General features: G+C 37.1%; 3 protein-coding genes and 1 pseudogene across 5 annotated transcripts; 1 reads left to right on the top strand and 3 right to left on the bottom strand.

The window, feature by feature from the left end:
• The first annotated feature begins 23,606 nt into the window (after positions 1 to 23,606).
• LOC113312459 (protein trichome birefringence-like 34) lies at positions 23,607 to 25,475 on the top strand. The gene is made up of 6 exons (XM_026561212.1): positions 23,607 to 23,734; positions 23,798 to 23,965; positions 24,126 to 24,297; positions 24,427 to 24,623; positions 24,788 to 24,949; positions 25,039 to 25,475. The coding sequence occupies exons 1-6, from the start codon at positions 23,607 to 23,609 to the stop codon at positions 25,382 to 25,384; spliced, it is 1,173 nt and encodes a 390-aa protein (XP_026416997.1). The 3' UTR covers positions 25,385 to 25,475.
• Positions 25,341 to 33,443, bottom strand: LOC113313295 (protein trichome birefringence-like 35). The gene is made up of 6 exons (XM_026562049.1): positions 32,844 to 33,443; positions 32,467 to 32,758; positions 32,114 to 32,283; positions 26,872 to 27,070; positions 26,640 to 26,792; positions 25,341 to 25,879 (listed from the first exon to the last, which is right to left on the bottom strand). The coding sequence occupies exons 1-6, from the start codon at positions 33,094 to 33,096 to the stop codon at positions 25,549 to 25,551; spliced, it is 1,398 nt and encodes a 465-aa protein (XP_026417834.1). The 5' UTR covers positions 33,097 to 33,443; the 3' UTR covers positions 25,341 to 25,548.
• A 2,102-nt stretch (positions 33,444 to 35,545) lies between these two features.
• Positions 35,546 to 43,060, bottom strand: LOC113312460 (annotated as a pseudogene).
• A 235-nt stretch (positions 43,061 to 43,295) lies between these two features.
• Positions 43,296 to 50,481, bottom strand: LOC113307695 (protein BREAST CANCER SUSCEPTIBILITY 2 homolog B-like). 3 transcript variants are annotated; one of them, XM_026556144.1, is made up of 23 exons: positions 50,241 to 50,481; positions 50,002 to 50,151; positions 49,698 to 49,817; positions 49,491 to 49,580; positions 48,235 to 49,345; positions 48,117 to 48,163; positions 47,918 to 48,030; positions 47,677 to 47,825; positions 47,076 to 47,198; positions 46,772 to 46,978; positions 46,618 to 46,699; positions 46,463 to 46,513; positions 46,295 to 46,370; positions 46,067 to 46,178; positions 45,909 to 45,980; positions 45,541 to 45,739; positions 45,288 to 45,470; positions 44,993 to 45,135; positions 44,808 to 44,870; positions 44,496 to 44,712; positions 44,183 to 44,350; positions 43,995 to 44,089; positions 43,296 to 43,724 (listed from the first exon to the last, which is right to left on the bottom strand). In XM_026556144.1, exons 1-22 carry the CDS (start codon positions 50,419 to 50,421, stop codon positions 44,024 to 44,026), a joined length of 3,723 nt encoding a protein of 1,240 aa, XP_026411929.1. In that variant the 5' UTR covers positions 50,422 to 50,481; the 3' UTR covers positions 43,296 to 43,724; positions 43,995 to 44,023. The 3 variants fall into 3 exon arrangements, with proteins under 3 accessions (XP_026411929.1, XP_026411927.1, XP_026411928.1); XM_026556142.1 differs by having other exon boundaries at positions 49,464 to 49,580; XM_026556143.1 differs by having other exon boundaries at positions 43,296 to 43,740; positions 49,464 to 49,580.
• Between the last annotated feature and the right edge of the window lie 21,608 nt (positions 50,482 to 72,089).

Consider the following 72,089-nt stretch of genomic DNA (forward strand, 5'->3'; position numbering starts at 1 on the left):
TATATAAAAGTACTTTTCGTAAATGAGTGTGAAATATGAAGAAGGAATTTTTATTTGTGATCTTCATGTTGTCATCAGCTTCACATATCCCTTGATGCAAGTGATCTGCTTCCACACAAATATGTATAGCCGGATAATGATTATGCTGAAGTCGCACTCCACCAAATTTCCCATAACAACCAGCAACGTAAACATGGAGTCGACATTTCTAAAAGAGGGATTCGTGCTGATAACGTGTTGTATTTTGTCGGTCCATGATCGAACATGAGAATTCGTATCAAGTGCTCAAGTATACCAAGCTAGTTAACTAGTTTAGTTTGAAGTACTATATACACACGTACTACTATATAGATGGACCACTAACTTAGAATTAAGAAGAGAGAAATGAAAGTGGGGGAGTTTATTACTTCTCAGTTTTTGTTTCTTACACAAGTACATCAAAATGAAGAAAGCCAGTGGCTATTTATAGCCAGTACTAGAGCCGGTAACTGATGGAAGCAAACACGTGTTTACAATTTGGGATTTTCTTAACTATCAAACTGATAATGCTTATCTAGTGTTGAGGCGGTTAATCCTTAACCGAGAAGTAATTCCAGTGTTTACTGGATTGTTCCGGAGAATTGTGGGCCACCTCACAAACATGTTCACACAATAGTTTAAGTTTTCTTTGTTTTTTAATTTTCTTTGTTTAAGAATGACAAATGAAGTTGGCATGAGGAAGTTTCTAATGAAGTCAACTTATGTACTAACTCCAGGTTTGTTATTAATACAGTAGTGGCGGTGGGTGGTTGTTTGTACGCTTTGCACTTGTTCATGCAGATGCAACTTATATAGATTCGCTCTCTAGTTACTTTTTTTTAAGACTGATGTTCAACGCCATCTCTGCGTCATTAAAAGTTTGAAATTTTCTTCTTTATCTAGAGAATGAACTCACGTTTTACCGAGAGAGCCCCAGCCTTGAGATGATTTTCATTTGATCAATTCTCTAATTTAGATTAGACTTATTTGATCACATAATTGTGACTCAAGATTTATGTCTTTGTGAACACGAAAACGAGTGTTAAGCTTTTAAGTTCAAATCTGCTAGTTTCGTCTAACCATGTTGGACATAGTCTTTATACACGGTTCGGTTACGGTTTACCTAACTAGAGTGTGTATCTTGTATATGTGATTAAGATTCAAAGCTTTTATCTAACGGTGAATATTGTTTGCTTGGTTCCAAAGTTATCTTAGCTTAAACCTAAAGCAACCTAGGCTTTGAAGTCTATATAAGGGGAACTCTTGGAAACTGGGATCTTTGAATCCTGACACTACTTATTGGTGTGTCCTAGTTGTAACTAGAGTCGTCATCTCCATAAACCCTTTTAGGGTTTAGCGACTGTAAGGATTTCATTGGGATTCGTGAAGCCATGTCCAGTTATATTTTATCTTGATAACTCGAGTATCCTGATCTTGATTGTTTGTAGAGCCTTTCTCCAATGATCAAGATAGATAGTAATCATCAAAGTTCTCTTCGTCTCAGACTTTGTAATCCGCAAATTTTATAATTGTGAGGTAAATAATAATCTAGGCTGCACTTCGGGTTGCATAAGTCCGGATTTTGAGGATAGCCAGACTTTTGTCAAGTTGCTATCAATTTCCATCACCTGGATTTTTCGTTTGATCTGATCATCCGTTTAGATCGTAAATCAGGAAATCAATTATAGGCTTAATTTGTGGGAGGCAGATTTGGTTTAAAGTATTCAATTGAGTTAAAGCAACTCTTAGTTGGTGTGATGTCATCTAAAGGAATCAATTGTGCGGAGTCCTGATGGGATTCAAGAGGCGTAAGGAGCGCGACTGTACCTGAATCAGTGGGAGATTGAGTTCGGGATTAACTACATTCCAGACTGAAGTTAATTGGTAGTAGGCTAGTGTCTGTAACGGATTAATAAAGTTTGGTTTTCAATCTGGACTAGGTCCCTGGGTTTTTCTGCATTTGCGGTTTTCTCGTTAACAAAATTTCTGGTGTCTGTGTTTTTTCTTTTTCTGCATTGTATTGTTTATCCTTATAACTGAAATATCACAGGTTGTGCGTTGATCAATCACAGTAGATACGTCGGACCTAGTTTGTTGGATAAGACTTGATTGATCCTTGGATATTGATCTTTAGTACCGTCCAAGAATACTCTTGGTGATTAGGTTCACAGATTCGATTTTGTAAACACAAGAGAGATAGAGATATAACTCTAGACACTTTCCTTGATTGAGTTTTAACTCTTGGAGTTGTGTTGAGTTTGTCCATACAGTTTTCCTACGAAAAAGTTGGTGGTGTATTTTGGTACCCCCAGTGTTTTCAATTGGTATCAGAGAAGGCAAACACGTTAAATCCTAGTAAGTTTGTGTTTGAAGCAGTCTGACTATATGGACAGGAGTACAATCTCTATAAACGTACCACCAGCGTTTGATGGCTCAAATTACTTACGGTGGAAAATCGCTATGCATTCCTTTTTACAAGCCCGTGACTTTGATACATGGAAACTTGTAGTTATTGGATACGAAGCACCAACAGTTGTTAGAGACGAAAATACTGTTGCGAAGCCATTAGGATAATATAGTGAATCTGAGATAAGTGTTGTAAAGTATAATTCATACGGTTTAAACGCTATTTTCCATGCCATAAGCCTAGATCTTCAGTACCATGTGACTTTGTGCACTAAGTCTAAAAATGCTTGGGATATCTTAGAAACCGTATTTGAAGGGGATACCTCAGATAAAGATGTTAGGCTTCAAAACCTAACTTCTGACTGGGAAAACCTTCGTATGTCTAAAGAAGATTCGTTTGAAGAATTTAATCAAAAGGTGTCTAGTATTGTTAATATTTGTTTTGCATTAGGGAAGACTATCTCCCAAAAGGACATTGTGATGAAAATTCTCCCGAACTTTACCAGCAAGATACGAGTCTAAGAACCATGTCATCATGGAAGGGAATAACCATGATACACTTTCCAGAGACAGTCTCGTTGGGAAGTTAAATATCATTGATCACGAGCATAGTATGGCTAAAGATATCACGACTGCACTTAAATCCATAACCAAAAAAAGTATGACCTCTTCGGAGGAAAACTTGTCCTGGGTAGACGAATGTTGTATTGATCATGATGAGGAAACCCTATCTTTGGTCACACAACAAGTCGGAAAAATCCTAAGAAAATACAGATAAACTGGGAAGTGACGTTATGCGAACCAAGGTTCAAGATGATTCAAATATTCAAGATGAAAGCTCTCTTTAAGGAAATAATGCTCTCATTGTGTCTCTTGACCATGATGATGAGCTTACTTCTGAACATCAGACAGAAAATTCTAAATATTCTATTTATTATGCAGAAAAATATGTTGATTCTGATTCAGCTTCTGAATCAGAAAAGGAGTTGTTAGAATTCTTGAATAAAAGTAAAGAAATTCACCAAGAAAACTTATGTTTGAAGAAAGTAGTGGAAAAACTCGAATCATCTCTTAAGGTGAAAAATCATGAGTTAGACAAACTTAATGAGAAATTCACTGAAACCTTGTCTGCTAAAGAAGATGAGATTTATACCCTCAAGTGTGATCTACAAAGGCTCTCAGGTAGTTCAGACAAGATCTCAGCTATGTTGTTTGGGCAGAAGTCCTTTGGAAACACTAATGGTATTGGGTTCTCTGGCAAGACCTCCATTACCAACAACTGTTTTATTCCTGCCGGTTCGTTCAAAGAGAAAACAATTGTTTATGATAAACAGGTAGCCAAAATTTCTAAAGTTCTCCTCACAATGCATTGCTCCTTTTGTGGATGCAAAGGACATGTTCAGGAAAAATGTCGGAAATTCAAGAAGAATAACTCAAGAATTGTTAAACTTCAGAATGACATGCAAAAGATGAGTCAGCTTTTGAAGAGTAATCAGAGTAATTCAAAAACCGAGAAGACAAAGAAGTAAAAGAACTATAAAAGGTAAGAATCCTGATTGCACAAATTGCCTTGGCAAGTCACCTAGTGACATAAGCGGTGAGTGGAATTACTACTTAACTGTAGTAATGAATGCAACCTCAATATTTTTGCTTGAGAAAATGAGGTTGCATAATATTTCATCACATTATTTTTTTGTGATGACAAGGATGCTCAAGTATAAATTGACCATGTTTATTGTGTGACTCATCCCATTTCATAAGACATCCAGTATGAATGATTTTTGTTGAGCTAGCTCCGAAAATTATAGATTACGTATCCGTGATCCATACATGATTTATTGGATTCTCTTGTGCTCTAAAACTTGTTTATTCAAGCTAATAAGATGCTTCAATCTGTTACGAAAAATGCTTGGGATTGAGTAGCCACAGTTACATAATAGGAAGTTGGTCAAAGGTTGTGAATAATCTTTTGGGCTCATGGATGGCAATGTCTATAATTTGCCCACTGGTTTACGGACCATGATAGAGAAAATAATTTTCTTTATTTAGGGTTGACAATGTACTCTCATCTTATTAAGAAAATTTTGGTTCCATGGCTCCTGTGACAAGAGGAATCACCAAAAATGATGCAGTAGAAGCTGTCAACATCTAACTGTGTGAAGGAATCAAATCATCAAGGAGCCAAAGAAAGTTGTCAACTGGAGATGGAAAAGGTTCTTCCTCAACTTGTCTTTTATCTATTTCTCAATAAGATAATGATTTTAGAGCTAAAGTGAAGAACTTTGTATCTAAGAGGAATGATTTAAAGTTTCGATTCAATTGCTTTTTGGATGAGATAACTTATTATGAACACTCGCCGGCTCAGTCAAAAAGTACTTTGAGCAAACTGAGGATAGAACTTAGTGAGTTAACTGACATCTCTGAAGACTTAGAAAAACTAAATGATCCTATCATCAATGAGTTTTCAATAATGAGAAGGAATTCTCTGCTCAGAATATTAAAAATATGATGCATTTCTAGGAAACTTCTTTTGAGGATTTTATTCTTGAGAAGGATAACTAGGGTTTGGTATAGCAAAGATTGTGATTACACATAGCTATTTCCAACGTTTTTCATCTTGCATGTTTTTAGATTTATTTATTTAAATTCTAGAGTTGTTGGAAGATGAATTTGCAGTACATAATCATTATTGGTTTAATTATTGCAAAATTCTTATGAAATATTGTCCCTTTATGTTCACGTGAACCAAGCTAATATTTCATAAATGCTCAGAAGTTAAATCTATTATGTTTTTACAAACGGAAAAAAGAACAAACTCTTTGAGATTCTGCTCGCAATATTGATCTCCTTGTGATCACACTTTTGTGTTTCGCTGCTTGACATACTCCGTAAGATTCTCTTACCTTAAGTAAAATCGAGTAAGATTGTCTCTTGTTCGTAACTGGCCTTGAGATTAATTTATGGCGATACTATGAATACAAGTCCATGTGATTTTTTAATGTCCGCAAAAATCCTTCTTTTCACAAAAGTAAGGTCACTCGTGTTGTTCTCTTGGTAATGACATTTAATGGGGAAGAGTTCTTAAATGAACTTGTGCTTAATCGCTATATCTTTGTGGGGAATGTGGCTATGGAATTATAAAGGGGATGCTTGAATCTTTTTAATCTCCTAGGATGATCGCTAAGTACTTATTATTATGTGATATCATCTAAATAAGTTGATAGGCGGAGTTACATTTTAACTATGTTATTATGTAGGATCCCCATCTTCCTTAAAACTTGAGATATCTTTTGGTTGATTTCATTATGATACCGCGATTTTCGTAACTTTGTTAATTTTTTTTAAAAAAGGGGGAGAATTATTTAGTAGTTTCATACTACATACATATGGTTTACGGATCATTATGTGAGGGGGAGTAGATCATTTAAGCAATAGGTTTTACCTATTAAACAAAAGATGTAAGTATTGATTAAGGGGGAGAAACATATCACCGTAGTATTACTTCAGAGTTGAGATACAATTGAACTTTGGAGAGAAGGTAATGATACTATGTTTCTGTATAATAACAATTGAGAATATTTATTTTCAAAAAATTATTATCGCTATGGAATCGGTTCTTCAACAACAACGATGCTGAGTTGAACACGTCCAGAATCATTACAATTTGAAATAACGAAGAGTTCAAGGAACGTTAAAAAAACCAAGGGAATCAAGAAGACATGGTGGATCGAGGAGTTTTTCGAAGCTTTATTTTTGTTATCCATATGTATTAATAGTTTTGTCACTAAAATTGACAAAGGGGGAGATTGTTAGAGCATTGCTCGGTCGAACTCACAAGTGTTGCTATATCAAGCTTGTTGTCAAATTTAGTTGTCAAAACTATATCTTGATTTCTAGTCTACAATTAGTTAAATCTCGGTCTAGGAAAGAGGTAGTTGAGAAACGAACAAGTCATCATTTATGTTCTACCGATTGAAGGCGAAGATCAACCGAAGATTTTGGAGAACTTCATCAACAAAAGGTAAGTGAAAACTGAACCACCTATTTCTCAAAGTTTCACTTTTCCATCTTTGAGATGATTGTCACATAACTAATTAGACAAGCTTGCATAGACTAGAATTTCGAGTCGAGACTAATTATTTAGTTTACGAATTTCTCGAAATATAATGACTAAGCTTAATGAACATTTGTTCATACTTGATCAATTTCGGTGGAGAATAAGTCACTGTTCGGAACCAAAACATGATTAAAGTTTATCATTCGAAAATAGCCTGAAATAGTGATATGTGTCATTGGTGTTATTCAGAAATGTTTCGAATTGATTTAGATAAATATAGAACTACTATATTCGTAATACAAAACATGGTTATCATTCTTACAAACTGAAAAAATTGTTATATGTCTGAAGTTGTATTACATGTACTTGTACACGTATCGGATTAGCTATATATTGACTTTCAGATTTGTGTGATAGCATACTTGTATGTATATCATTCGAAAATCTAATTATTTCGTGATCCGGATAGGTATGTATATTCGTATACAAACCATTTTGGAAATGTGGTAAGGGAACTGGATTAAGTATCAAACCGGTATGCGAGCCAACACAGTTCTATGTTCTAGAACCAGTTTAGTACCGAAACCAGTACGCAAACTGAATTGTTCTGTGAACTCCAGAATCGGTAAGGTCCTAAGTTTGCAAACCGGTACGTGAACTAAAAATTTTTGTAGACTCTGGAACTTTGAGTTGGTTCAAAGTTTGCAAACCAGCACGTGAACTGAAAAGTTCTGTAGAGTCCGGAACTCGATAGTTGCATAAGTTTGCAAACCGGTACATGAACTGAAGGTTATGTTGACTCTGGAACTCGGTAATTGCATATAAGTTTGAAAACCGGTCCGCTTACTGTGACTCAGCCGACTCAAGAACGGTTCAAGTGTTTGTACCTTGTACATTTACAAACTATGTCGATTATGATTCAATTCCAATTAAATTGTTTTTATGAGATGATTTACATTTGATCAATTCTCTAATTTACACTAGACTCATTTGATCACATAATTGTGACTCAAGATTTATGTCTTTGTGAACATGAAAATGAGTGTTAATCTTCTGAGTTCAAATCGTCTAGTTTCGGCTAACCATGTTGGACATAGTCTTTATACACGATTTGGTTACAGTTTACCTAACCAGAGTGTATATCTTGTATATGTGAATAAGATTCAAAGATTTCATCTAATGGTGAATAAATGTTTGCTTGGTTCCAAAGCTCAAAGATAGCTTAAACCTAAAGCAACCTAGGCTTTGAAGTCTATATAAGGGGAACTCTTGGCAACTGGGATCTTTGAATCCTGACACTACTTTTTGGTGTGTCCTAGTTGTAACCAGAGTCGTCCACTCCAGAAACCCTTTTAGGGTTCAACGATTGTAAAGACTTCACTGGGATTCGTGAAGCCAGGTCCAGTTATCTTTTATCTTGATAACTCGGGTATCCTGATCTTGATTGTTTGTAGAGCCTTGCTCCAACGATCAAGATAAATAGTAATCATCAAAATTCTCTTCGTCTCAGACTTTGTGATTCCGCAAGTTTTATACTTGTGAGATGAATAACAATCTATGCTGCACTTCGGGTTGCATAAGTCCGGATTTTGAGGATAGTCATACTTTTGTCAAGTTGCTATCGATTTCCATCATCTGGATCTTTCGTTTGATCTGATCATCCGTTTATATCGTAAATCAGGAAACCAATTATAGGCTTAATCTGTGGGAGGAAGATTTGGTTTAAGTTCTTAAATTGAGTTGCATCAACTCTTAGTTGGTGTGACGTCATCTAAGGGAATCAATTGTGCGGAGTCCTGCTGGGATTCAAGAGGCGTAAGGAGCGCGATTGTACCTGAATCAGTGGGAGACTGAGTTCGGGCTCAACTACATTTCAGACTGAAGTTAATTAGTAGTAGGCTAGTGTCTGTAGCGGCTTAATACAGTTTGGTGTTCAATATGGACTAGATCCTGGGGTTTTATGCATTTGCGGTTTCCTCGATAACAAAATTTCCGGTGTCTACGTTATTTATTTTTCTGCGTTATATTGTTTATCTTTATAATTATAATTGAAATATCACATTTTGTGCATTGATTAATAACAGTAGATACGTCAGACCTAGTTTGTTGGATAATACTTGATTGATCCTTGGATATTGGTATTTGGTACTGTCCAAGAACTCTCTTGGTGATTAGGTTCACGAATTCGATTCTGTAAATGCAAGAGAGATAGATATATAACTCTAGACACTTTCCTTGATTGAGTTTTAACTCTCGGAGTTGTGTTGATTTTGTCCATACAAATTGCCTACAAAAAAGTTGGTGGTGTATTTTGGTTCCCCGGGTGTTTTAGTACATATTACATAAGAAATTAACGAATGGAATAGATGAAGAAATGTTAATGTTGTTAGATGAACACGATCACTCGATCAAGAACTCGATTACTGAAATTTTGATCTAAATTTAAATATGATAGTTGATTTTATTTGTAAGTAGTTAGGAACTAATGGATCCTGATATAACTAGATCGAATCCACGAATAGGATCAAATATTTGATCTGGCCTTTAATGGAGGTACTAGGATAGTGGAACTACTTTTTAATTAACCGGAGTATTCAAGTTATAGAGAAATACTTTATAAATATTGAAATGATAAAGTACAATGGTAAGACAAAAGAGATATTAAAAAGAAGAGAAGAAGGAAATCAGTACTTCTTATTACTTGTCTACTTCCTCTTTTATATACATAAAGAGTGCATGCACTAGTGGGAGTTATGTAGTACACTTGTTGGCTAGCAAAGACTAAACCTTACATGTGTCAAGTAGAAAGAGTGAAGTCTACATGCATGCCTCCACATGTTGTGGTCAGACATTTCCACACTCATGTTCCTACAACACTCCCCCTTGGATGACCACCATTATAAACTAACTGCTTTGTCAAAACCTTGCCAGAAAACTTCGTCGAGATAAAAACTGGCCGAAGGAGAAAGACGATATTTGAGCTTCTGAAATGGTGTCGTTGGTCAAGACTTTTCTCCTTTGTAGAACCGTGTCAGGAAAAATATTTCTCACAAAAACCTGAACACTTGTAAGGAGAAGAATAACCTCAACTGCAGTTGTATCTCGAGTGTTTTTGTTGTCTCATTAAAAACCTTGTCGAGTAATAAAACCTAGTGGGAAAAGTAACCTCGGTGAAGGAAAAGAGTACAACACACTTCGATGTCATCAGTGCATCGTTAGATGCTCCCCCTGATATTGACATCTCCTCATGATTTGTATTAAGGTATTATTGTTGTCTCATTAAAAACCTTTCCGAGTAGTAAAACCCAGTGGGAAAAAGTGACCTCGATGAAGGAAAAGAGTTCAACATACCATGAGGTGCTCCCCTGATGCAGGACAATTTCTTTAGTCTAATACATTCATGGGAGTGGACAGTTCCTTTAGCCCTATGGGGTCATGGGAAGTTCGGACAATCTCTTTAGTCCTATACTTCTCACATGTTTTTCAAATGTGGCTCTAGGTAATGACTTAGTAAATAAGTCTGTCACATTTTCGTCAGATTTTACTTTACTGACCTGAATGTTTAGAAGATATTGTTGTTGCTGATTGTAGAAGAACTTCGGTGATATATGTTTCATATTATCACCCTTGATATACCCTTGCTTCATTTGTTCGATGCAAGTTGCATTATCTTCTTAAATGCAAGTTGGCTTTTCACTGGTAGAACTCAAACCACATGTCCTTCGAATATGTGTAATGATAGACCTTAACCATATACACTCACGAACCGCCTCATGTAAGGCAATGATCTCAGAGTGGTTCGTGGAGGTAGCCACAAGGGTTTGCTTAGTCGATCTCCAGGATATTGTTGTATTCCCGATAGTGAACACATATCCATTTTGTGATCGACCTTTGTATGGGTCTGAGAGGTACCCAGCATCAGCAAAACCAACCAAAACATTATTTGGGGTCTTGGTGTAAGGAGTTGCAATTACATTAGCATCTCTCCTTTCGTCTTCGTAGGGATAAAACAAACCCAAGTCAATGGTTCCTTTTAGGTATCTAAAGATATTCTTTATACCATTCCAATGACGTTGTGTTGGCGCTGAGCTATATCTAGCTAACAAATTCACCGAGAATGAGATATCTGGTCGAGTACATTGTGCTAAGTACAATAATGTGCCTATTGCACTTAGATAGGGATATTCAGCTCCCAATACATCTTCGTCATCTTCCTTTGGACGAAATGGATCTTTATGTACATCTAAAGTTCGACCAACCATGGGAGTGATAGCAGGGTGCACTTTGTCCATATTAAATTGCCTGAGTATCTTTTGGACATATGCAGACTGGTGGAGTAATATTCCACAAGCTCGATGTTCTAGTTCAACTTCTAGACACATCTGAGTTTCCCCAAGATCTTTCATCTCGAATTCGGATTTCAAATAGCTTGCGGTTTCTCTTATTTCATCAAGAGTACCTACTATGTTCATGTCGTCGACATAGACAGCTATAATTACAAATCCGAAATTTATTTTCTTTATAAACACGCAGGGGCACAATTCATTATTTGTATATCCCTTCCCAATCAAATAATCACTTAGACGGGTATACCACATCCACCCGGATTGCTTTAATCCGTAAAGTGAGCGTTTCAACTGTATTGCAAACGCACTCCGTGGTTTAGAGTTACTTGATTTCGGCAATGGAAGTCCATCTGGAACTTTCATGAATATCTCTGTATCAAGATCCCCGTAGAGATATGCGGTAACCACATCCATAAGTTGCATTTCAAGTCCTTCTGAAACTACTAAGATGATTAAGTAACGGAACGTGATGACGTCCATTACAGGAGAGTACGTTTCTTCGTAATCAATTCCAGGGGGTTGTGAGAAACCTTACGCCACAAGGCGGGCCTTATATCTCAAGACTTCGTTCTTCTCATTACGCTTTATGAAAAATACCCATTTATGTCCTACAGGCTTTACACCTGGTGGGGTTAGCACTACCGCACCAAATACCTGTCTTTTTGCCAGTGAATTTAATTCAACACGGATTGCATCTCTCCATTGAGGCCAATCTGCTCACTTTTGGCATTCTGCAATAGAGCATGGTTCGATATCATCGTGCTCTATAATCTCTCGAGCAACATTATATGCGAATATATCATCAATATGCGTGGAGGATCTTTCCACCAACACGTATGAACTTTCACAATCCATAGAGATTTCTTTGTTCTCTGGAATCAATTCAAACTTCGGGGCGTCCCCCAGTAATGATTCGTGGACATAACTGTAATCAAAGACAATCTGATGAGATGGATTATCTGTATTGATGATATATGGATCGGTTTGTTCCTTACTCGCCCTTTTCTTCCTTGATTGAGTATCGATTGAACCAAGTGGTCTTCCCCTCTTCCTTTTGGGGGCCACATCCTCAGCTACACTTCCACCAAGTGTATCCTTGGTACCTATATCTATGGTACCTTTTCCCTTATCGGGAATTTCCAACCTTGCAGGCACGTTTGCAGCTGGTATACGCGATCTCGTCACTTTAGCGATATCAGTAAATGCATCAGGCATTGAATTTGCCACATTCTGAAGATCGATAATTCTTTTCACTTTACTTTCGCATTGTGGAGTGAGGGGATCAAGATGAGATAACGTGGGAACACACCACGACAATTCATGTCGTTCCCTTTGGAAGTCATTTTCCATACCTCCCCCTAACGACGGGAAGGTTGTCTCATCAAAGTGACAATCCGCAAATCTAGCGGTAAAGAGATCGCCTGTCATAGGTTCTAAGTAGTGGATAATTGTTAGGGATTCGTATCCAACATAAATACCTACTCGTCTTTGTGGACCCATCTTAGTACGTTGTGGGGGCGTAATAGGAATGTATACAGCACAACCAAATATGCGTAAATGTGAAATATCAGGCTCATATCCAGTTACCAACTGGTACGCACAAAATGGTTGGCTAGCAGTGGGTCTAAAGAGAATAAGTAATGTGCATATGGCGTACCCTCAGGCAGTAATAGGCAGGTTGGAACCCATCACCAATGCCCAAGATATCATCTGTAACCTTTTGATGGTAGCTTTTGCGAGACCATTTTGGGTGTGTACATAGGCTACCGGATGCTCTACGTCAATTCTATTAGACATACAGAAACCATCAAATCCTTTAGATGTAAATTCTACAGCATTATCAAGTATGATAGACTTGATTGGATGATCAGGGTGGTGAGCCTTTAGTCGTATAATTTGTGCTAGGAACTTTGCAAATGCGGCATTTCTTGTGGACAACAATGCAACGTGTGACCAACGGGTCGAAGCATCAACCAGAACCATAAAATACCTGAATGGTCCGCATTCTGGATGTATACGTCCACAAATATCACCTTGTATTATTTGTAAAAATGGAATATTTTGTTTGGTATCTTTAACATAGGATGGTCTCGATCCTGTCTTTGCTAAAGAACAAGCTTTTGCAGAATGAGAGATGTGCCTTCGATAAGGACAACGAAGAAGAATGGGACAGGGGGTGCGCTTCAATTACTTTGGAAGACGAAGGTTGCGCTTCTCTTGCTTTAGAAGGCATAGATTGTGCATCATTTACTTTAGAAAGCACATTGTTACTCTGCATTATAACAATTTGTTTACCCATTTTCTTTTTCATTCGAAAGAAGGGATGTCCGTGTGAGTTCTTCAAAACACGGATCATCATATCACGACCTGGGTGCCCTAGTCGATCGTTCCAAAGCTTATATAAGTCACTGGCCAACAGTTCATCGTTGGCAACCACATGGGATTCAATAATCCTAATAGTGGTGATATACAATCCACTAGAGTGACTCATTAGTTTCTCTAAGATGCGCTTCCTTCCGCATTCACTAGAGGTCACATATATGTACTCAATTGCATTTTCACAGTGAGTTTTCAAGTGATAACCATTTGCACGGATATCCTTGAAACTCAACAAAGTGCGGTGAGCTCTTGGTGCATATAGAGCTTCTGTGACTTTAATCATTCTGCCGTTTGGCAACAAGAATTGCGCAGTACCTCGCCCAATGATTACTTGTGATGATCCAATCATCGTAGTCACAAATGTATTATAAAGAGTAAAATCGACAAAATTGTCTATTTCTTAGGATAGTGTGGGTGGTTGCACTATCAACTAAATATTCAATTTCTCCTGGAGACATTCCTACAAGTACATTAGGAAGTAATGTTACAAACAAAGAAAATCGAACAATTTATCTCACTTCCTTTAGAGAATTTTGTTCTACTAGAATGGTGTCCTTTCAATTCTAATTTACATGCTAAACAACAGATTATCATAAACAAAGTAAAATTCTATAGAACATAATAGAAAATAAGTACTTATAGATAATCCATACACACAACATAAATATGGTAAGAACATGTTCAGCAACAGTAAAACCTACTCAAACTATTAAACAAACGATAGTTTAAGATAACATAATAAGTTGGGATTTTGTGAGAACTTGTAATTCGATAATTCTATATAAGTTGATAAAGCCAAGGTAGTTTTGGGACTATACATTTAAAGAAATTATAATAATGACGGTAGTTAAGGTAGCCGCAGGATAAAGTGTTGTGAAAGAAAAGAATTATGGTAGTAATTTTGATTAAAAAATTGAATATAATAAATTTAATTTACAAATGTATTGTAGTTACTATTTAATTTTGGCGTCAAGATATCATATTTATTATTTTATTTATTTTTATTTACTATGGGATTTTGTGAGAACTTGTAATTCGATAATTCTATATAAGTTGATAAAGTCAAGGTAGTTCCGAGTCTATATCTCTCCCCTCTTTAATGCCAACAAGCCCAACTGAAAACTCTAACTTTTTTCCGTTGCTCCCGAACTTTTCGACTGCACACGTATTTTTGGTACGTCGCACATATTATTCACCTACCACGTTTGTTATAGCTCTCTGTTGAATTATTCCCATCTCCAATTAAGGCCGTCAGATCCAACTATGCATTATAAAGAAAACATTACTTTTCCATCTCTTTATTTCGATCACTCTATTCTCTTTGTGGGACTGTGGTTGTTAAAGAAACAACGACTAGTGGAGGAGATTACAAATTGAATTGATTTTATTAATAGAGAAGATCGAAAACTTCTCTTAGTTGAACGATTCAATTTCTGATCTTCTCCACAAGAATCTTCAAGTAAGTTTCCAACGATTAATGGAGGAGACTACAAATTGAATCAATTGTTTCTCGTTTCTTCAATTAGGTATGTACATGTCCTCATATCTTAATTTTTTTCTACTGTAAGCTATAATTTTAGGGTTTTATTCATCTTCTTCATTAGGTATATAATTCCAAACTCTTAATCATTTGACTTTTATTCGAAATTGGGTTTCCCCTGAATTAGGTTAGGGCATCGAAAATTAAAATCCTTATTATTTGATTGTTACTTCAGCTATTCATAATTAGGACTTTTTCTCAATTAGAGTAAAAATTTTATTATTGACGTTAATTTGTAATTGCAAATATGTTCCTTAATTTGGGATTTTTGCCTCCAATTTTTAGAATTCTTTCATTGAGTTTTTGTAATTTGTTGTAGTGCTTAGTTTGAGGATGAGATAAAGCCAGAGGCCTAGAGTTGAAGCATACATGAGATGGTATATATGACAAATGTTGCTCTAAAGTTTACATAGGAAGACAATAACAAGAAAAGAAGTTGGTTACTTGGTTCTGAATCGTGAACCTTTTTAAGGTATTAAATTGCATACCATGGCAAATTGTTAGTTATGTGCACAAAATTCATTACTGTTTTGATGATATTTACATTTACACTCATTCAGTCAGTTGTTATTGATTACGGTGGATCCAGAACACCGGAAATGGATACATCCCAGAGTCGTTATGCCGGTAGAAGAAGTAGGATGACCCAAGAACAACGGGATACTGAGAATGAAAGACGCCATGTTCGTGACGAATAACGTGGAGCAAACATGACAGCTGAGGAGAGGTTGCTGCAAAATGAGCGTATGCGAAATGAAAATAGAGGTAGCCAGCAAAATGCTGAATCCAAAACAACAGATGTGGATACATACTAAAAGATTGTTGTTTGCCAACATGCAACGCACGTGCATTCTATTTTTCCATTTAAAGAGATCATAATAATGAGGGTAGTTAAGGTAGTCGCAGGATAAAGTGTTGTGAAAGAAAAGAATGTATGGTAGTTGTATGATATCACATTTATCACATGTATCATATATAATTTTTTAAGAAAATTATACTCCTAATGTTCCATTTATAGATGAGGATTTAAAATATTTCACGCACTTTAAGGTATGGAGAGATATAAAATTTAGGTCAGGATCCCTCGACAAAAGGTTTTAACAAAACCTTGTGACAGATCTTGCCAGCTATCAGATCTTTTCCATCTGAGGGCTAATATTTTGAATGATGTGCCACATATTCTGGTCATATTGTGCGTTTGGTTGATTACCAACTAATATTTAAGCATCAATAGGGAAACCAAGGAAGACATTAGAATGGAGGTTTGGGTTAAAAATGAAGTTTTTATTGAATCAGGTGAACTAAACGGCACGCCATCAACGAGCCTGAGAATTACAAACTAAAAAAATCAAAATATTTATGTTAAATGTGGATGTGTTTATGTATTTTAAAATCATGACTAACTTGATATACTTCGATATCTTGATTCAATGTTGGTTGATGGAAAATTTTGACTGACCTACAATGTCAAGTCTAGAATTCTATATTCAATGTTATTTGGATCTTACCGCATATTTAAATTTGTACCCTATTTGAATTTTTTAACATTTAATCAAATTAAATTTCTACTCGCCCCCTTGAATTCAAGATGTGAGATTTGAAATACTAAATATGTATCATATTTTTGTGAGATGGTTTCTATATAATTATGAAGAATATAAACTATCCATTACTAAGTTCTCTTGTTAAGATATAAACTAACCATTATTAAGTTTGGAACTAAAGATATAATCTAAAGAATTTTAATTTAGGGCTAGATATAAACTAACCATTATTAAGTTCTGTTGTTAAGAAAAATAAGAATTTTAATTTAGGGCTTAAGTTTTTAAGCTATGCGCAAAAATGGTTAATTGGGAAAACAAGATGTAAGGAGAAGACGATGCGGTTCCCAAACACAAAATGCAAGTAAGTTATATGTCATGTCATTAAAGATAATAACCATCAGATATAAATGATCCAACAGTTGGTAACCTTTGTCAAAAAGTTTCGTTAAAACACTTTGTCAAGAGATCACGTTCGATAAAATTTTCCAACTATACCGAAGATAAAAGTTTTCAAACATTAATTGCTAGTACTACATTTAAAATAAAAACTTGTATCCGGAAAGATGCGTTTTCAAGAAAAGAGATGATGGTAGCTTATGGTGGTTGCAAAGGTAGGATCGGTTCTACCATGTATCCCAATTTAGGTAAGGATAGGTTTTTCCAAGACTCTCAACATAAGTTAAGATCGGTTCTACTGTATATCCCAAACTAGGTAATGATCGGTTCTACTATAACTCTTAACATAAGTTAAGATCGGTTCTACCAAATTCCTTACCTAGGTTCGAATTGGTCATCCAATAGATCTTCAATGAAAACCGGACCAAAACGCCTACTGATTTCTTTTCGATTAATATGTACTTCCTTTGAACATATGTAATCAAACGTAGTTTCCTACGATGAAATCATACCTATATCCAATACACAATCAAGTAACGAGTTACACAGATTATGTCGATGTCGCACTTACGAAGTTCTAAAGATAAACGTTATACTTTGTAATTAAATATTTTTCCTTGACACTTTGATCATAATAAAATGACCAAGTATAATACTAGAGTATTAAATATAACCTCGCATGTTATGTTTTCAATTTTAAACGACTTGAAAGCAACGATAGTAATGGGAAACAAGTCAAGTCAGTATCACTAACCTCAAGTGGAAGGATGATGTCTTCATTGTAGTCGATACGTCTTCACGATCTTCAGGTCTTCAGAGTAATACTTTTATGTCTCAACATTCCTAGACTTTCTAGTCTAACCTAAACGAAGTTGACTCTAATACATTTAATCAAGCGACTCTAATTGAGTTTTGATACTAAAATGTGACAACCAAACTTGACATACCAACACTTTGTGGGTTCAACCGAGCAATGCTTTAACACAAAGTATCTCAAGGGCAAAAACATTCTAAATTTTGATACTGCTCCAAAGGTGGGGGACTCCTGGATTCGGAAAGGAAATTTGGAAGGAATAAAGAATATTCAAGAACACAACATGTGGAAAATAGGCAATGAGCACAAGATCAATATTTGGGAAGATAAGTGAATTGCTCACATCAATATCACCCTCACCAAACTGTCTAACTGCCCTGAAGATCTTACTATCTTAAACATCTGATTACCAAATTGAATAGGATGCTCAGAAACTAAATTCTGGTGAATGGGATGCTCAGACACTAAATTCTTGGTTTAACCAGGAGGAGTATGAGTACAAATATGGACTATGAGGAGGAATACTCCATATCTTTGAATCTTACTCAGAATGGAGAATTCTCTATTAAGTCTTTGTATAAGGATAAAATGGACAACATATACAACAATGAAACCCAAATAACATATTGGAGCAAAATTTGTAATTTGAATTTGTAACCAGCCATAAAACTTTTACTCTGGAAGTGTGCACATGGAATTCTGCCTACTCGTGCTAAAAATGCCAGTATCCTTCATTACATTGATCTGCTATGTAATTGTTGTAACAGTGGGGAGGAAACCATGATAATCCTTTTCATAATTTACCCCTTTGCTAGATCAGTATGGCAAAAAAAAAAAGGCAAACTCATGAAAATTTTGGAAACTATATTTCCTTTATTGGTTGGTTGAATTCCTGGTTTGAAGCTCATACAGGTAGAAGCTCTAGTAAGGATACTTATGCCTCTGCATGTTGGTTCATCTGGAAATCCATATACGACCACACATTCAGGAATACTGTTATGAATCCTCAAAAAACTTCTAAATACATAAAGCAACATCTTTATGATTATAATAGAGTTCATATTATCCCTGGACAAACTCGCAACAATTTTCATTACCAGAGGGTGGTTAGATCTAAAGTACAACCAATTATGTCTGTTCAGAGTAATGCTAGAGGGACCTTTGGGGGTTGTTATCAAAATCTACACATTACAAAGCCCATAATCAATCCTGGTATATTACACTGCAGTAATTGTTGTTGATTTTTCAGGAAACCACGTTGGAAAAAAGATGATATCCGGACTACAATGGAACCGGTGGAGCAGCAGGAGAATCAAATCTAGCTTTCAAGTTGACAAAGAAAATGCAGCTCACAAATGTTAAAATAGAAGCTGGAGAAATGGCCACTATTGTTAGATTCAATTTGTTAGATTCAATTTGCTTTACAAGAATGCAGTTCAAAGAATATTTTGAGGTCTTGTTCTAGTTTCCATAATAGTAGTTACTAAGGAAACTTTGAAGAAACCTCTCCCCTTTTCTCTTTTGTTTTGTTAAATCTTAGTATTATTCACCGAACTCATGTTAATATAGCCTTGGCTCGTAAAAACTTTACTCATACCAGGAGCCATAGCTCTATCAATTGGCTGTTATCGGTAAAAAAAAGGGGGGGGGCCCTTTTTAGATGGAGTTGGACATGTCAACCACCACAACCTAATACCACTAGCATAATCAACAAACAACTCTCTTTCACTCTCATTTCCAATATGTCCGCTAAATTGGGGCCTATGGATTTCTTCATCCACCCAATAGAGAATGATAAGGGTTTTATAAAGATTGTAAAATTACAAAATTAACCTTAATTTAATTATTCTAATACAAATACAAATACAAATACAAAATCATTACTTAATTAACAAATAAAAAAATTATTAATCAAAACTCAACTTCCATCAAAATTAAAACTAAATCCTAATCAATCACAAACAACAATTATAATCTAATTTCATTTTGGTTTGCCAAAAAAAAAAGAAAACACCCAAAAACAGACAATTCAAGTGATTGAGTTAAATCCCTTTAACCCCTACCTTCTAAGAGATACTCTACAATGGTTTACCTCTAAAATTTTGAAATTCGCTCATCAAGGTATCCGAAAAGCACAAAATCGGTTAATATATAAACCCTAGTAAACTGATTGTTTGAAGAATCAGATTTTAATGTGAACCTACATACCCCGATTCTGGGTTGATGTGATGAACATCAACTATAATCGGGTTACGTTAATACACAAATCAACCGATTCTCGATTTATGTTCGGATCATTTAGGACCAAATATAATCTGATTGTTTAGTTAAAAGTCTATGTATCCAATAATCGGATTTCATTATACTTCATATAAACCGATTCCGAAAAAGCTGCAACAAACTACTTCAACAATCAGACTTTATAAATAAACTTAAAGTCCGATTCTGGAACAAATTTCATGAGTCAAAGTTTCCCAAAAAAAACAAACCACTTTCATTCATTAAGCTTGGTTCAAGTTTGCAAAATACAATATGAGAAAGCGACAAAATATAAGCATCTGATAGATCAAGTTTTTAACATAAGGAAAATACTCATTCCAACAAATGGAGACCCTCGAATTGATTCGGATCGATCAATTCCTCCCATCGCCTCATGTTGGCATCGTATTTTTGAAGCCACTCCTTGGTGAGCTCTGAGACCTCATTTAACTTGTATACCGGTGGTAATGGACAATCATCACGCACTCTAAGACCGATGTAATGTATGTTGTTATGGTTGAATAAAACAATTCTCCGATCGTTAAGAGATTCATCCCAAATTGTGTATTTTGGTGCGAATATATAACATGATCCCGCCAAGAGATGACCACATAGAGGCATTTGCATCCAATGCGCTCGGGTAATTGGTCCATTCCCCTTTGTCCCTTGTACTCTAACAACCATTTTTCAAAAATCACTTCTTTGTCTTCTCTTGTTTTTCCTTCCTTCATCATTGATATGTAAAATTCCTTGTCTTCTTGTAGGCGCAAGGCCATCATCTTTCTAAAATATTGACATTGGGTTAGGTTCTCATCGTCCGCCAAACTTATATGGCCTATTTTTTCCGATGAAACGTGATAACCACAATTCCCATCTGTATCCACGTCGTCGGTGGATAACACATAGGGCTTAATGATTTCAGGAAGTTTCGAGTAATACTCCTCGAATATGGTGTAACAAGTTCGATGGGGTCTAACAAGCTATCCTTATCATCCTCCTTAATCTTCCTAAGGATGTCACTTGGTCTACACGCTTTCATCGACCTCACTGTTTCCAATTAATGTGGTTTCAACCCACAAACGGTCGCGTGTCCAACAAGAGATTCCGGATCATCATGATTGTGACAACCATTCATCACTTTGGAGAACTTGTATACCTTACTACCATCGGGTTTCTCGGGTCTATTTACTATAATCTTAAACGGACAACCATACTTATTTGATTTAGTAATGTATTCCCTTGTCGTCTTCTTCACGTACATTCTTTCCTTTGCCTAGTGACTTTCTTGCTTTCCACCTCTCTCACAAACAATTTCCAAACGATTTTCACTTGAATGACGGCCTAAAACTAAGTCGCATTTCATCTTTATTCCCTTGTCTATAAACCATTGCTTTGCATCATTCCTTTCTTTCCATTCCAAATCGGTGTAATAGTGGGCAGAGGTATCAACACCTACGGGTTTGGGCTGATCTTCGTCGAACGCCACAACAATCTACAACAAATATCAACAAGTTGATGATTCAAAATCGGTTTATATGTTACAGTCGAGTAAACTGATTTCCAACAATCGGTTTATATGTGCAAATATAAAGTCCGCTTAAAGATTTGTCTAAAAAATTCCTAAGTCCACAATCGGTTCACGTCTCATGTCATATAATCCGATTTTCCTTCACATTTCTCCTGGAACTTTAAAAATCGGATTACATATACACGAAAATAAACCGATTGTCGACTTGCGTGATTATTCAAGTGAAGAAATCGGGCTATGAACATCACCAACAAAAACCGATTCTGGTCACGTACTCATCGCGCCAAAAATTTACTACAATCGGTTCATATGGTGATGAACAAAAACCGATTCATGTACCCAGTTTGGGGATTTCACCCATAATCGGTTTATGTAGTGTTATCGAATAAACCGATTCTGGAAAACGATTTTGATTTTTTTTCCTTTTTGGGCGATCAAGACGTGCAAATACATGTTTGTAGATCGTTACAACTCATACATATTTATTAGAAGCATCATCACCTTCTTCTTCCCGACGAATTTGTTCTTGTGCTTGGATAATATCCTCAAGCATTCTTTGGTTGACATCCTCTTCTTCTTTCAACAAATTATCCAATTCGGTAGGATCGAAATCATGATAATCTGATGCACCCACTTCTTCATCACTACTAGAGTCTTCATCATCACTATAAAGTTTCATTTTTGCTAAGAAAATCATAAACCCTAGTTTTTTCTTTTTTCCCTCTACTTCTTCTTTCCCTCCAAACCTTAAAAGAGGAAATGAATTTCTACTCTAATCTTAACACTATAATCAAACTCAAACACTAATTAATTTAACTAATACTAAATTAATTAATCATCACTAATTTAATAAGGGTATATTAGGTATTAACAAAATTAGTGGTTAAGGGGTTTCTAGAAATTACTTGTTACTGACCTTATTTTGTCATGTAGTTATAGGTCCCAATTTAGCGACATAGACCCCAATTTAGCGGGGTCCAATATCTACAACCCTCACATGCAACATTCACACAGTACGCATACCAAGAGAATTTAATAACTGCAATATTTCCCAAAATCCTACAACATTTATTACTGCCATCGACAACACGAAAAAGATCCTCCATGATAGTCAATGGCTATTGGAGGTGTGCAAACCCAAAAACTCATTTGCTAGTTCATGGAATTGAAATTAAAAATAAGCTATAGACACATGGGATTGGGTAAGCAACAACCCAACTACAGAACATATATTCCTTCAAATAATGTTTTTGGTGATAGAAAATAAAAAAAGGAATCCCCTGAATTTTTAATGTTGCAACTACTGTCCACGCAAAGAATTCGAAGACTTTCCGAAAGACAAAGTATGATCAGCAACTCCCGAATCTCGATCGTCACTAATAGTCCAATACTGAGCAGAGACAGAAGCAGATAAAAGAGAGGAGAAAACAGCATTGCAGTGAAGGAGACTAATTAAAGGCCGAGTATAATGGTGGCTGGAAGTTTTGGGCTAAGTTTGCATAGCCTAACAACAATTTTAGTCGCCATCTTTGTTGTTATTTATGTTTATATGACGAGCGAAAGCGAACGACTCTTCTTTGTAATGACCACTGCGAGATGAAACTTAGCTTATATAAAGATAACTCTCTTTATTGATGTTTAGAAAATCTTTCAAAACTAAACACAAGCTCTAATCTTGCTCATATGATCAACCACAACTTTGGTGATCATATATATATAGAACTATGAATTCCTTTTCCTAGTCCTATTACCTTATTATATGTTTTTCCTTTTCTTAGAACTAGATGACTTCTAATTCCCTTAGGATTACATCAATTTCCTAATCTTGTCCTAACCAACTTGTTAGTGACTTCTATGTTGAAGTTAATCCAACATTCTCCCCCTTAAGCTTTAACTATGCTTGTGAAAAATCTTGTACGTATGATGGTGCTCTCGTCTCCCATAGCTCGGTGTAGACAAGCTCTGATACCAATTAATGGCAACTGCAAGATGAAACTTAGCTTATATAAAGACAACTCTCTTTATTGATGTTTAGAAAATCTCTCAAAACTAAACACAAGCTCTAATCTTGCTCATATGATCAACCACAACTTTGGTGATCATATATATATAGAACTATGAATTCCTTTTCCTAGTCCTATTACCTTATTACATGTCTTTCCTTTTCTTAGAACTAGATGACTTCTAATTCCCTTAGGATTACATCAATTTCCTAATCTTGTCCTAACCAACTTGTTAGTGACTTCTATGTTGAAGTTAATCCAACACTTTGAAGGTGTCAGTTCAATGTCCAGAACCAAGAGTTACAACGAGACGACAATGAAGGGTTACAGCGAGACAACAATGAAGCATAACGAGACGGCCATGAAAAGTTACAACGAGACAGTGAAGGTTTACAACAAGACGACAACGAAGGGTTACAACGGGACGGCTATGAACAACGAAACGTCCATGAAGGGTTACAATGAGACGAAGCTGAAGGGAAGCAGCTAATTGACACCACCGTCGAGTTGTGATCTTTTTTCAGGTAAATGGGTTTACGATAATTCGACAAATCCTTTGTATTCTTGGAAGCAGTGCTCATTCTTGATTGATGAGTTTGCTTGTGAGAAGTTTGGAAGAAAGGATTTAAGCTATCAGAATTGGAGATGGCAACCCAACCAGTGTGACTTACCAAGGTTATTAAAATTCTTTCTAATTTAATTACCTGATGTTTTCCAATCTGAGTTTGATTCAACTAACATTTAGTCCGTGGGTTTCATTTTGAAAAGATATGATATGCAAGCAAAACATGTCTAAATTTGATTTACTTATATTGGTTCTATGTAAATAAGCCAGGTTCAATGCCAGAGCATTACTGGAGAGATTGAGAGGGAAAAGAATGGTCTTTGTTGGAGATTCACTAAACAGAAATCAATGGGTTTCCATGGTTTGTCTGGTGGAATCTGTAATCCCATCAGCATTCAAGTCTGTGAACATCACCGGTTCTTTCAGAATCTTTAATGCCATTGTAAGTTCTATGCTCTAATCTAAACTCCAGGACATTAATGCAAATGGTTTTAGGTGCAGCCTAGCTTGTACCCAAGGAAACATTATTATCGGTTTAAATTGATCTTTGATCGTCAACAAATATGTGTAGGAATATAATGCAACCATTGAATTTTACTGGGCGCCCTTAATGGTTGAATCAAATTCGGATAATCCGGTGTACCACCGAGTACCACATCGAATAGTCAGAGCTGGGGCTATTGAAAAACATGCGATTCACTGGACTGATGCTGATATACTTGTCTTTGATTCCTACCTTTGGTGGAAAGTACCAAAACTAGAAGTCTTGTAAGTTTCACAAACCAATTATTAGCTAAATGAACCATACTGAAAGCATTGGCTTTCTTGAGCAATTTGCAACAATGCAATTATTAAGAGTTGGAGATGAATTATAAATTGATTGTTTGCCATGATCCTTCACTTGAGCTAATGAAAAGCATGTTTGTGAACAGATGGGAATCCTTTGAAAAATCTACTGAAGGAATCTACAAAGATTTAGGAATGGTGGGCAATTTTGAAGTGGCTCTAAAAGCATGGTCCGACTGGCTTGAAAATCGTATCAACCGTACAAGGACACAATTGTTTTTCAACAGCATGTCACCAACACATGATAGGTATCATCTCTATCTATCCACAATGTCCTCTATTCAACTCTGTAACTGTAAACACATTTTACAATTTCTCGATGATCAAATTGTTGCAGGGCAGCTGAATGGGGAATGAGAAAAGAAGGAAACTGTTACAGCGAAACAGAACCGATATTACAAGAACATTACTGGGGTAAACGAACAAATCCAGACATTATGAAGGCCGTGGAGAGTGCAGTCAATAAATTGAAAGTTAAAGGTGTTGATGTGAAAATAATGAATATTACACAACTATCAGAATACAGAAAAGAAGCCCATCCTTCTATGTATAAAAGAATATGGGATACATTAACTCCAGAACAAATATCAAACCCTGCTAGTTATTCTGATTGTATGCATTGGTGCCTTCCTGGGGTCCCTGATACTTGGAATGAGCTCCTTTATGCTTACTTACTGCCCTAGTGAATAATTCTAGAACATACGTTGTAAATTTGAGATACTTTTGATCTAATAAGAAGCAAAGAACAAAATTAGAAGTTCTGAAACCTATGCCTGAGAATATTTTGACGTCAACTATGTTTTTCTTTTCTAGGACCCCTAGTGGGTCTGAGAGATATATGCAGTGTCTACAAAGATTGAAGAAGAAGTTCATTCCATACATCGGGAACACCGGGTAAGCACCAGTGAATACAATCAGAGTAGGAAGGAGGGTTTGATAACTGCTCGGGGCTCACAGCTTCCCAGAACTTACGGAAGACTGAAGGGTGTCCATCTTTGCGATAATCAGAGAGCTGAGTGATGTTGAGAACAGAAACTTTTGAGCCCAACCTGGATAGAATTGTATCCACCATCCGCATCTTGGGTAAATCTGAACCACTTCCCCAGTAAGCTTCTGTGGTTATGGGTGTCTTCTGCTGGTAACAATTGCCTTCTGTCCCTGGTTCCCACTCTCGGCTCCTGCATTTAGAAATCAAGAATAATTTCCATCTTTTCGTTATTGAAATTCTCAAGTAGAATGCAAATATGCTAAGCTGCACACATCTATTAGCCATTAACAACTTGTATATATGCATACATGAGAAACTAGAAGATGAGAATATACAAACATGAATTACAATAGGAAGAGAAATTACTGTTTCAAAAAATATACAAATATATCTGGTGCAAGTTAGGCCATGTAAAAGGGTGAGAGTAGACTAACCTACATGTGGAGAAGGCAAAATGGAAAACACAAATTTTCACTGTATTTTAAAATGTAATATCAAAGCCCGCGAGTACTTTTAACGGTAAATCAGATGATTTGCTTGAGGAATGCTATCAGTAACTATTCCTGTCCACCAGACATGCTCTTTATCATCCAATTAATACAACATTTTTCTGCCAGCATATATAGACAGATCGGAAATGAGGGGCCCATGATTCGACTTACTAATTAGAATAACTTCCATAGTTATACCTAACCTTGTTTTAATGTAGATCCAGAGTAACACCTTAGTTTTGGCTGTTTAACTGTAAATAAGAATCCGGTTCACTGCTTATGTTAGGTGTGGAACGAAATATAAGAATCAATAGGCATTTCCTTGTTGCAGGGTATATGAGGAAGCTTTTTGTCAATGTCAGAACACTACCTCATGCTAACATTCAACTCTTTATACTACCAAAAGTAGATTTAATTTTCTTCCTAAGCATAATGAAAACAATATCGATGAGACCTTACCACATATGGGTAGGAGACATAGTGACGAAGAAGACCCGCTTCATGATGGGATCCACCTTCGTAGCCACCCATTCTGCCCATGCCTCCATTGCCAGCTGCATTGCTCCCATTCCATCTAATTCCTCACAAACCCCATTTTCTTCGGTACTCCATCTATGACAAAGAGCATTCAGAAATTTTCACAAAAACTAAAAACTTGTCAAAACCAAGTTAGGCTAGAGATTATACTTACAACATCTTGACTGGACCTTGTCTCCACCATAAGTATGTATTAAAGATCAGTATATCAGCCTTATCCCATTCAGCTGCATGTTTGAGAATAGTATCCGGACGAATTATCCTATTATCTGCTTTGTGGTTCACAGGATCACCTGCATTGGATTCAACAAGGAGCGGTGCCCAGTGGAACTCGACTGTTGCATTGTATTCCAAAGTCACAACACACATATGCATATTTTTAAGTTGTTAACCAATCATCTTACACCACAAAAAAACAACCAGTCACATTTAACAGATCAACACCAGGCAACTTAAGACCTTAAGATGTTCCACATTGTTAAGATATGATATATCTTGACATTATTGTGTTTGTTATTTGGTTGTAACTGCATATATATTCTTTCTGTATATATCCTAGATATTGTTAGGTGTATCTTTTATTTGCCTTATCTAGTTGTTAGGTGTATCTTCTATTTGCCTTATCTAGTTGTGTAAACATGTATAAATCAGGCTTTTGCCTATCAATGAAGATACAAAGAATTATTCTCACAACTACATTAGAATCTCTATGCTCATGTTTATCATGGCATCAGAGCTAGGAAAGATCTGAGAACCAGTTTCCGCTGCAATACAATCCAGAGAAAATACAACCCAGAGAAAACATAGTAATCATGTCAAGAGAAGATTCTCAACCCATCACTGTCCGTTTTAATGGAACCAATTACAATCACTGGTCATTCCTCATGAGGAGTTTTCTTAAAGGAAAGAGTATGTGGAAGTATGTCGATGGTATAGAAAAGAAACCTACAGCAAGCAGTTCTGTTGAAAAAGGGAAAGAAAATGAAACACAGAAAAAGGATCCAAAAGAAGAATGGGAGATTAACAATCACAGGATTCTCACTTGGATTGGAAACACAGTCATTCCTTCCATAAGCATGCAACTCACAAGTTTTGAGGTAGCCAAAGATGCATGAGATTTTCTTTCGAAAAGGTACACCCAAATCAACTTTGCTCAGAGGTATAAACTCGAACAAGATATTAGATCTATGAAACAATCGCATGATCAGTCTATTTCTGTTTTTCATTCTGAGATGTCTTTAATCTGGAATCAATTAGCACTCATGGAACCAATATGGACCGTAGATTTGGAATTGTGGCAGAAGTATAGAGAGGAAACACGTTTAGTTCAGTTTCTAATGGCTTTGCGTGATGAGTTTGAGTCTGTTAGGGCATCAGTCCTTCATCGTTCACCTCTTCCCACGGTGGAAGTTGCTTTGTCTGAACTTATTATAGAAGAAACAAGGAAAAGAATCACACCGGAGATATCAGGAGTATTTGCTGTGCCCTCACGATCCATCCCTAACAATTTTCCAAGAAACTCAAATGCTCAAGTGCAACGTGATATGTCTCAAGTACAGTGTCATAACTGCAAGACCTTTGGACACTTGGCAAGGAACTGCAATCTCTCATCGGCCAATACATCACCTGCTGCCTCAATACCTGACACACCCGCAACACAGTGTGGGTATTGTAAGGAATTTGGTCACTCATCTAGATTCTGCACCTCACCAACCTTAAGAAACATGAGAAGGATCAATGCTAATAGAGGAAACAAATTCAATACACCTACCAGATTTACGGCATCTCCAGTTTCATCTGCAACAGATCCATATACAACATCGACAACCTCATCTGCATTAGTTGTACCTAGTGGTGGTTCAGCACCAAACCTTGCTGATATTCAAGAGATGATTAAACAAGCACTCTCAATTGGTAACAACCCTACAGCTGCATCTGCCTTCTCTATCTCCTCAGGTATTTATTCAACAGAATGGTTTCTCGACTCAGGAGCATCAAACCATATGACTTTTAATCAAAAGTTTTTTGAAAGTCTTCATCCTGTCATCACCCCTAAGATTCATACTGCTGATGGATCAACAGTAACTGCAAGTCATATAGGCTTGGTCAACAATTCAAATAACTTCTATGTACCATATGTGCTTCTTGTTCCAAATATTACAATGAATCTTATTTCAGTTGGTCAACTGTGTGATCAAGGTTATAACACATATTGTTTTCCTTTTGGTTGTGTTATATAGGATCTCAAAACCGGGAAGCTAGTTGGGATAGGCCATAGAGTTGGTCGGTTGTATCTCCTTCAATCTCTTGCTCTCTCTGCAGAATCTAAAAGTCATGTCGTAGATGCTACTCCCACTGCACCTGTGTCAATATCTCCCTTCATGTCTTGGCATTCTAGGTTAGGTCATGTTTCCTTTTCTCGTCTTTCATATATGATCAATAAGGGTTTACTAGGAGATACTCGTTTAGATAAAGAACCAAATTGCATCTCTTGTAGACTGGCAAAACAACCAGCTCTTTCTTTTAATCTTAGCACTTCTGTCTCAACTGAACCTTTTGCTCTTATACATTCTGATGTCTGGGGTAAATCTCCAATTATGTCAAAGGGAGGTGCTTTGTATTATGTCAGTTTTATTGATGATTATTCGCGTTATACATGGGTATATCTATTCAGCTCTAGAGCAGATTTTCTTAAGTTATATGTTGATTTCTCAACCATGATAAAAACTCAGTTTGGTAAAGTGATCAAAGTTTTTCGTGCTGATCAAGGAGGGGAATATATTTCCAATCCATTCAAAGAAATTCTTAAAACCCAAGGCACCATTCTTCAACTGTCATGTACTGAAACTCCAGAACAAAATGGAGTTGTAGAACGTAAACACCGTCATATTATAGAGACAGCTAGAACTCAGTTAATTTTTGGCTCAGTTCCTTCAAATTTCTGGGGAGAATCAGTCCTTACTGCAGTCTACACCATCAATAGAGTCCCAACAACTGTCATAGGAGGAATGTCACCTTATGAGCGTCTCTATGGTAAGAAACCAAACTATTCTGAGCTTCGAGTCTTTGGTTCAACTTGTTTTGTACTCCTTCCAGAACGTGAACGTCATAAACTTGGTCAAAAGAATGTCTTGTGTGTCTTCCTTGGTTATGGTATTGAACAAAAAGGGTACCATTGTTATGATCCAGTTAATAGAAAGCTTCGTGTCTCTCGTCATGTCACATTCTGGGAGAAAGTTCCATTCTGGTCACTTCCAAGCAGCAAATCATCATCTTTTGAGTCTTTCACTTATTCTGATCCATTTCCTAGTGAATCCAATCCTAACACTTTTCCTATATCTACTCCTGAAAGTCCATCTCCTCTGGTTGTTGATCCACCAAATATGGATGACCAAGACCACTCTACGACTCAACCTAACAGTGCAACTCAGGAACGAGATCCTGATTCTGAAGAAAATTCTTTGCCACTCGCAATCGAAGACCACCAGCTAAGTATGCATACTATCATTGCTCCTTGTCTTCTATTTTTTCATTTTATGAACCAAAAACATACAGAGAAGCTGCAGCCATTCCAGAATGGAAAGATTCAATGGATGATGAATTGGAAGCACATGTAGAGGGAAATGGTGGACCTTCCTCCTGGAAAATCAGTTGTTGGAAGCAGATGGGTCTATAAAGTTAAGACCAAGTCAGATGGTGAGTTTGAACGATGTAAATCACGAGTTGTTGCAAAAGGTTATACACAAGAGTATGGTGTTGACTATGAAGAAACATTTGCACCACTGACCAGAATGGTTACAGTTCGTACATTACTTGCTGTTGCTGCAGCACGACAATGGGGGCTTCATCAAATGGACGTGAAAAACGCGTTTCTTCATGGTGAGTTACAAGAAGAGGTTTACATGCAACTTCCTCCTGGTTTGCCTCATGAACCTAATCAAGTATGTAAGCTTCGACGGGCATTATATGGACTCAAACAAGCACCTCGTGCTTGGTTTGAGAAGTTTAGCAATGCAATTCTCCAGTATGGCTTTACACAAAACTTCTGTGATTCAGCTATGTTTGTCAGATCGTCAGAAAAAGGAATTATCATTCTTCTCTTGTATGTTGACGACATGGTTATTACTGGCAGTGATCTACAAGGTATTACTGAACTCAAATCATATCTCAGTGATTGTTTTAAGATGAAAGATCTTGGATCTTTAAGTTACTTTCTTGGCATTGAAGTTGGCATGTCACCCACTGGTTATTTCATATCACAAGTCAAATATGCATCTGAGATTCTACAGCGTGCAGGGCTATCTGACAATAAGGTAACTGACACACCTCTTGAATTGAATGTAAAATACAGTCCTACAGATGGGACTCTATTGTCTAATCCAACACTGTATCGTCAACTAGTAGGGAGTCTAAATTACTTGACCATTACGAGACCAGACATAAGTCATGCAATTCACATAGTCAGTCAGTTTATGTCTGCTCCAAGGTCTACTCATTATGCAGCTGTTCTCAGAATTCTAAGATATATCAAGGGGTCTCTTCATCAAGGTCTGTGTTTCTCATCAAAGTCTGATCTCAATCTTCAAGCTTACTCAGATTCCGATTGGGCTGGGGATATTACGGATAGAAAATATATTACAGGCTATTGTGTGTTCTTGGGAGACTCGTTGATTTCATGGAGAAGTAAGAAACAAAGTGTGGTTTCTCGTTCAAGTGTTGAAGCAGAGTATAGAGCACTTGCTCACACCACATCTGAACTCATTTGGTTACGGTGGCTACTTCGTGATATGGGAGTTCTAATTTTTGCTCCTACACCACTGTATTGTGATAACAAGGTTGCTATTCAAATTACACACAATGATGTCTTTCATGAGCGTACAAAGCATATAGAGATAGATTGTCATTTTACTCGTCATCATTTCAAGAAAGGTACAATCACTCTTCCGCATGTTAAATCAGAATTTCAAGTGGCTGATTTTTTCACCAAGACTCACTCTGCAGCTCGTCTTCGATTCTTAATTTCCAGAATCAAGATGTGTACTCCACCACCTTGAGTCTGAGGAGGGGTGTTAAGATATGGTCAAGATATGATATATCTTGACATTATTGTGTTTGTTATTTGATTGTAACTGCATATATATTCTTTCTGTATATATCCTAAATATTGTTAGGTGTATCTTTTATTTGCCTTATCTAGTTGTTAGGTGTATCTTCTATTTACCTTATCTAGTTGTGTAAATATGTATAAATCGGACTTTTGCCTATCAACGAAGATACAAAAAATTATTCTCACAACTATATTAGAATCTCTATGCTCATGTTTATCACACATTACATAATGAAGGTTCAGAGAAGCTTGAAAGCTCAAAATTTAGAAAGTAGGATTTCACTTACCACTGCCCTGAATACGGTGAGTGGGGCTTGAGGTGTTATAGTTCTCTTATCACTGGGAATCACTGATTCTAACAAGCACAGCATTGATATCCATTGTCCTCTATTCAGTGAGTCCCCAACAAACATCAACCTCTTATTTCTCAACTTCTCCCATATCTCAGTTGCATTCAACCTTCAAGATACAAATTCGAACAGACATTAACTTAGACATAGCCCAGCCATCAAAATTCAAAGAAACCACCCAAAACAATCAAATAAGGCAACTTTGAGAAGTATGGCAATTTCATGACTTAGTCTAAGAACCCAAATACTACTGTTTAGTATTACTTAATGTAACAGGTCTAGTCTTGCTTACCTCTTTAAGTTGCAGTTATGAGGTTGCCATCTCCAATTCTGGTACATCAAATCTGATCTACCATGTCTATTACAAGCCAACTGATCAGACATATAAGGGCACCTGGATTCCTTGTAGAGTGGGTATGATGTATTATCAAAAACCCATTTCCCAGAAAACAAATCACAGCTATCTGAACTACTCCCTCCTCCAATTTTAGCAAAGGGGTTTGCTAAACCAATAACTTTCCTAGTTTTTCTTTCCCCACTATAATTTCTAATAGATGTACATGTTGTGAATCTATCCAAATCAGCTGAAATTAGAAAGTGAAAAACAATCATTAGATCAAAAACCAAGAAATTCATGATGAAATTTACTAAATTGAGAGATTAACTCACCAGGAACTGGCTTTGGGTTACTGTGGATTGAGATATTAGGAGGGTTTGATGATTCTTGGTCAGTTTGAGTAACGGGAACTTCGTCTTCTACTGCTACTTCTTCTTCTACTTGTTCAGCTGTTTTTTGTAGTTTATTTTCATAAACAGTGTGAATCTTACGTTCATTGTAAAGGATTGAAATTACTATGCAAACAGAGAAGATTAATGCAATTAGAGGAAATTTTGCTGGTTTTCTTTTCCATCTCTGCATCATAAAGAGAGAATGGAGAAAAAAAGAAGAGGGTTAGTCACAGATTTGGGTTTGAGTTGAGACAGTGATGTTGAATGAATGGAATTTGAAGTGAAAGTCCCTTTCTTGCTTAGTTTTCTTAATTAAACAACTAATTTAGTTCGATGGTAATGGATTGGTTAAAAAAAGCTACTATATTCCAGGGTACTACATAGAGCCGGCCTTCCATTAGCAAAATCTGAGTGATGCCTTGTTGTGTTGTTGATTTATATTATTCTTCAACAACTGACTTTTGTAATAAATGATGTTACATTACATGTTATCGTCCCATTAAACAAATCTACAATTTTGTTTGATCAATTCAATCCACCATGTGTCAAGATTCAGAATTCAATATAAATAAATAAAGGTGGCACGTCAAATGTTTGTCAGCATAATTGAATTTTCTAGTATCTTTTTTTTGCTGTGAATGTTTGTTATTGAGAGGATGATGCATCATGAAATTTGACGGAATTGGCAGTTGGAAATTGGAATAAGTAATACTGTAAAACTTGGGTCAATTACGAGGATTATGGTTTTCACCACCAACTCTAAGTCAGGTCGCAAAATTTTCAGTGGACGTAGAAAATGACCGATTACCATGACCATGATTTATTTTGCAAATTCTGATCTCAAATAGTACTTTTAAACACCTTACAAAAAGCTGGCTAAAACTAGGCTCCTTCATTTACAGGATTATATGATGTCTTTATAATGCTATCACTGAATAAGGCAGCTTCATAGAGATAAAGTGAGGTTTAGACAACTCGAATGATTGGAAGTAGAAGTAAAATTGAGGTAAGATTGTGCTCGTAAGAATGACTGAATCCCATCCAAGTTGATGCCTTCAACTCCAGTACAAGTATTTTCCCGATTCAGAGACTCAGTTGCCGAATTAAATTTTGACGAGCTTGACATCTCATGGTAATTACCACCGTTGACACAAATAGGACTACTTCCACAATTAATCCGAAAACTTCTTACTGCATCGTTCACTTGACTAGTAGTGTTTCCGCCATCAAGATTTTCGCTTTCGAAACCCATGATTGCAGTGTTCACCGCCGTGTTCAAGTTTTCAACTGGAACTGAAGCATTTTCGCAGTGAGTTGATTCAATCTCTGCATTGGCATTCGAAGAATTTCCCATCTCCTCCTTCGATAATACCTTTCTATGAATAGTTCCATCATCTTCAACATCCCACCCTGCTTCTCTACAAAGTGCTTTGAGCACATCATTATTATCCGCATGCTTAGGCAGTTCATAGTTGCCATTACTTCGAAGACCTGCAAATATTTTCTTAGCAACCAGCCTTCGGTTTCGTTCTCGCTGTTTATTTCTCTCACGCTCAATGCGAGTAGGATCACGATAACTAGTAACTAAAGAACCATCTTTTTTCTTTCTCATCACCAGCCATGGCCCCTTAGTTGTCTTGATACAACCTCTTACACCGCTCTTCAAATCTTCCTTCATTACCATGATTACTTGAAATTTATGAACTTCACAACTAGGGAGTGAGAATCCTTGAACCCCTTTATATATATATGACAAACACTTAGAGTCTGTTTGGTATAGTTTTCAAAAACAGTTTTCTGTTTTTAAAAACGGAGAAAACCAAAAACTGGAGAAAACACGTTTGGTAGGGACATTTTCAGAAAATGTTTTCTATATGTTTTCTGTTTCTGAAAACAAAAAAAATGAAAACAACAAATTATTGTTTTCTGTGTTTTCTTTTTTTTTCTTGGTTCTTTTTTTCTATTCAAAACAAAGTAAGAGATCGGAGGAATGACTGTAAGTGAGTCATGGATAATATCACTATCTCTTAGACGAATCTTTACATTTGATACGATTTAGTTGATTTTCCTTGTTTCAAAAAACAGTTTACCAAACAATTTTTAGAAAATGAAAACAAGGAAAAAAGAGTATGTTTTTAAAACAGCGGAAAACTATTTTTGAAAACTGTTTTTGAAAACTGTACCAAACAGGCTCTTATGCTTTTTGAGAAAGGGTAGTACTGTCAATTTTACCAAGGAATATTGCAGTAAAAGAATCAAAAGCTTTCCCTCTTACATGTGTGAAGCTCTTCACACACTTATGGTAATTTTTATTAAAAAGAATCAGAATAATGTCTGAAACTCATGAGTCTGATGAACTCTGAAGAAGCTAAGAGAAAAATTCACTTTGCATTTGTTTTTACTTCTGTGTTACTAAGAAGAATAATCCAGGAGGTTCACTACAAGTGTAACTTTTTCTAGAGATGAAAAAATGTAAATTAAGTTTTGCAACTATTTGCACATTCTAGCTAGCCAGCTAAAACAAATGTGCAAAAATACTAATATAAATCCAGCAAAAGTTGCGCATAGTGCAAAAGAGAATTAAAACCTGAAATTGTCAGGAGACTAAATCTTGTTGCTGAAAAACGATTGTAAAACGTAAACTAAACGGACACTGCTGCAGCTGTTAAAAGGCCGTGGCGCCTGAGAAGTGCCTCAGGAGATGGTTCGCGCCCTCGGAACTGAACAAAAACTTCGAGTGGCGGTTTTCCACCTCCTAGAGCAAGAACTGTGTCGCGGAACTTGTGACCAATCTCTTTGACAGCCGTTTCATTGTCCAACCCAACGTCCTCAAATGCTGAGAAAGCATCAGCTGATAACACCTCAGCCCACATGTAACTGTAGTATCCTGCCGCATAATCTTCAAATCCACCTGCAAAGATATGATTGAAAGCACAAAGGAACCTGTCCTCTGGCAATGGTGCGATAACTTGAGTTTTTTCGCTCACCCTTCGCCAAACATCAAAGATGGATTCTGAACCACCAGGAATGTAGTTCACATGCAGCTCCAAATCAGTACTTGCATATAGTATCTGGCGGAGGTCTAGTGAGCCTGCACGGAATGTCCTTGTTGTAAGGAGTTTCAGATAAATTTCTTCTGGGAGCGTCTCTCCAGTCTCATAGTGTTTCGCAAGGCTGAACAAAGTATCCCTCTGGTAACACCAATTCTCCATGAACTGAGAAGGCAATTCCACTGCATCCCATTCTATACCACGCATACCAGAAACCAGGCTCTCGTCTTCCTTAGTAAGCATATGTTGGAATGCATGGCCAAACTCATGAAAAACAGTCTCAACCTCACGGAATGTCATAAGGCTTGGCTTATCTCCTACTGGTGGTGATTGATTGCACACCACATAAGCAACTGGCAATCTGGCGGAGGCATCATCACGTGCAAAGGTACGACTTCGTGCAACAGCATCACCCATCCAGGAACCTCCCCTCTTTTTAGATGGACGAAAATACGGATCGAAATAAAAATACGCAACAGGATCACCTAAGGAATCTTTGACACTGTAAAATCTAACATCATCATTCCAGACTGGAGCTAGACCATCGGCTGCCTCAATATCAATATCAAACAGCCTCTTTGCAAGACCAAAGAGGGCATCCATAACCTTTGGCAATGAAAAGTACGGACGCAACTCTTCCTCATTTATGTCATACTTGGACTCACGCAGTCTCTCACTCCAGAAGCTAATATCCCATTCACTCAAATCATTGGCTTCCACAGCACCCTGCTCCAGTGAGAATTTTTTAAGATCTTTGATGCAGGGCATACTACAATTCCAGAAGATTCCGCTTAGAGGTTTGGCTTCCATGGTTTCCTAGTTTCAGTCTTTCTTATTTTTAGGATTCTTTTAGAGTTCCTTTTAGTTTTCTGTTTCCTAGTTTAGTTATTCTTCAAGCCTATATAAAGGCTAGATTAAGTCTTGTAAGAGCTATCTATTACTCAATCAAATTATTAAACACAAAACTTATTTTTCTCTTCTTGCTTGAATTCTCTTCTCTTCTTGCTTATAGCAATCTAGTATTGCTTTCTTTTACCTTGTTCCACATTAGTTGGTATCAACCGCTTAGTTTTAGGTTTTCATCCTATAACTTGATCCTTTACATCGCTTCCGCAACACCTTTCAGTCCTTTTTTTTTAGTTCCTTTTTGTATACAAAAAAAAAAAATATGACTGCTCAACCAGTTACTCTAGCAGCAATCGAAGCTCTCATCAAATCTCATACCGAGATTTTGGCAAAAAACATTACTGAAGCTCTTGAGAAGTCCATGGAGGACAAATTAGGGTTAAGAGATACCAAGCTTGAAACCATGCAGAATCAACTTTTGAAGGTTGCAAAACATATAAATCTAGATTTGGATATGCCTGAGCTTGTAGAATTAGAAGGAAAAACTAAAGAAGATATACTTCAGTTTTTACAGAATGATGAAGTACCTGAAGATGTATTGCGTACTTTAAACATTAAGAAACCGTATGAAGGTTTCATAGGTCATTCAAAGAAGAAGATAGTTTCTCCTGCACTTGACAGTGATGATGAAGATGAACGTGAGAACGATCTAGAGAAGAATTGGATTGAAGAACGAAGTTTAAAAACTGGTCACAACCCTTACAGTTCTTTACCAGAATATAAACTAAAAGCTGATATTCCCAACTTCTCTGGAAATTTTCGTATTGAAGAACTAACTGATTGGTTCTTTGAGGTAAAATCTTTTTTCGAATTCATGGAGGTCCCTGAAGATTCTAAGGTTAAACTTGTGACATACAAATTCAAAGGAGGAGCTGCAGCTTGGTGGGATAAAATCTGTGATGATCGTAGAAACGCTAACAAACCGAAAATACGTACTTGGAAACGTATGAAAACTTTGATCAGGGATAAGTTCTTACCTAGAGACTTTATGCAGCAACTTTTCATCAAATTACAAAACATTCAGCAGGGGGCACGAACTGTTGAAGAATATGTGTCAGATTTTTATAATTTGGTCGCACGAAATCAACTCAAAGAATCTGAAGAACAGTTAGTTGCAAGATTCATTGAGGGACTGAATAGATTAATACAAAATGGTATGACTCATTCAGTTTTTACTATGGTCGAAGCTGTGCAGCAAGCTATTAAGATAGAAAATCGTCTTATTCGTTCTTCTAGGATTTATCCATCCAGACAAGGGCGTTATCAAAATACTTACAGGGGTACCAATTCATCTCAAAACTTTTCTCCAGATACTGTTTTGAATATTCCCAGGCCTCCTTATGATGATGTTAGCCATTCACATCGACAACCTAGCCATATTGTGCCTTATACTCCACCTCTGGCTACACCTATCTTAGCCAATCCAGTTGATCTTCAGCCGGGTCAGCAGTCTCACTCTCTGCAACCAACTCCTCCTACTACAGGGAATCGGTTTCATAACAGGCAACAACAATTTCCACCGCAACAGCGAGCTAATAATGCTTATACAAAATTTCGTGGAGATAAGTGCAATAAATGTCAGCAATCGGGCACACTTCTAGTGATTGTCGGAAATTCAATGCTTTGATTGGTGAACCTCAGTTCATTAATGAAGTCACTGGTGCGCTTAATGAGTTCGAAGATGAAGACTCACCTGGTGATGACGACGAGTTTGTTGGGATGATTCGTCCATTATTTCTTACTCAACAATGCAAGTCTCAGAGACACAGTATTTTAAATCAAGATGTTATATTGGGGGTAAAATCTGCAAGATGATAATTGATAGTGGCAGTGTGGATAATTATATTGCTGATCACGTAGTTAAGAAGCTTGAACTACCAGTAACTTCTCATCCAGAACCTTACACTGTAGGATGGGTTAATGCCTCTAGCACACAGAAGATTATCTTCAGTGTTATGTGTCATTCTCTTTTGAGGGTTATGAAGACACAGTTCTATGTGATGTCATTAATATGACGGCAACCCATCTTCTTCTTGGCAGACCTTGGCAATACGATCTTCACGCGGTTCACAATGGATTCGAGAATACTTACACTTTTGTTCATAATGGGAAAACCAAGGTTTAGTCCATCCAATTCCACTTCAAACTCTTGTGCGCAGACTGATGCTGTCGTAGCCACTGTTATTCGTTCTTTGCACCCACAACATTCTTTACATTCCCATGAAGATTCTAAGCCTATGATTGAGTTGCCTGCAAAGGTGAAGCCCTTATTATTTCAATATAATGTTTTATTTCCAGATGAACTACCAACTGCATTACCTCCTTTACGGAATATTCAACACTGCATCGATTTTATTCCTGGAGCCTCTTTACCAAACCAAGCACACTATCGCTTGAGTCCTGCTGAGCATGAGATATTACAGGGACAGGTAAATGATTTCTTACAAAGGGTTTGATACGACCTAGCAACAGTCCTTGTGCCAGTCCTGCCTTCTTGGTTAGTAAAAAAGACAATGGATGGAGGATGTGTATCGATTGCAGAGCATTAAATCGCATCACCATTCCTTATAGATTTCCGATCCCGCGTATTGATGATATGATTGATTTACTGTCGGGCTCTATTATTTTTACTAAGTTGGATTTACGCAGTGGTTACCACCAAATACGCATTCGAGGTGGAGATGAGTGGAAAACAGCATTCAAGACACGTGAAGGTTTATATGAATGGCTGGTCATGCCATTTGGGTTATCTAATGCACCTAGTACTTTTATGCGACTTATGAATCAGGTTCTCCAACCCTTTCTCAGTAAATTTGTTATTGTCTATTTTGATGACATACTAATTTTTAGTCGCAGTGAGCCAGAACACCTCCAACATCTTTCACAAGTGTTTCAAGTTCTTGCTGACAACTCTTTATATGTTAATTTGAAGAAGTGTACCTTCATGGCTTCTTCAGTAACATTTTTGGGATATGTGATTTCTACTGATGGTATTCATGTCGATCCTTCTAAAGTTCAAGCAATTGAAGATTGGCCAGTTCCTACTTCTATTCGTGATGTTCGTAGTTTTCATGGTTTGGCTTCTTTCTATCGAAGATTTGTGAAGAACTTTAGCTCTATTTCTGCACCTTTGACTGACTGTCTCAAGAAGGAGAAGTTTGAGTGGACGGAAGCAATGGATAAAAGCTTTATTCTTCTTAAAGAAAAGCTTTGTACGCACCAATTCTTGCACTTCCGAATTTCAACAAGCCTTTTGAAATAGATTGTGATGCATCTGTTGTTGGTATTGGTGCAGTATTATCACAGGAGGGTCATCCAATTGCATATTACAGTGAGAAGAATTCAGATGCACAAAAGAAATGGTCTACATATGAATTAGAGTTATTGGCTCTTGTTCAATCTCTTAAGCAGTGGCATACTTATCTTATACATAGGGAATTTGTTGTCAACACTGACAACCATGCTTTGAAGTTTTTGAATACTTCTGCTAAAGTTAACAGAATGCATGATCGATGGCTTTCCACACTCAACAAATACACTTTCTCCGTGAGACATAAAAGTGGCAAATTGAATCAAGTTGTTGATGCCTTAAGTAGAAGAAGTCATCTATTAACTACAATTCGTAATGAGAGTTATGCATTTGACTATATCAAAGACATTTATCCAGAAGATGAAGATTTTGGCAAACTATGGGATCAATGCAGTTCTCAAACTCATGGGGTTGATGATTTTCTTATACAAGAAGGTTTTCTTTTTAAAGGGAATCGATTATGTATTCCTCAAGGGTCTTTACGTTTACATCTTATGCGAGAATTACATGGCAGTGGTCTTGGTGGTCATTTTGGGAGAGATAAAACCATTGCCCTGATTGAAGAAAGATATTTCTGGCCATCTTTGAAACGTGATGTACAAAAGTTCGTACAAAAATGCATGGTCTGTCAGAGAGCAAAGGGTACAATTCAAAATACCGGGTTGTATACTCCTTTACCAGTTCCTGATGCACCTTGGGTTGATATAAGTATGGATTTTATGTTTGGTTTACCTCGTACTGCTAGAGGTAATGATTCTGTTATGGTCGTAGTTGATCGTTACTCTAAAATGGCTCACTTCGTGGCTTGTAAGAAATCAACTGACGCTTCTAATGTTGCTTCTTTGTTCTTTAAAGAAGTAGTAAGATTGCATGGGGTTCCAAAGTCTATCACTTCTGACAGAGATACCAAATTTTTGAGTTATTTCTGGAAAAGTTTATGGATGCGCTTAGGCACAGTTCTACAATTCAGCACAACTTCACATCCGCAAACTGATGGACAGACTGAGGTTGTTAATAGATCACTTGGGAATTTGATTAGAGCTAAGTGCCTGGATAATAGTAAGCAGTGGGATGTGTTATTGCCACATATGGAATTCGCTTTCAACACTTCTGTGAATCGTTCTACTGGGAAAACTCCATTTGAGATTGTGTACTCTAAAGTACCTAATCATACTCTTGATTTGGTAGCCTTACCCACCATACAGAGAACAAACACTGCAGCCGACTCTTTTGTAGACAAAGCAACTGAATTACATAATGAAGTAAAATCTAAACTGGAGAAGTCCAATTCTAAATATAAAGAGGATGCTGATAAACACAAGAGGTTTAAAACCTTCAAGGAAGGGGAGCTCGTGATGATACATCTAAGAAAAGAGAGATTTCCAGTGGGTACTTATAACAAAACCAAGATGAAGAAATATGGTCCTTTCAAGGTTTTAAAGAAGATCAATGATAATGCTTATGTTATTGATCTACCAAATGATTGGAATATCTCCAACACATTTAATGTTCAAGAGATTTTTACGTTTCATGGTGACAATGAACTTCTGGTTTGTTTGGACAACTCGAGGACGAGCTTTACTCTAGAAGGGGGGACTGATGCAGGGCATACTACAATTCCAGAAGATTCCGCTTAGAGGTTTGGCTTCCATGGTTTCCTAGTTTCAGTCTTTCTTATTTTTAGGATTCTTTTAGATTTCCTTTTAGTTTTCTGTTTCCTAGTTTAGTTATTCTTCAAGCCTATACAAAGGCTAGATTAAGTCTTGTAAGAGCTATCTACTACTCAATCAAATTATTAAACACAAAACTTATTTTTCTCTTCTTGCTTGAATTCTCTTCTCTTCTTGCTTATAGCAATCTAGTATTGCTTTCTTTTACCTTGTTCCACATTAATCTTCCATATCTTGTACTGCAGCAATCCATGCAGCAGTCCTGACCTTTTCTAGAAGTTGCTTTGCTTTGTCAACAGTAGCCATTTTCATTGCCATGCTAACCTCTGGGTAGTTGTCGTAACCAAGAAGCTTAGCCTTCTCCAACCTAAGCTTCAGAATTTGGTCAATAACCGGGGAGTTATCATTCTCTCCATCAGAGGCACGGATTACACGAGCTCGATGGACTTCCTCACGCAAAGAACGATTCCGCGAGTGGGTCGCAACAGATTTAACGCACGGAGGCTCTAATGTTATCATCCATGGACCATCTTCAGCAGTAGCTTTTTCATTCCCCTTGGAGACTGCAATTTGTGCAGCTAGAGCAAGTGCTGAATCAGGCAATCCATCCATATCTTTTTTATCCGTAATTAACTTCTCAAATTTTTTGGTGGCATCCATAACGTTCTCCCCAAACTTCTTACCGAACTTCTCTAACTCCAGTTGCACTTCATTAAACTGTTCTCTTTTATCATCTTCAAGTGACACGCCACTAAGAACAGCCTCTTTTATTTTCCATTGGAAAATACGTTTACGAGAATCGCTCAAAGTCTGCCATTCAGATGACTCCTGAATGGCCTTGAATGCATTATAAATGGGTTTGCTTTATCCCAGTCTAAGCAGAAACTTAACTTTCTCCGGCTGAACTTCTTCAACAGCGGAACGGAGATCAGCAGAATCTTTAACATTACTAAAATGGTGAATAATCCCCCAAACTAGTTGTAGTCTATCCAAAATCTTCTCCAGTGGATCAACTAACTTAGACCATGTTGGTTCTACTGATTTCTCTAATACAACCAAATCATTCTCAAGTTGTTTCAATAAAGCTTTAATTCCAGGGCGGACATGTTTGGGTTCAATAACATCAAAAGGAGGAAAAACAAAATCTTGCAGTAAAGGATTATTTTTAAACTCCAAACTATCTTCTTTTGAAATCGCTACTGAAGGAGTTTCAAAAGCCATTATAATATAAATTGAAAAGTACTTAAAAGAAGAGCAAGTGCAGATAGTAATACCTGAAATCAAAAAGAAGCAAACCGGAGATATCACCTGGAAGAAGTAAGTAGTCTGGTTGGCCGGATCTATTTATATAGATTCAGGCTAAATTTTATCCTGATAAAACTCTAGACAAAAAAGTGATTTTAAAAGTTATTATACTCTTTCGTGAAGAAAAAAAACTCCTGCGACATCCGAAATCTTAGTCAGAGGACAACATTTAACGCTTGCCGGATTCCTCTATTATTATGAAGAATGAGAATGTATACAACATCTACCAGAAGTAGATTATGCAGCTAGCAGAAAACTGAAAGTTATAAAAAGACTAGACTCCCGATCAACGTAGACTCCCGATCATACTGCTAGTAATTATGAGAAGCCTAACCCTGAAGCAGCTGCCCATGTCAATAGTAGTGAACGAGCTAACCAAATGCAAGTATGTCTTGAAAGAATGCTTCTCTGTAAAGGGTTGCCTGTTTGTTTCTTTACATAAACCACGAGTGACTCTGCTGCTTGAACAAGCTGCCACACTGTCTTACCCTGTACAGCCGTGCTCCTGTCCATGAAACGGATCTCTGCCCAGAATCAAGACAGTCATCTATATTTACACTTCCAGTTCAAAAAATTGATTCTACAAAAAAAAGGAACTAATTAGACTCAGCATACTGGTGTTTTTAAGTCAATCAATTGCCCTTTCATTAGAGCGCAATATAAGTTTTATTCATTTTGATCAACAAAACTAGATAATTTATACACAGAATAAAGAATCTTAAGACCAGAAATACGAAAAAACTGATTGTACAAGACATACCCTCCGGCAAACACAAGTAATATCTACAATCTACTTACAGTTTCTAACCGCAATATAGTTAAAATAATGTATTGCAAGAGGTTCACTTACCACTTTGTGCAAATAAGTTGTGACAAATCCTAGCTATTAGGAGGGTTAGAATCTCCAAGAATAAATAGAACCCTCTCCCTGAGCTTTTGAATAGTCTGCATGCAACAAAAGCAAAGATAAAGGTTTTCTCAAAAACAGTCCACCTCATAGTTCACCATCATATTGGAATTGGATACTGAAATGCATACCGAAGAAGAGATCTTTGCCCATCTGTAAGCAGAAGTGGCAGCTACTTTGAGGTGAGAAGAAGCAGGGAGGTCATTAAAAAGGGAATATGCTGAATTATCTGTTGCCTCTGCCACCCATAGATTGTTCATTTGGTCCTTTGCTCGCTTCACCAGATTACAAAAGCCAACCTACAGAGATTCACACAAAATCGGATGTCACATGGAAAATGGCTTGGCAGAAACAGCAGTAGTTCCAACAACTGGCAATATATCGAGCAAACTTAAGACACAATAGATCAAAGTTAGCTTTATCTAGCAAACATGTTGTACTCACAGTTGATCCTTCAAGGGTGTAACTGATCGCTGCAAATGAATCTTTACCCATACTGGGTGAGCAGAAACTGATAGCAAGTAAACAATTGGAAGAACCTTCTGCAAGCGATTTCGATCCTGACATGGAATCATCTGTTACAAACACCCACTGCTTCTTTTGATGGCAAGATGTGTAAGACTCTCCAACATACACAACTACGGCAGCAATATCAAATTCACTGATTGAGGCCACAAAATACAAATAAGCATAATCCTTACCAACAACTGAGAGAGAGAGAGAGAGAGAGAGAGAGAGAGAGAGAGAGAGAGACACCTGGCTAGAGAAACTTCGCCCATATTTGACAAGAAGATTGATTTGCGAGGGGAGAAAAATGATCTACAGAGAGTGGAAGTGTTAATTGGACGCAGTTTTGTCGCTTACATTGAAACGACAGCCACTTTCTCATATTTTATTTGAACCCGAGTTTTCTTGTTAACGCTATGATAAACAACACTTACTCAAAACTTGCAGCTGCTAAGGGAGCTAATGGCTGCCATTTAATGGTAGAACCATTTGCTTGAATGTACAGGGTATTTGAATCTAATTTCAGGGGTTTAAGCCCTGAAACAATATATGCCTGTCCTTCCACGAGCTCAAGTTGCTGCAGAAGCAACAGCGAAAACATTAGCAAATGCTCTTCAATAAATCTAAGAAACATTTAATCCAAAACACAATATGTAAGAAAGATTTGACAAAAAAGGATGAAACTATTCAATTTTTATGATTGGTAGCTGGGCAAGGAATTAACAGGACCTGCTTCTCTGTTGGGCTCCAGATTGTTATCAAGCCTTCTCTAGTACAGCTTTGCCCCTTGGAATCTTTACTAGTTAAACCAACCACCCTTACTCTCATAAATGGGGTGACTAGTCTCTCATTCAGTCCAGCATCTTCTAATGCTTTCTCAACAACCTTCTGCATATTTGACTGCCTGATTGCCTGAGGTTAACATTGCATATAGTCAATCAATTTCGTAAAGTAAAATCCAACTAAAGCTTTGAACACATACCTCTTGTTTTGTTTTATAAGTAGAAAAAGAATTTAATTGCTCAGCGCTCATGTCTGCCATTAATACATCCGGCTCAGCAGCTCCCTCAAGGATCTTAAAGATTTGCGCCCCTTCTTCACTGTCACTGTCATTCTTGCCATGTGAATTAGAGACCTCCCTTTGCAACTCCAATGCAATACCTTCTGCAATTGTGGAACGCCTGCAATTACGAATCAACAAGTTTTAGGTACTACAATTAGAAGGATATAGTGAGATAGAGAGATACCCTATTGTCAGTCTTGAATTGACATACAAAATAAGGGAATTATAAACCTGACAGTTATATAATACATAGAAAACTATCATGAGTTAAAGTATAGGATACAAACCTTTCATTGTACAGTTGACGGGCTTTGTTCTCCAACCTTTCTGATCTCACAACAGAGTCTACATCAGTTAACCTGAATGTCAAGAGTACAGCAGTGATTAAAAAATCAGCTGTCGAACTAATCAACTTAACAGTGTAGAAGGATAAATTATAATTAACCTCTCCTTATAGAGAACAGGATAAACTCGTGTTACTCCGACGAGTGTCCTGGGCACCAGACCACCATCACCCTTGATACACCTGAAAGCCAAGGGAGGTCCAAGTTCCTTACCTGGAAAATAGATGAAGGAGCCACAAAATTACACAAAAGTAAAATGCAAATATAAGACAACCATACGGGAAATACATGGGAACAATAATACTAGCAGGAATGTGATCAGTGCTTACAGAACCCCAACCGAGCAGCCCAGTGTGCTCTGTATGTCCCGTTTATGTGTAAGGGTAAACTAACAGTTTTAGATGCCTGAAAAGTGAAAGCAATAGCAAATGAGAAAAATACGGAACTACAAGAGAAAAGTTACACTACAACTTGAACGACTAAAAGCCACCACGAACCTCAAGAGGTGAAGTGGGTGCAACCCATCCACATAACGATGCTCTCCAGATCTTCAAACCACAATGCATTAATTTTCAGTAGCAGAGAAAAACAAATCAAAAAAAAAAATCTCTTAAACAACAGTTATTCATCAACACGACAATAAGTAGATTACCCGAAGTTTTTGGCCCACGAACAGTTTTCCAGCAATGAGCAGATTTGTCAGCGCTACATCCAAAGTGGCATTTACTGAATACCTGGGTGGCAAAGAAGTTAACAACTCAGGTAGTAATTTACTGCATGGAAGGAAAAGAGTGATGCATATTTACCATCCATCAGTTAACTCTATCTTTGCAACACTACTTGGCTTCTTGGCTTCTTCACCTGGAGCCATACCATGTCCTGCCTCAAGTTCTTGGTTTGGGTTAAAACGAACAGCAGAAATGCATAACACCACCATTGAAGCAGCTGAAGCATCCCCTTCCAGAATTCTTTTTATTGCAGATCTATGAGCATGATTTACTTCCCTCTCATACCTATAAATTATTATCTGAGATAATCAAAACCTGGTGGGTGGATGTGTAGAACCTCATTTAACAAAAAAAGACCTTGCACATTAGACGACTTAATTACCTGTACTTTAACTCTTCAAGCACATTCAGCACTGTCAAATATTCCATGGCACCTTTTTCTGGATAGCCTCTTCCATAACAAGCTAATTTCCAAATTATCCACTTGTAGTGATTCACAACCCATCTAAACAAATAAAACAGAGAGGGGTCAGAAGAAGATGAATGTGAATTATTGATAATGCATCATATCAAATTGACATATCTGCTCCAATATCAAACAGTGTGGCATACACATATTGTGGAACAATTTCATAGGAGAGACGGTCCCCACCATCTCCAACTGGCAGGATGATGCGTGAATGCACTCATTCCTGCCTAGTCCATTCGCCCAACAATCCTTACATAGTGCGCTTGATTCTTTTTACAGCTTTGACAAAGTAAAGGAGTGAATACTACTGTGCATAAGTCAAGCATCCAAGTGCATCAGCATTAGAGCTATTAGAACATGCAGAACCCTCTGTCACTAGACTACTAGTTTAACATGTTAAACCCTGAGGCCAAAATTAAAATATAGACCTTCCTTCCTTTCCAAGGTTGTAAATTAATATTAATGCTTTTGAAGAAATGTTGCGGACTAAGAGCAAAAGGGTAGTAAGAATTACTCTCTATTGAGCATGGAAGCACCAGAACGAACCAACATCTGATGAAAACCTTCTGCTCCTATTACATCCAAGCTAGAAGCATCAAGGAACATGTACGCCTCAGCACGGTCAGCACTCATGCATTTCACGCTGTTTTCTATTTTTTCCAACTAATAAAGTGCATATATGCTAACAATATATTAGTACCTTTAAGATAGTATATTCTTAAGGATGAGATGCAGTTCATTGAGAGAGTATGTACCAGGTTGCTGGTTCGAGGAGGCCCTCCAAAGTATTCTTTAATGGTCCTCCTTGCAAATTGGAATGGATATTTACTGGAGACCTTTGGTTTGCAAGGCGAATCTTCACATGTTGCTGATAAAGGTAGAATAAGGAACTCAATAAGAGAGCATAAATATCAAGTAATAAACCAACGTTATTCAAATCAATTACCAGTTTACCATTAGGTACTACAAAAGAAATATTCCTGTCCAGAGGAGCGGAAAACCTGAAAAACACCCTCTATAAGATATGCTATACAAAAACCACTATAAATGAAAAGATAAGATAGAAACAGACCGAGAACAGCGAGGCCTTTTGAATGGAGAGGGGGAACTTCTACTTCCAAGTTTCCTCTTATCAGAAGTTACTTGTTTTTTATTCCCACATGCAGCACCGATGTTATTTGGAGTATCAGTAAATGGCCCACTGGGCGGTGCTCCCACTGTGTTTACTGTTGAACCAATATCCTTCGTCAAAGAGTTTCTGACTGCAACATGAGGTTCAGAGGGTCCATTCCTGGGAGCAATGCCGACGATGTTTGATATGTCAACCAATGGTTTACTTAGTGGTCTTCCCACTATTTTCACTCTTGAACCAATATCTTTCGCCCTAGAATTTCCAGCAACCATATAGGGTGAACTGAATTCATTCCTTGAAGGCTTAATGTTACTATCTTTAGCACAATTTCCTCTGTATGGCAACCCATTTCCATTAATTTGCTTAACCAAGTTATCCCCCGGATTCCGAGCTTCTAAACTAGCAGGAAACTGCTTATGCTTCGAATAGGTCCCTTTGGTGAGAAGAATCCCGTTAGAACTGTGGCTGTTAACTGTATGAGCTTGGCTCAAACAAGGTGCAGAAGGATCACTTTCTTTGTTTAGCGGAATCTTGTTAAATGGGTTGTCTTTCTCAAATGATGAGAACCCTGGAGTGTCTAGACTTCCTTCATTCGTTAACAAATCAATTTCTGAGTCGCCAAGAAGACTTCTAGCACGTCGCAATGCATCATCGGAAATTGATATAGACCTTCCTCCTGCAGTTTGGAATTTGATTGCTGATGGTTTAGAAGAGGAATTGTGAATTTCAGATGCCAAGATACTTGGCAGTACCTCTTTCTCCGGATTATCTTCTGTTATATATGTATCAGTTGGATAGTCGGTAGCACACGTATAAATTGACTTAGAAGTTACAAAAGCATTAGTACGCCCCTCAATTTTCTCTTCCAACTGAAATGACCTTCCCCAAGCTTCTGAATCACTATTTGACAACTGACTAGAGTCTCCATCCAAACCCAAAAGTGTCTTAGCTCTCATAAGCCCCGCAGAAGAAACATTTACTTTTTTCCCAGACCCGGTTTGGAAAACTGTATTCGAGAAACTATGTCCATTACCTCCACCTTGTGTTTGACCTGGACAAAATGTCAAGCTACTAGTTGTTGATTTGTCGAAGATTGAGTATGCTTCTAATACTTAATGTCAAAATTAGTTGAATACGAGACATAATTCAGAGCAATCATACAAAATTACCTCCTCCATTAAGAATAGTATCCTCACCAAGAACAGAAACATTTACTGTTTTCCCAGACCCGGTTTGGAAAACTGTATTCGAGAAACTATGTCCATTATCTCCACCTTGCATTTGATCTGCACAAGATGTCAAGGATAGAAAACGATTTGTCCAAGATTAAGTATGCTTCTAATACTTAAATGTCAAAATTAGCTGAATAAAAAACATAATTCAGAACAATCATACAAACTTACCTCCTCGTCCATTAAAAACATTATCCTCACCAAGAACAGAAACATTTGCTGTTTTCCCAGACCCAGTTTGGAAAACTGTATTTGAGAAAATATGTCCATTATCTCCACCTTGCATTTGACCTGCACAAGATGTCAAGGATTGAAAACGACCTAAATTAAACCCTATTCAAGCTACTATTTGTTGATTGTCTAAGATTAAGTATGCTTCTAATACTTGAATGTCAACATTAGTTGAATAAGAGATACAAATTAAGACCAATCATAGAAAATCCAAAAGAAAAAACAAAATTATTAACGAAATTACCTCCTCCATATTGAACAGTATCCTCGCCAAGAACAGACAAAGCTTTTAGAATTGAAGATTTCTTAACCGCAACAGATTTCCCTAATCCAGTTCTAAACATAGGTGGACTCTCATTGTTCAATTCATTGCTTTGTAACAGCTTTGAAGATCCTGCAAACAAAATCAAATCCCGTCTATGTAATTAATCAATTAAATGTGAGAAGAAAGAGAAAGAGAAATTGGAGGATATTGCTGTTAACCTTGAAACAAGAGATCTTGCATCGAAGGAAGACGAGAATTAGGGTTTTCTTCATGTTGAGTTACAACCCTAGGTTTTTCATCAGATCTAGTTTTATTATCATAACCGTGAGCAACCCATCGGTAACTATTACCGTCATCGGAGAATATTTCCCACGTTGGTAATCTCTGCGTCGTCTTCATTTTTTATTTGGACAGATGAGAGCTACTTCCGTAGCTAATAAGCATATTATGGGGTATAAATTGAGAAGGCGGGAAAATTTTGACTCGTTTTCTAATTGTTTGTTCGCGGTTTTGGTCCTTTTCGATCGTCGGATATATGGACTATGGAAGACGGATTGGTAGAGTCGGGGTAGGATTATTTTTTTGTTTCCCCTATTTTTCCAATCCTGTTAAGAGCAAGTCTTATGGTGGAATCCATCCATCTTCCATCTTCCACGCCACCTCAGCACTTGGAACTGTGGATGGAAGCGCAAGTGTAATGGTGGAATAGTAGAAACGTTAATCTTAATGGAGCTAAAATACGCAATTAAGAATGGAGCTAAAAAAACGCTATTAAGAATTGAGTTTTTTTCTCAGCCGTTAGATTTCAACAACTCATTTTAAATCTACGGATAAAAAAAAACGCAATTCTTAATGGCGTTTTTTTAGCGCTATTCTTATTAGCGTTTAGCGCTATTCTTATTGGCGTTCAGATGGATTCCACGAACCCTTCCACGAAATCGTGGAACCTTGCTTGGATTTTCTGTGGAAGATCCCAACTTGGAAGCCACTAGACTTGACATTCCATGGTTTTTCCACACTTGGAATAGTTTGGATTCCACCATAAGACTTGCTCTAAAGGGGCGGCAAGGGTGATAGTAATGTCCCTCTTATTGGTTAGGGGATGTCCTATAGGGGTGTAAATCGACCAGATTACCCTACTCCTATTTTTAACCTAATGGAATCAGAAAAATCAAAACAGTTTTTTTGATTTTTTTCATCTTCTCTTCTCTTCTCCTCCTCCATTAAAATTGAAATTTTCATCTTCCTCGATTAATCAGCGATTTGAAAAATTGATAATCGTTTATTGAAAACTATATTTCCAAAAGACCCAGTTAGGGTTTTGTTTATTGTGTTTGATTTAAGTTAGTTTTGTATCAAAAATTAGGGTTTTGGATCAAAATTGAAATTGAAATTTTCGTGTTGCATGTGAGTTACGGTTGGTAATAACTCCAAGTGGAACTGTAACTATAGATTTGGTTGATGTTACGGTTCGTTTAACTCAAATACCAACCGTAAGTTCTTGATTTTGAGATAAAATATTCAGTTACGAATTTTTTTTCAACCGTAAATTACTTACGGTTGGTCTCGTTACTTAAGTTACGAACCGTAAGTTATCCTGGATGTTTCATTTTCTTTTTACGTACGGTTTGTAATTGCATCACTGTTACCAACCGTATTTGAGTTACGACTTGTAACTCAAATAACCTTGCCAACCGTAGGTTAATTACGGTTGATCTCGATTCATTAATTACCAACCGTAATTTGTTACGGTTGCTATATGTTATCTTCTACCAACCGTAACTGGTATTACGATTGGGTTTTCCCCAAATTGAACCATTTACGGTTGGTATTCGATACTTTTGGAACCGTAACTGAGAGTTACGGTTGGTAACGAGCTAAATTCCAACCGTAAGTTCTTCTGAAATTTTAAAAGTTTCGATTTTTTTACGTACTTTAGATAATTTTGAGCGACAAAAATCTAATGGGAACTAATTTAGAGATTCACCCATCTCAAATTTGTCACTTGAATCACTTATTTTGGTTGAGTGAATCAAAATCTAGGGTTTCACAAAAATTTCTTTTTTCTTCTCCTCACAACTTTTTTTTTCAACTCTAAAAATCTGATTTTAGAGTTATTATAAGTGAAAATTAATTATCAACACTAATCTTGATTATCAACACTAATCTTGATTATCAACACTAATCTTGATTATTAATAATAAGGGTTAATTGGTCATTTCCATATTTTTTTGATAAGGGGTGGCATGAATTACCATGTAATGACCCTTTTTGTCTTATTAGGTTGCCGCCCCTTTAACAGGGTTGTATTTTTCATCCCGTTTTTCTATTTCCCATCTCTTCACAGTTTCTAAAACCAATTTACTTTTGAATTGTGGTTTTTATGAATATTACCATTTTTATTCGTCTTTTTCTTTACCAATTGCTCCTTTTCATTTAACAAAATCAAAAAACGTAAAAAACCCTTGATTAGATTCCTATAAATTACAATATGATTTTAATACACCTAATCCAATCAATCATTGATGTCCAATTAGTAACTCTTTTTTCCTTTTCTTATGAACAAGTACTGCGACAATATGAACTCTAATTTAGCAGGCATCATTCTATGTAGCATCGTAATATACATGCAATATAAAATGATATGCTCAGGTGTTTCAGGCACCACAGTCCCACATAAATCGCACTTCACATCATGAGAGTTGTTATATCTACAAATAATAGTGTTCACATGCAAAATATTCTCATAAGTCCTAAGGAAAGGTGGTGTTTATGATCAATGGACAAAATACGGTTGAGATCAATTATAGGCTGGATGGCTGAGATTACGTTGTGTCCTTAGCCTACGTAACTCTAACTCTGACCCATAGCCTACGTGACTCTAACTCTGGCCCTTATGTCGTGCCCAAGGTTACAGGACTTTTAACTCTGTACCTTACTGCTAACAGACACTGTGTTACCCTACTACCGATATAGAAATTCAAACCCTAACAAGCTAACTATACCACCATTTTTAAGCAAGAGAAAAATAAGCGAATTTTTTCTGGGGTAAGTTGGCGCTCTCTGTCGTCTTTTTCATGAGGTATTATTCCCCGCTATGGAAATTAAAAAGTTTCACCAAACCCTAAAACCTTATTCCTGGAGTGTTATTCTTTTTGATCTTTTTCTTCTTCCCGGTTATTTGGTTTCTTCTCAAAATTCGGAATATTATATAGTTAACTCAATCATGTCACTCTTCCATCCCTTTTTTATTTATTTTCATTGAACCCCGCTGCATAGTTGTTAGTGAGTTTCTGTTATGCATTAGAATATAAAGAGAACATCATGTATATTTGATACCGCCACCACAACTCATGGGTTTTGCTTAGAATGGATTAGCAACATATATCACAAGTAATAACCCATCACTTGATATCTTCTTTCATGCAGTTCTTGATACCCCATCACTTGATTTCTTCTTTCATGCAGTTCCTGATACTCCACTGAAGATCAACAAAGACTTGGAAACATGATCCTTTAACATCTCTAAAGTTGATACATAACTTGAGTGATATTAGAAGAAGTGGCAACCAGATAAAAAATGGTTTTATGGAGTTGAAATATGGCTTCATAAGTATATCCTAAAACTTTATCTTTTAATCTTAAAGATATATATGTCAGATTTTGGTTACATGAAAGTCTGCTTGAATGTTTCTTTCTATTGAATAAATCCGAAAATGCAAGAACTTTGTGCAAAAAAACATGGTGAAAGAGGTGGAATAATATATGTCAGACTTGAAATATTCGTGGTCGGATGATGATAAGATTGAAGAGTGATAAATTAATGTCTTTGAATTTGAGGGAGACTGGGAATATCTTTCTAACTTGGAATTTCAGTCATCTCGGTGTTTTACTCGAGCCGAAGAATAAGAATTTGAAAGAGTATTTGGATTTGTAGAACGAAAATAAAAGGAATAGATATACAAATACTTTTAAATATCTAAAAGAGCAGCTAAGAGGTATAGAAATTATCTTGAATATACAAAACAAAATTACATGATAGAATCTTTAATTTATTCATGAGTTAATAAAATATGATTTGAAGGTACCTTAATTCGTATGAAGTTGGTAAGATCGGTTTGGCTTTGAAATTGTGTCTATCACTAGATTCATATTTAAATAAGCTACTGTTAATTAATGTGAAACTTGCTAGAATAATTTTTGCATAACTCAAATCCCGGGTATGAAAAATAAAGGAAGATCATCATATATGCTTATTGAAATTGTAATCATCTAAGAAGATATAATTTAGTTCCTTCACTGAAAGTGTTGGAGTTGCCTAAAGCTTACAATACGAGTTCTAAAATTTGGGACATGTTGGTGTATAATCAATCTTGTTTCATCTGTTAATATGAAACAACACCATTTGTTGATTATTTTTTATCAAAAAGTATAAATGTTGGCCGCATCTTTTATGAAACAATAGTATTTGTTGAACTTACAACTCATTCTTTCATGTCTTCTCTTTGATTGGACAAGGAAGAAATCAACCCATGGAAGTTTTTGGTGCGTTTGGAAGTTAGATATTGTTAGAGCACTGCTCGGTCGAACTCGCAAGCTTTGCTATCTCAAGCTTGTTGTCAAGTTTAGTTGACAAAACTATAAGTTTTGATTTCTAGTCTACTTATAGCTAAGTCTCGGATTAGGATCAATAGTGTAGTTGAGCATTAGACTTCACGCCGCTCATCGATTGAAGACGAAGAACTACTAAGGGGATCTTGTGGAACGTCATCAACAAAAGGTATGTGGAGAATTGAACTCATCTATCACTCAAAAGTCTATCTACTTTATCTCCTATTTGAGATAAAAGTCGTATAGTTATATAGACTTCAATTATACATATTTGATATTTCGAGATGTGTTTAACTCGCTTACATATTTCTCGAAATATGTGTTGGTGAGCTTTCACTTTAACCAAGTTCATCTTATATTCTTGACGAAAGTCGAAAGATGATCATGTGAAAATCGCCTGGTAACATCTTACATGATTTGTGTGAGACAGTCATTTGATGTAGAGTCGGAATATATTTCGTATTGATCATTCGATCACTTGAAAATTGCTTTGAAGCTAATAGTTTGTGTGAAACAACTATTCTCGTACTCCGAGAATGTTTCAATTATTGAAATGAGAGTTTAGAACAATTGGATATAAGCACAATATGCGTACTTGCATATGTGTAATCTAAGTCCGAGAACCATGGTATGCATATCCGTATGCATACTGTTTGGTTTAGCTAAGGTCAGGGAACTCAGTACCATACCGGTACGCGTACTGGCATGAGATTCAAGTTTCGAGACTTTACTGAGGTTTTGGTATGCGTACCAGTTCGCGTACAGGCGATTCCAAACTCAGACCGGCCACCAAGGTATGCATACCAGTTTGCATACTTGAGCGGGTTATGTTCTAAAATCGGGTTGTTCATGAACTAATACATTTATATATTAAGGAATGCAATCTTTTGCAAACCGTGAAATAAGGTTGATATGAAAGTGTTCATATGACTAACTTCGGTTAACTATTGTTGAGCCAAAAAAGGTGCACACGTTTAGGTACGGTTACTCATATCTAAATGAAGTCACTTTTCATTTTTCTATAACAAGCTAAGTTCAATCTAACAGTTGAAAGATATTAGCTTGAGTCTAATCAGGTTTCATCTAACGGTGAATATTGAATGCTTTATTACCAAGGTAACATTGATTGCAAACCCTGATTTGAAGACTATATAAAGGAGAACTCTAGCAACTTGGAAACCTAATCCCCACACCTCATGTGTGATACTAGTTGCGACTAGGGTCGATTCTCCTTTATCCTTAGGTTTTTCTAAGACACTCTAGGTTAACGACTTAAAGACTTCATTGGGATTGTGAGGCCATACCCAACTATTTTATTTGTAGTTACGTGATCTGATCTTGTTGTTTTCTTTCGTGCTCGAGTACTATCTTCTCTAGGATTGGATCGAGATTTTATCTCCGATAGGCAAGATAAAAAGTAGTCACAAACATTTTCGTCTCATCGTTTGTGATCCCACAATATCTTGTTTCGGTACCATATGATTAAGATTATTGTGAGGTGATTGATATTTCTAGGTTGTTCTTTGAGAATATAAGTCTGGTATACCAATTGGTTATTGTTCACCTTGATTTATCAAAAGACGGAACAAAACTCATAGGTTTATTTGTGGGAGACAGATTTATCTATTTAATAGACTTTTCTGTGTGAGACAGATTGGTTTATCAAGTCTTCGACTTAGGATCGTAGCAACTCTTAGTTGTGGGTGACATAATCTAAGGGAATCAAGTGCTTAAAGTCCTGCTGGGATTCAGAGACGTAAGGAGCGCAATTGTACCTTGATCACTGTGAGATTGGTTAGGGCTCAACTACATTCCAGTCTGAAGTTAACTTGGAGTAGGCGAGTTTCTGTAGCGGCTTAATATAGTGTGGTGTTCAAATCTGGACTAGGTCCCGGGGTTTTTCTGCATTTGTGGTTTCCTCGCTAACAAAACTTCTAGTGTCTGTGTTATTTCTTTTCCGCATTATATTTGTTTATATAATTGAAATATCACAGGTTGTGTGTAAGTTCAATCAATTGTGAATCCAACCTTTGGTTGTTGATTATATTGATTGACACTTGAACATTGGTATTTGGTACCGTTAAAGTTGTTTCACATAATAATCAGGCTCGCAGATTTCTATCTGTTTGATTTGCTGATTACATTGCGAAACAGAGATATAACTCTTTGATATACTTTTCTTAAGATTGAGTCTGACTGTCTAGTTGATTCTCTTGAAAGTATATTGGAGTTAGTCCATACAGATTTCTAAGTGAAATATTGGGTGTGGTTGTTAGACCCCCGCTTTTTCAATTGGTATCAGAGCCGGTAAACACGTTGAAAACCTCATAAGTCTTTGTTTGTAGCGATCTGACTCTATGGAAAATAATGTCATCTCAGACAATAGCATTACCAGAAACAAAAGTTTTGTTTCTATGAAATCTATTATAGAAAAAGTTTTATCAATCTGAAATATAAGTATTCTAGCGAAACAGACTTGCACTGACAAGTGTTACCCCAATTACCTTTCGAACGAGTCTGACTTTGTTGATGAAAGAGAAGCATCCCAAGAGCCGTGAACTCAGTCTGCCAACCCAGTCCGCGAACTGGCGGAAGTTCTCGACCCGAGAAAATCTGCTGGAGTTTGAGAACTCCTTCCAGGAACTTAAGTCCGCGAATTAAGTCTGCGAAATTGAGCTGGTTATATCTAAAGACGATTGTTTGTGAACTTATTTATATTAACTAAGGAATGCTAAATGCAAACCGTGGCTATATAGTTCATGAACCGATTCGAGTGAATCAAATCATTTTTGCTTCGATTGTGTCTTGTGTAGTTACATAAGATTTCCTTGCAATTGAACAACTCTCTAACTAGTTCATTTGAGTCATTTGAACTAGTTATGCTGAAGAAGAATATGGTTGATATGAAAGTGCTCATATGGATAACCATTTGGTTAACTATTGTTTAACCAACAAATGTTCATGTTTGGGTACGGTTACATAAACCCAAAATAGTACATTTAATTTGTGCGTAACAAGCTAAGTTTTCGATCTAACGGTTGAAAGATATTAGCTTGAATCTAATCAGGTTTTCATCTAACGGTGAATATTGAATGCTTTGTTACCAAGCTAACATTGATTGCAAACCCTGATTTGAAAGACTATATGTTAGAGCATAGCTCGGTCGACCTCGCATGCGTTGCTATCTCAAGCATGTTTGTCAATGTTAGTGATCAAAACTATGAGTCTTGATTTCTAGCCTACATAGCTAAGTCTCGGACTAGGATAGAAAAGTGTAGTTGAGGTCAAGGACTTCATGGCGATTCATCATACAACGACGAAGATCTATACAAGGAACCGTGGAACTTCATCAACAAAAAGGTATGTGGATACTTGAACTTATCTCTCACTCAAAAGTCTATCTATTCTATCTCATACTTCTTATGAGACAAAAAGTCGTATGCTATATAGACTAGATCATACACATTTGACATTTCGAGCTGAGCATTCATTGCTTATCTTTTTCTCGAAATCGTGTGTTGGTAAAGCGTTTCGCTTTGATCTAGTTTGTCTTCACCTAGTGACGAAAGTCATGAAAAGTTTCAATTACATTGAGAATTGCTCTGACGTGAATCGGTCTGTGAATAACGGCTACATAGCGTCCTCTGAGAATGTCTCAATGATTGAAATGAGAGTTTATATTACATAACCATGTATTCCTTGAAACGAAGTTTTCGAACTTTGTTGATCAAGAGAAATCGGAATGATTGTGGAATTGGCTTGCCAAGTCTGTGAACCCAGTCCGCAAACTCAGTTCGCGAACTGTCGGAAGTTCTCGACCGAGAATTTCTGCTGGATTTTCCAAAACTCGTTTGTATGCTAAGTCCTCGAACCCAGTCTGCAAACTGGCGGAAGTTCTCTTTCCGAGAATTTTTGCTGAGTTTGGAAAACTCAACCGGTTTACTTAAGTCCGCGAACTTGCTTGTGAAATTAAGAGGTTATGATCTAAAGATGTGCTCTGAACATGAAAATTAAATTACTAAGGAATGCTTTATGAAAACCGTGGCTATAAAGTTCATGATCCGATTCAATCGAATCGAATCATCTTTGTTTCAATTGTGTCTTGTTTAGTTACATAAGATCTCATAGCAATTGAACAACTCTTTAACTAAGTCAATTGAACTAATTATGGTGAAGAAGAACAAGGTTAATATGAAATGCTTATATGGTTAACCTTTTGGGTTATTATGTTGAACCAACATACACGTACACGTTTGAGCATGGTTTTCGCAAACCCAGTAAACGTCTACCCAAGTGTGTGTGACAAGCTAAGTTTTCGATCTAACGGTTGAGAAATATTAGCTTGAATCTAAATCAGGTTTTCATCTAACGGTGAATATGGATTGCTTTGTAACTAAGGCAAAACCCTGATTTGAAGAATATATAAAGGAGACATCTAGCTTTGAGCAAAACTAATCCCCACACGTCTGTGTGATACTAGTGCGCTCACTAGAGTCGATTCTCCTTTAACCTTTGGTTTTCTTCTCTAAAACCAGGCCAACGACTTAAAGACTTCATTGGGATTGTGAAGCCAGACCGATACTACTTTTATCGTAGTTGTGTGATCTGATCTTGCATCTTCTATCGTACATGTACAATCGATTGATTGGCTTGAGATCGTGAGAGTTCTCCGATAGGCAAGATAAAGAATTCACAAACATCTTCGTCTCACTGTTTGTGATTCCTCGACAAACCGCCTGTGTAGTCAGGAAGGATTGTAGACAGGTGATTGATTAATATAGGATGTTCTTCGGGAATATAAGACCGGATTATCAATTGGTTCATGTTCACCTTGATTTCATATCTTAAGACGGAACAAAACCTAGGGTTTATCTGCGGGAGACAGATTTATCCTTTGATAAACTATTCTGTGTGAGACAGATTTGTTTATTATCAAGTCTGCGATTTTGGGTTGCAACAACTCTTGGTTGTGGGTGAGATCAGCTAAGAGAATCAAGTGCTCAGTATCCTGCTGGGATCAGAGGCGTAGGATTACAACTGTACCTTGGATCGGTGGGAGACTGATTGGGGTTCAACTATAGTCCAGTCCGAAGTTAGCTTGGAGTAGGCTAGTGTCTGTAGCGGCTTAATACAGTATGTATTCAATCTGGATTAGGTCCCGGGTTTTCTGCATTTGCGGTTTCCTCGTTAACAAAATTTCTGGTGTCTGTGTTATTTATTTTCCGCATTATATTTTATATAATTGAAATAATACATGTTGTGCGTTCGCGATCATGAATTGGGAATCCAACCTTTGGTTGTTGATTGATATTGATTGATCCTTGGACATTGGTCTTTGGTACCGTCCAAGTATTCCTTGTGTTTGATTAGGACTCGCTGATTTCTATTAGCTTGAGTAATATCAAAAACAATAGAGAGATATTAACTCCTTGAGATACTTTTATCTAGATTGAGTCTGACTGTCTAGTTGATTCTCTAGTAAAGTATTTCGGAGTTAGTCCATACAGATTGATAAGCGAAATATTGGGTGGTGTTGTTAGACCCCCGCTTTTTCAATTGGTATCAGAGCAGGCAAACACGTTAAAGACATCATAAGTCTGTGTTTGTAGCGATCTGACTCTATGGACAGAAATGTTATCTCTGTAAACGTACCACCAGTCTTCGATGGCTCAAACTATCTACGGCGGAAAGGACCTATGCGCACATTTATTCAGTCGCGTGACTTCCGGTCATGGATCTATGTTATGAATGGCTATGAAACTCCCATTGTTATGGAAGGAGATGCATTTGTACCTAAAGAATTTATTATGTATTAATGTTGCCGAGTTAATTGCTGCAAGGCAGAACTCCGACGGGCTGAACGCCATCCTGCATGCTATTACCCCAAATCTTCGACATCATGTGGCTCTGTGCATGACATCTAAGGAAGCTTGGGATACTTTGGAAATCGTATTTGAAGGTAACCCCAATTAAAAGGAAGCCAGGATTCAAAACCTTAATTCCGAATGAGAAGACCTTTATATGGCAGAAGAAGAATCGTTTGACAATTTTTATCACAAATTTTCTGGAATTGTTAATGCATCATGTGCATTGGGTAAGACCATTCCTGAAAAGTAAATTGTGATGAAAATCCTACGATCGCTGCCATCCAGATACGAGTCAAAAAAACATGCCATCGTTGAGGGAAATAACCTTAATACTCTTTCGCGAAACACACTTGTCGGAAAACTTAGAATTTTCGATCGCGAATATATGTCAAGAGGTGATCATCAATTGGCGAGCAATCATGTCACCTCTCCTGATTGTAAGACCTGTCGTCCTAAATTGACGAACGAGAAAAGCGAGAATTGCTTTATTTCTACGTTGTCTCTGTTTATACAGAAACTTAAGAAAATACTCAGACGTAGTAAAAGAAAGTCTCAAAAAGAAACTCCGGTAGTCAATATAAAGGATAAGAATATCCAGAAAAGCCATACTATTGAAACTGGTCTAACATGCTATAAAAGTGTTCAGGTCACTTTGAAAGATCCAGAAACGGAGGTAAGAGAGATAACTAAAGCATGGATGAATACTCTTGATTATTGTCCTGAGGAAATCTATGATTGCTCTCACAGTCTTTTTGCTGAAAATCATTCTCATAATTCCTCCATGACATGCCCATCTATGTCTCATGAGTGGGGTCATCAAACCTCTCTTGATTTTGTATTGAACTCCAGAAGTTTCTCGGAGAAGGCTCTACCTAATCTCTTTGTTCCTTTGAGTTCATCTCAGGATCATCTTAGCACGCTAAATCAAAAACAGTCCTGCCCGGCTAACCGTTGTATGCATAAAGGAAAGAGAAATCTACCTTTCATCAAAAGGTGTTTTCAAAAACGGTGCAGGATTTGCAAAGATCTGCAGTCAAGTTTGTTAAAACTATGATTACAATGAATAGGAAAGTTCTTCATAACTCTCTTTTTCAAATGGATAAGCAGAAACCTAGTGGAATGGGTGGTTTCTCTCTTTGCAAAGATTATCCCAGTCCAACCTTGGATTGGAGACCTTACGCTCAGTAATCTTGTTGAAAAAGGATTCTTGTGTACTCTTCCTCTTATACAAGAATCATGATATACAAGGGGACTGTAATTTAGTCTTGTTATTTTCTTTTTGTGATTTTACCAGGTCTTGTTTGTGAACGGTTTCAGCTTTTTGGATAACCAACTTCTGTTAGGGTTCGGTAAAAAGGGTGTTTTGGGGAATTCTACACCTGTATTCCTCTTTAAAGCTCTACCTCTTCAGCTCTCTCATTTCATCTTCTCTATCATTTCCTCCTCTAGTATTTCGAGTAAAGATAGTGATGTATGGACAGTTTTATTTCCCTCGAAGAAGATTCATTTCGATTCTTCTGACAATGAGATGTGCTATGACAAACATGTCTCTTCTTCTGATGAGAACCCTACTGTATCTCAGTTTGATAAGCTCTCTTTAACCATGAATCTCGTCTTGGAGCAAGTTCGTGCTCTGAAAAATGAACTTGAAGTGTCTTCCAAAAGACTTGAGGAGAAATTGGATAGTCTTGAATCAAGGATTGACCTAATCGAAGATGAGCTTGAAGAATATAGGGAATACGAGAAGAATATTCAAGGTAAATGAAATGATTTATAAAAGGTTTTGTTGCCTAGTATGTCTTCTTTTTGATTAGTTGGAAGAATAACTAGTACTTTGAATAACGATGATTGTGACTACACATAGCTATTTTTGTTTTCATCTTCTTATGTTATTTTTTAGGTTCATTGGTACTAAATTTTAAAAATATTTGGAGGATGATGTCATTGCAGTATTGATCTTTATGATTTTGTGATATTGCAATTTGTTTATGGGATATGTATTTTTTGTGTCCGTGAACTTGAAGGTCCCATATTGCGGTCAAAAGTAAAGTCGTTCATGAATTAGTATTCGTATTGATGAAAGGACGAATGGACTTTTGACAAATACAAAAGTTATGCCTATGCAGTCATTTATTTGATGGAAAATAGGATAAAATCTTTTGTTTGACAAGGATAAAGTATATTATGTCATTATGATGGAAAATAGAATAGATCCTTGTATGTTATCCACGGTATTGATCTTCATTGATCCATTTTGTTATGTATTACCGTGAAGACTCCATTGTGTGTCTTATGTTGATCACGATACAACTAAGTCGATTATTCTTATTGGCTTTGTTGGTTATTTAGTTATTTGCTCCGAAAGTCTTCTTTTGTCGAGCAAAACCTTTTGACAATTAAATTGATTACTTTTGTGATTAGTTTGGTTGTTTATTTTCAAATTAGATTAGTTCTAAGTTCTCTTGTAATTAGTCTAATTGAGTTTTTCATATATTCCACAAACTCTTGTGTTGAGTATATGAACGTCTATAATAATCATATTTTATTGGTTGATGTAGTCGTATAATCCGTAAGATTTTCCTTATGTTGAGTATGTGAACGATTAAGTTAGTCATATCCGTATGATTACCTTAGTTGTAGCTCCGTAAGTTTACTTATGTTGAGCACTTTCAATTAAATTGATCACTTTTGTGGTTTGATTTAGTTGCGTATTCCAATTGAATTAATCATGGGTTTACTTGTGATTAATTTGGTTGAGTTTTGGATATAGAAAATTATTTCTATGGTTTTTGGTGTCCAAATTAAAAAAATCCTTCTTTTCTTTCGAAATTAAGGTCGCTCTTGTTGTTCTCTCGGGAATGACATCAAATGGGGGAGAGTTCTTTTGAACTTGTGCTTAATGGTAATATCTTGCGGGGTGTGCGGCTGTGGAATTTTATAGGGGTTATCTTGTATCTTAAAACTCCTTGATGAATGCATTTAGCTTCGGATTTATGATTGCATCTAAATTAAGTTGTTATATATTTTTCTTTTAATCTATGACATGTCTCTTGTGGAAATTTCATTATGATCCCGTTCTTGTACCTTTGCCAATTTTGTTGTCAAAAAGGGGGGGAAATAATGTAGTTCACACTACAAATATATGTGGTTTTCGGATCCTTGTGTAAAGGGGAGTGGTTTCCATGATCGAGATGGAGTATTGACTAAGGGGGAGTGATACATATCACCGTAGTATTATTGTTAAAGTCGTGATACAATTGGACTTTGATGTTACATAATAATACTATGACACTGTAAAATGATGATCGAGAATCTCGATTTCTCTCATTGTTATAGTTACGGATCTTCAACAACGGTGATGCTAAACTTACAACCTTTGGGATCATTGGAGTACTTGGAAGGACGAAGATTTCAAGGAACGTTGAAGATTAGACTATGTAATAGGAGCCACTAAAGTTTATCTTTTTTGTATTCCATATGTATTAATAGTTTTGTCACTAACATTGACAAAGGGGGAGATTGTTAGAGCATAGCTCGGTCGACCTCGCATGCGTTGCAATCTCAAGCATGTTTGTCAATGTTAGTGATCAACATTATGAGTCTTGATTTCTAGCCTACATAGATAAGTCTCGGACTAGGATAAAAAAGTGTAGTTGAGCTCAAGGTCTTCATGGCGATTCATCATACAACGACGAAGATTAATACAAGGAACCGTGGAACCTCATCAACAAAAATGTATGTGGAGACTTGAACTTATCTATCACTCAAAAGTCTATCTATTCTATCTCCTACTTCTTATGAGACAAAAAGTCGTATGTTATATAGACTAGATCATACACATTTGACATTTCGAGCTGAGCATTCATTGCTTATATTTTTCTCGAAATCGTGTGTTGGTAAAGCGTTTCTCTTTGATCAAGTTTGTCTTCACCTAGTGACGAAAGTCATGAAAAGTTTCAATCACTTTGAGAATTGCTCTGACGTGAATCGGTCTGTAAATAACGGCTACATATCGTCCTCTGAGAATGTCTCAATGATTGAAATGAGAGTTTAGATTACATAACCATGTATTCCTTGAACCTAAGTTTTCGAACTTTGTTGATCAAGAGAAATCTGAAGGATTGTGGAATTGGCTTGCCAAGTCCGCGAACCCAGTTCGCAGACTCAGTCCGCGAACTGTCGGAAGTTCTCGACCGAGAATTTCTGCTGGATTTTCCAAAACTCGTTTGTGTGCTAAGTCCGCGAACCCAGTCCGCGAACTGGCAGAAGATCTCTTTCCGAGAATTTCTGCTGAGTTTAGAAAACTCAACCGGTTTACTTAAGTCTGCGAACTTGTTTGTGAACTTAATAGGTTATGATCTAAAGATGTGTTCTGAACATGAAACTTAAATTACTAAGGAATGCTTTATGCAAACCGTGGCTATAAAGTTCATGAGCCGATTCAATCGAATCGAATCATCTTTGTTTCAATTGTGTCTTGTGTAGTTACATAAGATCTTATAGCAATTAAACAACTCTTTAACTAGTTCATTTGAGTCAATTGAACTAGTTATGGTGAAGAAGAACAAGGTTAATATGAAATGCTCATATGGTTAACCTTTTGGGTTACTATGTTGAACCAACATACACGTACACGTTTGGGCATGGTTTTCGCAAACCCAGTAAACGTCTACCCAAGTGTGTGTGACAAGCTAAATTTTCGATCTAACGGTTGAGAAATATTAGCTTGAATCTAAATCAGGTTTTCACCTAACGGTGAATATGGATTGCTTTGTAACTAAGGCAAAACCCTGATTTGAAGAATATATAAAGGAGACATCTAGCTTTGAGAAAAACTAATCCCCACACTTATGTGTGATACTAGTGCGCTCGCTAGAGTCGATTCTCCTTTAACCTTTGGTTTTCTTCTCTAAAACCAGGTTAACGACTTAAAGACTTCATTGAGATTGTGAAGCCAGACCGATACTACTTTTATCGTAGTTGTGTGATCTGATCTTGCATCTTCTGTCATACGAGTACAATAGATTGATTGGCTTGAGATCGTGAGAGTTCTCCGATAGGAAAGATAAAGAAGTCACAAACATCTTCGTCTCACTGTTTGGGATTCCTCGAGAAAACGCATGTGTAGTCAGGAAGGATTGTAGAGAGGTGATTGATTAATCTAGGCTGTTCTTCGGGAATATAAGACCGGATTATCAATTGGTTCCTGTTCACCTTGATTTTATATCTTAAGACGGAACAAAACCTAGGGTTTATCTGTGTGTGACAGATTTATCCTTTGATAGACTTTTTTATGTGAGACCGATTTGTTTATTATCAAGTCTGCGATTTTGGGTTGCAACAACTCTTGGTTGTGGGTGAGATCATCTAAGGGAATCAAGTGCGCAGTATCCTGCTGGGATCAGAGGCGCAGGAGTATAACTGTACCTTAGTCCAATCCGAAGTTAGCTTGGAGTAGGCTAGTGTCTGTAGCGGCTTAATATAGTGTGTATTCAATCTGGACTAGGTCCCAGGGTTTTCTGCATTTGCGGTTTCCTCGTTAACAAAATTTCTGGTGTCTGTGTTATTTCTTTTCCGCATTATATTTTATATAATTGAAATAATACAGGTTGTGCGTTCATGATCATCAATTGGAAATCCAACCTTTGGTTGTTGATTGATATTGATTGATCCTTGGACATTGGTCTTTGGTACCGTCCAAGTATTCCTTGTGTTTGATTATGACTCGCTGATTTCTATTAGCTTGAGTAATATCAAAAACAAGAGAGAGATATTAACTCTTTGAGATACTTTTATCTAGATTGAGTCTGACTGTCTAGTTGATTCTCTAGTAAAGTATTTCGGAGTTAGTCCATACAGATTTCTAAGAGAAATATTGGGTGGTGTTGTTAGACCCCCGCTTTTTCACTATATAAGGGAGAACTCTAGAAACTGAGAAACCTAATACCCACACCTTCCGTATGATACTAGTTGTATTAGCTAGAGTCGATTCTCCTTTAAGCTTAGGTTTCTTCTTGTAAACCAGGTTAACGACTTAAAGACTTCATTGGGATTGTGAAGCCAGATCGATACTACTTTCTCGTAGTTGTGTGATCTGATCTTGATGATTCTATCGTTTTTAGTACAATCGTAACTATTGGCTTGAGATTTATATCTCCGATAGGCAAGATAAAAAAGTAGTCACAAACATCTTCGTCTCATCGTTTGTGATTCCACAATATCTTCTTTCGCCGCGTCGATTAAGATTATTGTGAGGTGATTGATAATACTAGGCTGTTCTTCGGGAATATAAGCCCAGGTTATCAATTAGTTTTTGTTCACCTTGATTTATCAAAAGATGGAACAAAAACTTGTAGGTTTATCTGTGGGAGACAGATTTATCTATTCTGTAGACTTCTGTGTGATACAAATTTTTTTATTAAAGTCTTCGACTTTGGGTCGTAGCAACTCTTAGTTGTGGGTGAGATCAGCTAAGGGAATCAAGTGCGTAGTATCCTGCTGGGATCAGAGACGTAAGGAGCACAACTGTACCTTGAATCAGTGTAAGATTGATTGGGGTTCAACTACAGTCCAGACCGAAGTTAGTTTCTAGTAGGCTAGTGTCTGTAGCGGCTTAATACAATGTGGTGTTCAATCTGGACTAGGTCCCGGGGTTTTTCTGCATTTGCGGTTTCCTAGTTAACAAAATTCTGGTGTCTGTGTTATTTCTATTCCGCATTATATTTTGTTATGTAATTGAAATATCATAGGTTGTGTGTTTGAATCAATCAATTGGAAATCCGACCTTTAGTTGTTGATTGAAATTGATTGATCCTTGAACATTAGTCTTTGGTACCATTCAAGTGATTTCTCTTGTATTCAATTAGACTCGCAGATTTCTATTTGCTTGAGAAAGAATTGATACAAGAAAGAGAGATAAAACTCTTTGATATACTTTTTATAGATTGAGTCTTGTTGATTCTCTTATAAGTATATTGAGTTTGTTCATACAGATTGCTAAGCGAAATATTGGGTGTGGTTGTTGTACCCCCCGCTTTTTCACTTGGTATCAGAGCAGGCAAACACGTTCAAGACCTTATAAGTCTGTGTTTGTAGCGATCTGACTCTATGGACAAGAGTACTATCTTTGATAAACGCGTCACCAGAAATAAATGTTCTGTATCTTCTATATCTATTAAAGAGAAAGATTCTTCAATCTCAAATATAGACGAACCCTGTGTTCAAACTAGACAGACAGGCTCCCGACATGTGTTATTCCGATTACCCTTCAAAAGAGTCCTTCTCTCTAATTGAATGGGAAATAGCTAAAGAGAGTGAAATGATGTTAAATTATGTTAAAGTTCAAGCTGATCGGTTGAAACAACATGTTAAAATTCGTCTTGGGGAAATAAGAGACTACAATTCCAAAAACTCTGAAGCTTTGCCTTTATCTCTTCTTAAGGAAAGTCTTGAAAGGGATATCTTGGAAATCAAACATCGATTGAACAAGCTCTCAATTCAAGGATGTTTCAGAAAGTTCTGTAGACCATCTTCATCATCTGCTACTGTGACTGAGGAAGATCCAGAAGAAAAATCAGTGTCCTTTTCTTGTGGAAAAGATGTGCCTATACCCTCTTGTCAAAAATGGTGCACACCACATGAAAGGAGGAAATATCCACAGAGAGTTAAGATAGTACTTTCTAACATTCAGAAAGTATGTCCTTTTTATTCAAAATGACCGGTCAGGCAAATGAGAAACTATAGGTTGAGTAACAATTCCCTTGTTCATTTTCAACCCACCTTTGACGTAATATTCAAACGAATAAATGACTTTCATATGTCCAAACCAATTGGTTTCAGTACTCACCCTATGTATCCTACCAGGAAAGTCAGTTCTATGAGTTCCTTAAATGTTCTGACTCAGAACGAATGTCTTAACAATCTAAGAGAAGATCAAAATCTTTTCATCTTCAAAAGGGGAGTTACTAATACATTTGATGTAAACAAGGTATCAGGAAGAAGTCGATTTCCTTCAGGTAAGAATCAATTCTCTGAGTCATATTTTTGTAAGGATGAAATTTATGATTACCTTTCACATCATAATGGTTTTCCTCCAACATTTCGTAAGGAAAAGGATAACCAAAAGCAACGTCCATTTAATGAGCCAATGGCTCATACTTATGTTAAATAATCACAAGGTTGATATATCACTTGTGAAATCCTAACTGAGTGAGAAATGATTAGGTATACTTATTTGTAAACTGTCTCTGATTATCTAGTTAATCTCGTATCGTTCTTGGATGGATCATCAGTAACACCTTTACATAAGTATTTGTTGTAAGTCTTTCCTTGATTTTTTTTTCTCTTGGCACTATGCCTTCAAACTGTTTTTGAAAAATAGAAGCATGGACTTTTTCCATCAACAAAGTGTTTTTTCCAAACAATCTTTTTGGAAGAAGTTTTATGGCCCCCCTTCTTACGGGTACACGTACGGTTTTTGGGTTCTCTCACAAACCATTCCTGTAAACCCTAAGTCTCTCGAAACTTGTTTATATACCTATCCTATTGAGTTGAATATTCTCACTCTAGGCTTTCTGTTATCAATGGCTTCTCCTTCCTGCTCTTGGGATTTACCCGAAGACTTCATTGATAATGCGGTATATTTCGAATTCGATAAAGAGAAGGGAACCTTTGTTGAAGTTGAAGGATTTTTTCCACAATTTCCTGATTCCTATTCGGATATTGAGGAGGTTGAAGAGATTTCGTCTGAAGTAGTTCTTGATTTCCTCAAAAACTTTGAGGATGTAAAGCAACAACTTGTTGATATAATGAAGTTTCTTGATGTGGTAAGAACTGAGTTGAAAAAGGTTGACTCTGACCTTGTTCTCATGAATACCTGTGTTAAAGAACTTCCCAATAAGGATAATCTCTCCAAAGTTGTAGAGGAATGATGTCGTTCACAAGATCAAAGACCTCCCACTGTGGTCGCCAATTGTTTATGGGTGAAAACTGTTTCTGCTGGTTTTCGTAAATTTGGGTGTGTGGATGAGAAACGAATCTAAACCCTAAACAAATGTACTGCACGGGAGTGCTTTTTGATTCGAGAGATCAATTTATACAATTCTGGCCTAAACCAAGAAATGACCGTTCCAGACTTGCTTCGGTCACAAAGTAAAGGAGATGGGGTTGATCTTAGGGAGGGAAGCGAAGAAGGTGTTGAGATTGTAGAGGTGTTGGTTGTTTATGACTTGTATCAAAAAGAGGAACTGGCTTACAATGATGTAAGGTATCAGTTCTGGCGTTTTCTGGATACGAATGACAACACTTGGTTTTCTTTGCTTGTCTCTGTCGTCTTGTTTAGAAATAGGTGATGGACCTATTTATACAAGTCATTGAGCGCAACCTCTCATGTCGTAGGAAGTGGAGGAGGTGAAGTGATGGAGTAGTGGGGTCGTGTAGGAGTGGTGATTGTCACACGATCACATCTTTGCCCACTTCCCTCATCACTGCTAACCGTCCACCTTTTCGTGACACGTTCTTGTAATGGCGCGTTGCACGCTGCATGTTGTAAACCGCCAGACCAATACCCCAATAAGTATCCCCCAGTTTGTGACATCTTTGATGTCTCGAATGAGTGGATCTTGGGACCCACTGTAGGAAGTAGCACGTGATGCTAAATAACTAAGTATTTGATATTTATGAAATATTGTGTATGCTCAATGCATGTAATCGCAGAAAATCATCATGTATGAAGCATCGATGTTTTAAAGCCTGACTGAATAAGTCGCGGATCAAGCGTCTTGAAATAGCACCACGTCCAACCATCTTCGAGTGATCGTTTGGAGGCTGCATGGGAAAGTTATCTCCTGGCCAATCACTCCCTATGGAAGAGTGGCGGATGACGATCATCGGGATGCCTTACTGGTCGTCTAGCTTTCAACCTAGGTTGTCCGACCAAGCTAGCGAAGTTGGACGGACGAGATGGTTTAAGACCCTCATCTGCGACCGTTGATGGATTTTTAGGGTTTTATGAGGTGCGCGAGCATCACTCCTATACTTGCCCGAATCCGAGCTTGGGCACAAGTTTTGGTGGGACCGACTAGGCATGTGTGTAGATGGCATGCTGGTGTATATGCCCATACCTCTTTATTTCATGGAGGTGCGATCTAGGCCACTCAATTTGACCGGCAAAGGTGAGTGGCCGAGATCGATTTGCGGCAGAAATCCATTGCCACAAAGGATTTGGAAGCCGCTCAACATGCCACTTTTAGGCGCACTTTTCGAGGTCGTCGAGTCCTAGTCTTCCTAGGCCGACCATCTCCACGCAAAGGTGGGCCCACAATGATCATGTTGACATGCTTGGGACCTTTTAAGTCTATATCTACACCTTCCATCCAAGCTTGCGAAGATGGATGGTCGTGATCGAACTGCGGCAGTTATGTGGCGCCGCAAACCCTAATTTAGGGTTTTAAAATAACCACGTACTCACGACTTCCACCAAACGGTTTGGAAAGTTATGCTCCTCTTTTGGAGGGACCGATTGTGTAGGGCCCACGTTGGGCCGACGGTGAACGTGTGTGCACTTCTCTAATGGTCTTAGGCGCAATCTAAGCCATTCAAACATGCTGCCGAAGTTGGATGGTTGTGATAAATTTAAGACATTAGTGGAGTTTTCGTGACCCTTGCAAAGCATCACACCAGCCATGTTTCGGGCATGCGATCGTGGATATATGACCACGCGGTGAGCAAACCGATCAAGCAGGGATAGAGTGGGCCCGCTAATGTGCGTGCTAGCGCCTCCTCCATCTTTCATGGTGCGATCTAAGCCGTCCAATCAAGCTAGTGAAGTTTGACGATCACGATCATTTTGAGACTGTCTTAAGCAGTCATGCTCGTTCGAGCTTTTTCCAAAGCAGCGTGGCCACCCTATTTTGGGGTTGGTGTTTTGGAACGCTGAGAAGAGGAGTGTGATGTTCGACCTGCTAGGGCACAAACAGGCCCGCTGGTAGTCATCAAGGTGATAGCCTGCTCCTGCTAGGGTTTGTCTAGGCTGGTTAAATCATGCAGTCAACCTGCGTGGTCGTGATTGTTTCTGAGACTGATATGGATAGTCTAGATTTCCCTTAGGAAATTAGATATGCTCAATCGGGTTAATATAACACACCGAGAGATATATCCTGTACGGGTATTTCATGCATGCCTCACCATTGACACTTGGAGATTCGTGTTACTCTGTTAAGAGAAACGCTCAATCATCATGCCGCACCAATAATGAGAGTTCTGCGGGAACAACACATGATACTAGGCAAATCATGCATTATAAATAATGCTAAAAATCCACAGGATATTTGGGATTGTTGCTACATGCTCCATCCTGGGTGAATTTTGTGTGTTTAATTCACATAATATTTGGGATTGTTGCTACATGCTCCATTCTAGGTGAATTAATAAATCGAAGAGGTACTCATCACTCATCAAACAGCTTCATCCTCTGTGGGATTTCAGCGCATTAAATTTGGCTTTACAATTTTGGCCTTTGAACCAAAATCCACCATCAACAACTGGGTGCAGAAAGGGTTGTTTAACCAGACTTACTTGTGTTCGGAATCT

The sequence above is a fragment of the Papaver somniferum genome, chromosome 9 (assembly GCF_003573695.1).
Source record: "Papaver somniferum cultivar HN1 chromosome 9, ASM357369v1, whole genome shotgun sequence".
Taxonomy (NCBI): domain Eukaryota; kingdom Viridiplantae; phylum Streptophyta; class Magnoliopsida; order Ranunculales; family Papaveraceae; genus Papaver; species Papaver somniferum.

Excerpts from the sequence above, each read along its gene's own strand:
- LOC113312459 (XM_026561212.1), top strand. The coding sequence starts at position 23,607 with ATGAAGGGTTACAGCGAGACAACAATGAAGCATAACGAGACGGCCATG. Across the intron at positions 23,735-23,797 it reads ACGGCTATGAACAACGAAAC|TTGTGATCTTTTTTCAGGTA; the intron begins GTCCATGAAGGG and ends ACCACCGTCGAG. Across the intron at positions 24,298-24,426 it reads TCAGAATCTTTAATGCCATT|GAATATAATGCAACCATTGA; the intron begins GTAAGTTCTATG and ends AAATATGTGTAG.
- LOC113313295 (XM_026562049.1), bottom strand. The coding sequence starts at position 33,096 with ATGATGCAGAGATGGAAAAGAAAACCAGCAAAATTTCCTCTAATTGCA. Across the intron at positions 32,284-32,466 it reads CATAACTGCAACTTAAAGAG|GTTGAATGCAACTGAGATAT; the intron begins GTAAGCAAGACT and ends TGTATCTTGAAG. Across the intron at positions 27,071-32,113 it reads ACTCACCGTATTCAGGGCAG|TGGAATACAATGCAACAGTC; the intron begins TGGTAAGTGAAA and ends GTGTTGTGACTT.
- LOC113307695 (XM_026556142.1), bottom strand. The coding sequence starts at position 50,421 with ATGAAGACGACGCAGAGATTACCAACGTGGGAAATATTCTCCGATGAC. Across the intron at positions 49,581-49,697 it reads TGTTTTTAATGGACGAGGAG|ATCAAATGCAAGGTGGAGAT; the intron begins GTAAGTTTGTAT and ends CATCTTGTGCAG. Across the intron at positions 47,199-47,676 it reads GCTTCCATGCTCAATAGAGA|ATGGGTTGTGAATCACTACA; the intron begins GTAATTCTTACT and ends TTATTTGTTTAG.